This window comes from Micromys minutus (assembly GCF_963924665.1).
Source record: "Micromys minutus genome assembly, chromosome: 11".
Classification (NCBI taxonomy): Eukaryota; Metazoa; Chordata; class Mammalia; order Rodentia; family Muridae; genus Micromys; species Micromys minutus.
The window spans coordinates 54708506-54780594 of NC_137980.1; the positions used below are offsets into that span (position 1 = coordinate 54708506).

At 42.4% G+C, this 72089-nt stretch overlaps 2 protein-coding genes across 7 annotated transcripts in view; both read right to left on the reverse strand.

The window, feature by feature from the left end:
• TBC1D20 (TBC1 domain family member 20) overlaps window positions 1–1449 on the reverse strand; it is a 14991-nt gene extending 13542 nt beyond the window's left edge. Inside the window, exon 1 of the mRNA XM_080925393.1 lies at window positions 1282–1449. Within this exon, the coding sequence (XP_080781519.1) occupies window positions 1282–1348 (67 nt within the window). The 5' untranslated portion in view covers window positions 1349–1449. The remainder of the gene's footprint in view (window positions 1–1281) is intronic.
• Window positions 1450–11995: 10546 nt separating this feature from the next.
• On the reverse strand, window positions 11996–53576 carry CSNK2A1 (casein kinase 2 alpha 1). 6 transcript variants are annotated; one of them, XM_080925399.1, is made up of 15 exons: window positions 53443–53502; window positions 40736–40807; window positions 39368–39448; window positions 33734–33888; window positions 31445–31556; window positions 29514–29615; window positions 28963–29013; window positions 28154–28213; window positions 25833–25916; window positions 23362–23472; window positions 20777–20878; window positions 19556–19656; window positions 18229–18377; window positions 16985–17071; window positions 11996–14865 (listed from the first exon to the last, which is right to left on the reverse strand). In XM_080925399.1, exons 4-15 carry the CDS (start codon window positions 33832–33834, stop codon window positions 14750–14752), a joined length of 1176 nt encoding a protein of 391 aa, XP_080781525.1. In that variant the 5' UTR covers window positions 33835–33888; window positions 39368–39448; window positions 40736–40807; window positions 53443–53502; the 3' UTR covers window positions 11996–14749. The 6 variants fall into 6 exon arrangements, with proteins under 6 accessions (XP_080781525.1, XP_080781523.1, XP_080781524.1 ...); XM_080925397.1 differs by having other exon boundaries at window positions 33734–33943; window positions 53443–53501; XM_080925398.1 differs by lacking the exons at window positions 39368–39448; window positions 40736–40807 and adding an exon at window positions 39240–39303 and having other exon boundaries at window positions 53443–53576.
• Window positions 53577–72089: the final 18513 nt, after the last annotated feature.

Below are 72089 nucleotides of genomic sequence, written 5' to 3' on the forward strand. Positions count from 1 at the left end.
GTACTACACAGTAAGACACTGTCTTTAGAAACCAAAAAGAAAGAAAGGAAAGGAAAGAAAAGGAAAGAAAAGAAAGAAAGAAAGAAAAAGAAAAAAGATGTTTGAGCATCATGTCTGTATTTAAGACATGGACAGTGAACCACAAAAAGTATTACATTTGTAGTAAAATTCCTGTTAAAGGAAAATATATCCAAGTGCCCTTTCATAGTACTAATTCATTTCTATAAAACATAACCAAACAAGAAATTAGTACTAACATAAAGATAGACGGAGGCAGAAAGATGGTAAATTCCAGGATAAATTATCAAGATCCTGACTGAAAGTAACTGTAAACTGTCCCTGGCCATATAGCTCGGGGTCCTTGATCGACCTTCTAGTATTTCCTGCCCTCTTCAAAGAAAGAATTCTTTACTGAAGGGGGAGGGGGCAAAGGGAGCAAACCAATCCACCTCGAGTTCTACAAAGGAAGACTCTTACAATTGGTAATTTGGTCACCAATTCTCCAATATATTTAAGACCTATCTCAACTAAGAAAGATCCTCTAAATTTCCTTTCCATCCACACTAGCTCAAGGGCCAGAGGTTTTGACACAGCTGCACTGCAACAGGTCACAAGACTCATGTCACTTGGGACACTGGCTATTATGCCATAAAGACAGATGTGGCACAGACATCAGCAAAGGGTGTTAGAAATACCAAAAAGCTCAGGAAAGTAGCTCTGAGACTGAGCCTCAATTGTGACCAGTATCAGATGAGAAAAGAGAAATAACAGAAACCTAGACGTGGGCGGATAACAGGGTCCGTTCTCATATGCGCATCACCTGTCTGAGGACAGGAAATGGATTAGCTCACCTGATGCAGGAATTTTCACCAACTACCACACCATACGGAAAATGTATTCCTGAACACATGCACAATAAAGCCAAGATTTCGCAGAAACGAGTATGGAAAACAGCATTGCTTTTAGCACAACCAGGAAAGGGCCAAAAAGTAGCTGAACAGGGAAGTGTGGGGAGGAGAGCTCGCCGACCGGAGTTTCTGGAATTGGACAGTGGCGACTTTCCTTGAGTTTGTGTGTGCGCGTGCAAGGGGAATTTTACGGTCACGAGTGCTGAGTGGAGGCCGGAGCTCGGGCAGCGGCCCAGCGCCGGCGGGCGGCTCTGCGGACGTGGCTGGCGGCGGCCTGGGTGAGGCCCGGCTCTTCCTCATCCGCCGCCGCCCCCCTCAGGTCCCGGCCGCTGCGCGGCCCTCACTCGTCACCCCAGCCCTCAGTTCTCCGTACCTGCCTTCCCCGCGCCGCGGTCCCAGCGGCCGGCAGAGCCGTCGCCCTGTGAGGGCCGGAGAGCCATCCCCGGGGGCCCGGGCCCCAGCCCGAGCCCCGGCAGGCGGCGGAGCCTGAGGTGCGGCTCCCACCGCGGACCTAACCCCAGTTCAGCCGGGGCAGGCTAGTCGCCGTCGGCCTGCGACGCGCAGGCGCGCAGGCGGCCACGCCCCCACGTGACCTGCCATTTGGGTCTGGGCGGGGCCAGGGCGCACGCATGCGGTTTGACAGCGGAAAGCTTCGGAGCGGAGGCCGCTGTACGCGCGTGCGTGCTGGATCATAGTTTTGCCACTGCTTTTGCTTTTATTCGTGAAATAGTTATGAAAATAAAATATTGAATCCACGAAGCAGGACACTGCCAAGATCCACGGTTATGCGCAGATATTCGCTTACTTGGCTCCCGGAGTTTAGCTGGGACATCTCCGGGGAGGAGTGGCTGTTCATGGAGATAGTAATGTTCTCTCACTGAGTTGTGCGAAGAGTGATCCTTTGATCAAAACGGAGCGGTTCAGGCCTTTGAGCTCTTCACCTACGGTCTTTCTAACGACGCACACTCACACATTCAAGCTCAGTGACACCTTAGGGTCGTCCCTTAGATAGGTCATCCCCAAAGATTGCCTCACCTCCCAGATCCCCAGCGAGGATGCTCTCATGAGTAGTTGTTTGATTAAACCCTCCAACCGCCTCACTGCCACTGGTTTTTGTTTTTCCCTTCTTTAAGTGTAGGCTCCTCCTGGTTCCATGTACCTTCTCTGTAGCTCAGATTCCAAGGGTCACACTTTTATTCCAAGACTTTTTTTCCAGAGGATCCCTAGCCAGCCAGTCTGGTCAGTCCAAAGAATGTGGATGGGCATTCCTGAGGTTGTCCTCTAGCTCTACACACACACACACACACACACACACACACACACACACACACACACACACTTCCACAATTAAAGACGTCTCCTAAGGAATTTTCATGAGCAAAAAGGATCGATTACTCTGAAATAAACTTAGAAATTCCCAAACTCTTCCTTAATTTCAACTGATGTTTAAAATTATTTTAAAGTGTCATTTCTAGTCTGTGTGGCACAGTGGCAGAGCACTTATCTAGCACATGTGGCCCAGACTGAGCTTAATATAGAAATGTTTCTTTTGGAGCCAAGACACCATACCTGCATGCACTATGAGAGCATTGTGCGATATGGAGGTCTTTTCTTTTTCTACACCTAGTAACCTAGTAAGCCATGAATTAACTCATAGGGCTGTGCTCCAGCAGCTCAGGCTGTTTCCACAATGAACTTCTTGAATGGAGTGGGGCTAACCCAGGTTCTTTCCTCTTTGTCCTCCTTTGTCTAAAATCATTTCCTTTACTTTAGGAAACCCAGCTTAGAGCCCCAGAGTACTTAACACACTCAACAGATACACATTCTCACAGCAAATATGTTGTTTGCAACAATGCCAACACCAACACTGCAGTCACTCCCACTTTTGCCATGGTAACATTTTGGGGCCATTCTTTACTAAACAGGGCCTATTTCAGTATTTTCTAAAGGTCCTAGAGACCATGTATCAGATATCTCTGTTTTGACAATTTGTTAAATTGCTAAAAGTAGGTTCTGGCCAAAAGGGAGTAAGGTTGGTTGGTTTTTATTTACTCCCTTTGTGTTTGGAGGATGAGTTCAGGGCCTTGCCCATGTTAGGCAACTGTTCTACCACCAAGCTCTGTTCAGGGCCCTAATGAAATCTTCTAACTGTATTAATATAGCTTAAGGTTACAACTTAAAAACACGAAGTCTAAATCATCCAAATACACATTTGCCACTGAAACACAAGTATAATGTTAATAGCCAGGCATGGTGGCACAGGCCTTTAATCTCAACACTCTCAAAGCAGAGGCAAATAGATCCCCAGGAGTTCAGGCCAGTCAGGACTACATGGTTTAACTGTCAAATAAATAACAATATGGGCAGGATGGTGGTGGTGGAACAGACGACACAGCAGTACTTGTTGCTTTTGCTGAGGATTCAATTTCTGGTATCTACATGGAAGCTCACAGCTGTCTAACTCCAGTTCCAGAGGATCTAATGGTCTGTTCTGGTCTCCAGGCATGAATGTGGTGAACATAAATATATGCAAGCTACGCATTCATACACAAAATACTTTTATTTGCATTTATTTATTAGTGTGTGTATGTGTGGGCACAGAATGATGTGACAAACATGTGGAAGTCAGGGGACAAGGTCAGAGAAGGTTCTCAGCTTCAATGAGTCCTGGGAACCAAACCCAACTCAGCTACTACACTTACCCACGAGCCATTTCTCTGCCGTCTTTCTTATATTGGAGACTTGCCAGCCTTGATCTGGCTGACTGAAGATGGACCCTCGATCCTCCTGAGTGCTAGAATTACAGTACTGCTACCACGTCCAGTTTATGGGGTACTAGCTCTTGAAATTCAGGACTTCAAGAATGCTAGACAAGCACCGAGCTACATCAGTGGCCTCAAATTATACAAAACTTCCTAAGAAGTTTTGTTTTATTACATTTACATAGATTCCATAATCCAGTGATATTGACACCCAAGGAATGGAGAGCACAGCAAGGCCCTAGATTTTTCTGTTGTAAATAAATGCTAACACGGAACTTTGGCCTGACTCATCTTTGTTCTATACCATCACTGAGAAACAAGGATGCTTCATGCTTAGAGAGAATTGTCATCCATCCTACTTGGAAACATGAAAAACAGGTCATCCCACCAGGGAATAACCTGCTTAAACAATCTGGGTCATAGTACATATGCCTGTGCCGGTCAGCGAGGCAGCCGGGTTCTGGATCCTGCCTTCCGTGCGTCCTCTCCTGCCTAGTACCATAACACAAGGGCCAGACTTTGTGATCATTCTGAGACTAAGGCCTGCTCTCTACCACTGTTAACAGAGGAAGCGTCTGGCTCTCAAAGAGGAAAGGGAAAGATGGTTAAGTGCAAAGTTGCTGCTCAGAGTGACGGTTACATAGATATTTCCTTTGAGTGGAACACTCCTGGAGAGAGGATTCTTAAGATTCAGGAAGGAGGAGTGATGATGGTTCAGTTGGGTAAAAGCACTTGGCATCAGGTATCAAAGTAGAATAGAAATATTATAGCAATGTAAGCAACTGATATGCTTAAATGTGATATACCTAGTGCTATGTATCAATTTCTTTAATGTTCTCTAAATGTTTAGTGTTTTTTGTAAGGTATTCCTTTACTTACATGTATTTGCCTGTATGTTAATGTGCACCACATATGTGCAAGAATCCTCAGAGGCAAGAAAAGGGTCCCCTAGAACTGAGATTACTACCTTACATATGATGCTGGGAACGAACAGGGGTCCTCTGCAGGAGCAACAAGTGCAAACCATTAAGCCAACCCCTAAAATTTATTTTACTTATTGAGACAGGGTCTCACTGTGTGGCCTCTGCCCAGAAACTGGAATTAAAGGTGTGCACAACCTTATTTGGCTGGTTAATGTGTACAGGATGTGTGGACACATAAAAAATGGAGGTCAAATGATAATCTGGAAAGTTGGTCCTTTCCTCCCTTCATGTGCATCCAGAGAATCAAATCTGGCTACAAAATAGAGATAATCTCTTATGCTGAATAGAAGCATCACCTGTCAATAAAACACAAATTGGCCAATGAGCTGAGGCAAGATGAAAAGGTGGGACACCTGGTAGAGAAAGGAGTTGGGGAGGAAAAGTCAGGTACGGGAGCGAGAGATTTTGCCCCAAACTTGAGGAGACAGATACACAAAACTGAGGAAACCAGCATGTGGCATGCTAAGAATAGAATACACAGGATTATTGTGATACGAGCTAGTCAGCAACAGAGCTAAAGCCATTGGCCTAGGCAGTTATTCATATATAAGGAGTCTCAGTCATTTCCAAAACAAAGTGAATGGGTGGAAAAACACAAGGTTACAGACAGCATTGAAAAGTCTTCTAAGTGTCCTGGTAGTTATGAATTTGGAGAGGGGAGGGTTTACTACCACTAAGTTACACCCCAACTGTGTCTCTACATCTTTGATTTTTTAGGCTGATTTTCATTAATTTTTTGTCACCCTTTAATCTTTGATAGTTTCAGTGAGTGGCATCAGAGTCTAATTTGTGCAAGATTTCTTTTTGGAAGTACACATACATTGTCTAAAAAGTGTCAGCAAAAGCTGGTTATCTCCTGTAGGACAGCAGAAACTCAAAAAGGATTTTCAGGTATGTAATTAGGCATGCCTTCCCTTCTGCTAGCCCTTTAGTTGCAGGAGTTGAGGTGGGGCAGCCAAGTTTGTTGTTGCTAAGGTCAAACTCCATGCACAAGCCTCAAACTTTTCCGACATTGCTGACATGCACGCTGAGTGGGTGTCTCTTGCTGTGCCCTGCAGCCTTGTGCCGCCATCTTCAGAGGCTCTGTCCTTGGTATTGCCATCAGCATATATCACTCAATGCTTATGTGCTTAGCACTGGTAGGGTCTAGAGTGCTGTGCTGAGTCCACCTCAGTCTTCAGGCACTGTGTCCCTGGGACTTAAGAGTGTGGTGAAGTCCCCCACTCCCAGCTAGAATTCTAGACCCAGTAGGCATTTCTGTTCCTGCTGAGGAGTGGTTTTGTGTTCTTTCAGTTGAGTAAAAACTCTGTTGCCCTAACCTCCAATTTTGGGCTTTTGTGTGGAGGGACAAAGAATGGTGATGATTTCAACTTTTTAAAGAGATATTCAGTACTTGCTGTGGTTTATAGTGAGAACAGGAGGAGTAACCCTTGCAGTGCCAGGGACCCCTCCCATCATCTTTCACCTGTGTTCACATTAGTTCTCAAATCACTGGCTCTCTCTGCTTCTACCTCTGCTCCTCAGAAGAAAGTTTAGGACAAACCTGAAGTCAAGGAAGACGACAACATAAGAGACTGTTAGCTGCTGCAGTAACAGAAGCACCAGGATAGTAGCCTGCACAAGAAATTTTGGCAGTTGGAATAGTTGGAAAAAATGTATTCAAAATAAATATCCATTTATTAAAATTTAGTTTATGTTTTAACCAGTGAGACAGTGTTACATGTACATAGGTCTACTATGTTAACAATAAAACATATCAAAACAACATGCACAAAGTCATTTTTCATTGTTAGCCATCATTACTTTTCATAGAAAGTGTTTAGTGCTTCTAAACTTATCCTGTTCCCAACACTACCATCCCCACATTTTACCATCACTAGTTCTTTATTGTGACACTCTGGCTGGTCAGATCAATCTTCACCATCTCCACGATGGCTGCATGTTCTCAACAGCTGACCCAGTGATGGATCTATGTTAGCTTCTCCCCATTCTCTTAGAGTTGGCTGATTTTTGTTGGTGTCTTTTTAAAGAAAGCTTTTAACATTTGAATGTCTTACAATTTTACCAATTATAATGTATTAACTAAGTTATAAAGTGGAAACACATGTAATGACTTCTCCAATAAACATTACACCACTAGGCTGCAGATGCTCTCTGTGCGGCAGGATTTCCTTTTGTTCTGGCCAGGAAACCTCAAACTCAGAACTGCTTTCAACTGTTGGAAAAGAAGAATTATGTGAGGTGTATGGGGGCAGTTGTAATCCTTGCACTGAGGAGGCTGATATAGGATTTCTGCAAGGGCTAAAACCCTGTCAAAAAACAGAGGCTAGAGAAGGCTCATTGGCTAGGAGCTCTCATATTGCTTTTTTGAAGGACCGGATTTTAATTCCTAGTATCCACTTTGGGCACCCACATTCATGTGCACATTCTGACACACACAGTTAAAAATAAACCTTTTAAAAATGATCATAAAACACAAAATTTCTCTGGTAAATATATATATATATAATGTTCTGTATCCACTCAATCAAGAACTGAAAGTCCCCTAAGAAAAAAATATTAGCGTTGGACTGAAAGACAACTTCTGTCATTTTTTCCCTAAATAAGAGCATAGTTGCCAGGTGCTGGTGCTGCATGTCTTTAATGCCAGCACTTGGGAGGCGGGGGCAGATATGAATCTGTGACTTTGAGGTCAGCCTGATCTACAGAGCGAGCGAATTCCAGGATGGCTAGGACTACACAGGGAAACCCTGTTTTGAAACCACCCCCTCAAAAAAAAAAAAAAAATCCACATGATATTACATTGTATTTAGACATTATCCAGAGGTGACTTAAAAGTATGTGGTAATTGTATGAGATTAACTCCAATGCCATTTTACAGAAGGAACTTAAGGTTGGGTAGATTCTGATATCTGGGGGTACAGTGGGGTTCTAGAACAAATCCTACTTGGATACAAGGGACAAATGATTATATTTCATGCAACTTATGATTTTAAGATACTTCAAGTGATTAAGGGCCTTGAGTTTCCGCTGAGATAGCATGGTTGATAACACTATGGGTCTTGATTCTTCACTGCCTTATAAGACAAAGTATCATATCCTTTGCTATATTATATTACGTCCAATAAGCTCTCCCAACATGAGATGCATACATCCTTCTCACCAATGATGGGCTTGACTGATGACTTGTGCCACATGTCTGTGACTTCATCTGGTTCACCATGGAGAACAGGTCCCGGGTAGTTAGTTTAAACATGTGATTCAGAAGGAACCACCTGGGAACAGATGCCCAATACTTGAGGATAAATCCTAGTCCAGAGCAACTGCCCTAGGAGGCTATGAGTCAAGGCAATGAAGTGGGAGCAAAGGCAAGAGAAAGACAGTCCGTTAGGGGCTCAGGGCTTCCTTGAAAACATAGCTGTTGTTCCGTATCACTCACGAAACAGAATGAAGGCATGGGATAGTTTAAGAACCTTTTCTAGTAGGATTTCCTGTGCTAGCTTAATGCTATTTGCCAGAGGCAATTATAGTTAATACTTTTGTTTTCTTCCAGATGTTTTCCCAGAGGCAGCCTCTACAAATATCAGGGAACTGTTTCAGTTTGTAACTTGAAAGGTCCCAAGGTGGGGGTCTCTGTCTCTGCCTGTCTGTCTCCATCCTCTGAGGCTCATTTGTATCTGGTCTTCAGTATGCACTTGTTCTTCAGGATAAATTCTATCTTCCTTTGAAAGGTGGGGATTTCCCTTTTTTCTTTAATATGAGCCTTCTGTTTTAAAGTAAATTGTGGTATGCTATTGGCATTAAGGGAAATGTGAGTGCCTTTATAAATTAGTCCCCTCTACCATGTTGACTGGAAATCTTTAATTTTCCTACATAATTGATGAACTCATTTATTTCAGTGCTAGAGAATCCAGAGCCTTACACATGCCAGGCTTCAAAAAATAAGGTACAATCCACAATATTTTCTAGGCATGAAAAAACAGACCAGCTAGAATTATTCCATATATACAACCTTAATTTTCGCTGTATTATTTGATATTTCTACATAGTTCATACCTAATCTCTCACCCCAAGTTGTTGAGGACAGAGCCAGATTCATGAACCGACATCCTTGTTGAGTGACACCTTGTACAGGACAGCCAGGGCTAGGTAGAGTGCATACAACTGTAATCTCAGCACTGGGGAGTTGAGAAATGCTTACAGGCAAGTTCCAGGTCTGCCTGAGCTACATGTTACATTCTAAGACAACCTGGGTTAGGCCTCTGCTACAAATGTAAGAAACAGACTGGCCATTCTAGAGGAGCTGATGTGGAGGGCTCAGGGCAAGGGCAATTTCATGGTGGCAAAGGAGAATCCCTACGACTATGGCCAGAGTGACAGCATCAGACAAAAGAGTAGGAAAAACAGCAAAAAGCCATTCTGGGCTTTGGGGAAATTAGAAACCTGGCTGACCTGGTAGACGCCTGCCAGGCTTTCTTTTTTAGTGAACGTGCCGCTTCTATCTTCTAAAAACACATTTTTTCAAAGATCTACAGCCTTCCTATAGATACCTTATTGTGCATACTGTACATAGTAAAGGAGACACCATCTGCTCCTAGTCTACTATAGTCTAAAACTTCAGTGGGCACTCACACTTGGCATCTAATCTGAACAAGCAGGTACTTTTTACTTCAGTCCCTCTACCCCTGAGACAGGGTTTCTCTGTGTAGCCCTGGCTGTCCTAGAATTCACTTCATTGGAGACCAGTCTGACCTCAAAAAAATCCACCTGGGTCTGCCTCCAGAGTGTTGGGAGTAAAGGTTCACACCACTTCAGTCTTATAAAGTACTGGAACTTTTGGGACAGGAGAGATTGTGACCAAGAGGGCAAATAGGGGCCTGTCCCCAAGTAATGAAGAACCAACTTTGCATGTCCTTCTCTGGATCAGTTATGGCTTTCCTATGTCTTAGGGCATGCTGGTAATATCTTACAACAAAGTCACTTGTGAAGGTTCTATTTAACAAGCAGGGCATCTGCAGTTCTGCTGGGTCAGTTCTTGGAAATGGTTAAATTTCTCACAGGGTCAAAGAAAGGCTACAAAGTCTATGTAATATGTGCTGCCCTACAATGAGTTCCAGAACCCAAGGACGTTCTGATGCTCTCTATGTACATCTTATCTAGAGAACAGTCGGACTTTATATTACTACATATACAGGTATTTAGCAGATCTGTTGGTGTTAAGGCCAGCCTGGTCTACATAACAGTTTCACAGCCAGAACTAGAGAAACCCTACTTCAAACAAGAACAAAACCACACACCCACACACAAATACCACCCCCCCCAATCTGTGTTTCAATTTTACCAAATTAGTTGAGATTATCTTTAGCCACTTCTTCCCTAAGGCTCCTTAAATAAACATTTTCTTGTCCTATTGATCCAGCCTAGCCTGTGGTTTATAATTACAGCTACAAACCCGAGAAGGCTCTGAGATGCCCCCTGCCGTGATATTTCTGGCCATTTAGTAAGCACTGTTATTCCATTCAGCCTTCTTCATTTCTGGGAGATAATGGCCTACCTGTATTTTAGAAAAAGGGTTTTAGTAAGACACGCAGGGTCAACAGTGAGATGACTTGCATGTGTGAGAGACAGACAATGACATCAACTCAAAATCACAAGAAAAATTCAAGTGGCACAAAAAGAAAGAAATGCAGTAGTAGAATCAAGGCGAGGAGCCCTCAGATGGGCAGGTCATGAAGATCCAAGTTTTCAGACCTTATTTCTGAGAAAAAAAGTGTTACCCTAATTTAATTTCTTCTTTAAACAAAAAAAAAAAAAAAAAAGGTTCTTGATGGGCACTGAGGTGCATGCCTTTAATCTCAGCACTCAGGAGGCAGTATTTGAGGCCTGCCTGGACTACAAAATGAGTTCTGGGACAGCCACAGCTGTTACTGTTATTAAAGATCTGACCCCACCCCCACCAATCAGAACAACTGTAGCCATTTTGTTTGTAACATGCCTGCCAGCTACTGACAGAGACTTGACTCAGAACATGACCATGGTAACCACATCCCCAGTTATGTTCTGAGGTTTGTTAATCCTAAGAAATTCCACAAAGCTTTATTTATGCAGAACCCATCAGGTTAAAGGTCAATATTAATTGTTGTGTCTAAAATGGCTGACAGGAGAGCAGCACTTCCTGCACCTACGTATGAGCTCACTGTGGTTTTTGCTAAATTAACAGAAAAAAAAAAAAAAAAAAAAAAAAAAGTCCCTTGATACTTCTGAGCTATGCCCCTAGTCTGATCAGTATTAGAGTGTGTGTTCAAGAAACCATCCCTGTCTGACTGAGTTTGGTGTTCCTATGTTTTGAGAAGCAACTTCTTGACCATGACTGTTACACAGAAAAAACATGTCTCCAAAAAAAAAAAAGGGGGGGGGTGGTCCTAGAAGTCAGCTTCTTTAACACAAATGACCTATAACTAGGAACATCCCTTAAACTGCAACACCAAGAAGAAAATACCAGCAGGAAGGCAGGCAAGGGTCGTGACACACTCACATCTAAGTATGACAGAAAACCTGCTGTGGGAAGTTGTAGCTGATGATGACAAAACTACAGTTCCCGGATTTTCCCAGTCAGTCAATTCTAATTCTATTGGATCTAAGTCCTACTTTTCAGTCTCAGTAATCTCCAAGTCAGGGAGGTAAAATCCTATGCAGTGAACACTTTATAAAGCAAATGAGAAATTTAACACCAGCATTCTCCAGTTCTTATAACTATGTCTTAATGAGAAACAAACATGCCCTGGTCAGTGTGTGAGCTGTTTCATGCACTGTCAGTCCTTTATGGTGGTATGCATTTAAGCTGCCTAATATGTTCCCAACAAGCTCATCAGTACACACAGAGTTCACATCTGTAAGACTGCAAAATGGCCTCCACAGCCGTGCTCCCTTCACGGTTCACTGCCCACAGGGATCATAACACTGCTCATCACAAGGAAAATCCCTAAACATGTTCTCATAGGCATTTTAAACCAAGAACTAACTAACCTTCACCATCAGAGAAATTAACAAATGCCAGAAACTTGACACACATTCTCCCTTCCCTCCCAAGCAGAGTGGCCCTAGGTTGACCAGATGTGACTAACTCAGAAAACACGTAATGTGTGAGACAGGGGCATGAATGAAAAGGACGCTCCCTTACACTGCACATCAATGCCAAAACTTCAGAGTTCCTCCACCAATATTAAATTTCTCCCACCTAACATCTCCACCAACCCAGTATTAAGTTCAAATCCTATGAAAACTAAGTCATCTTTTATTACACACGGTGTCGGTTGGAGAAGCATATTGCTCAGGCTGCATGGACATTTCATTGATTTAAACGTTTTTATTTTAAAAAAAAAATTAAAGACCTTCATGGCACAACTTCTTCCCAGCACAGTTATGTCTTAGTCATACCAATTACAATACAATCACAACCAATAAATCAAGGTGGGGAATTCTGACTTTAAACTTAAAAGAGGGAAAGGGCACACTTCAAAACAAAGTTAAAAAATACTTTCAGAGTAACTGCCAACACAGCTGTTTTATATTGGCATCTATCCCGCCATCAATAGACACAGGAAGTGCTGAGAAATAGTGTCCCAATACAAGGTGTACAGATGAGGTAATTTACAACACAGAAGTTGTTACTCTGTAAACCCTGACCCTCCCTACCCCCCCACCCATTCAGATCTTTTAAAACTTTCCACATTTCTGCAGTGACTCCTTTTGTTTTTTTAAGCTCCGGTTTATTTTAAAGGCTCGTGGGCGGCACTCCAGAGTCCTCTGCACTCACCCTCAGCTCTTGCACACGTCTGATGTGTGAGGAGGCCCAGTTAGTTACCTACAGCTGTCCACACCAGCCTCAGACACACCTATATGTCTGAACTGTGAGCAGGGTGTGTGAGTCCTGATCACAACTTTCCTTTCCACCTCCAAAGAAAAAATTCATCAGTCTAAGTGTCTTGTTTCAAATCATGATCCAGTGCAAACATGATCACAAACTGCATCTCTGGCACGCCTGGTGCTTTCAGCTCTGCACAAACCCAACTTGGCAACCCTCACAGCACGCTAGGGCACACAAGAATCAAGTACAATAAATAGTCACTGCAAGTGGCCAAAAAGAAGAAAAATCACTCTGTAGTTCGGTTTTCTTTTCAGCTCTCTCTATGGTTGAGAAACATTAAGAAAAGCATTAGTATCCTCTACTTTTATCATTACATTCGCTAAAGCCACCACCTTGATAAAATTACTAAAGCCAAGATGGGTTACAAAGTTAGGTAAGTTAATTAAATTCAACTCCCCAAACAATTATGTTTCATCTATGATGCCAGGTGAGAAAGGCTTATGAATCTATAAAGGTAGGAGAATGGGGAACTAAGACTTTAGGCCTTAAAATATGTTGGAAGATTTTTTTCCTAGTCCCCACAGGCAGCTACTGTAATGAAATAACAGGAGAAAATACAGAGCTGATGTTTTGCTATTGTGCTTAAAAAACTAGGCTTCCTCAGTGAAGCACCTGATAAACTTAGGTGGTTGGATTACAGTGGAAAGTCCACTTTATACACACAAACACACAAAAACTGGCGACTTTTCCTATCCCCAATCCCTGCAATGCTGAGACACAGAATGAGTTTTATGGCAAAGGATCCTTAATCCCCAGAGATGCTTTGGCTTGTGGTGCTTTTTTAAGGCCTCTCTGCCCTGCCCAGTACCATGGGTCAAATGATGGGTGTATAAAAACGAGGGCCTTGGGAAGCTTCCATGGCATGGGCTGTAGTCCCCTCAGGTTTGAATGTGAGACACCCACCCAGCGAGACCTTTTACACAGGGAACTTAAATCTAACCTTGATAAATAAAACCAAACGTTTATTTACACCAAAGAATTCCAACACTGGATGTTTCACACGTGAAGGACAAAGTATTATATATACACATAGCAAGGGATGGCAGGGCCATAACAAGAGAACTGATAGTTTCCCACAATTACAGGTCTACCATTTCTGGTTCACTGAAGATAGTGGCTCTGCTCCTGCCTCTCAAATACACTTACAACTCTGAGAGCAGGGCTCCTCACTAGATGGCATGTAAAGAAAGGGCAAGGCAGGAAGGAGGAAAGCACAAAGCTTAAAATGAACCCAGTGTGGCCACATCACCCGTTAGCTCCTAAGAGTGCTAGCATGAAACTTATATGGACAATAGTTCTTTTTTAAAAAGCAATAAATTATGCCCACTAACTAACTGACTTCAAAATGGCCAAGTCAAAGAAAACCAAAAAAGATTTTGCCTTCCCTCTCCTACCAGCTATGAAGCACAACATGTCTGGAGATGAAACGGGAAAGACCAAAGTAGGAGCCCAGAAAGAAAACTATGACTAATGGAAATAAAACTAAAATTAAAATCATTTAGGGTTAGGTGAATAAAACATGATTTGTTCAGGAAAAAAAAGCTTTTGGATCTGCCTGCAAGTTGGGTAGACTTTTAACATCTTGATGTAACTAAGCCAGACCCACCTCCACCAGAGACGGAATAAGCCAGGGATGCAGTCCTGGAGAGAAGAGATGAAGTGGCCAGCCAGCAGAAGTGTTTCAGGATGGACTGGGTCCTCCCTACCTTTTCCCTCCCCTCCTCCCTTGATGAACTGCAGTTTATAATCTCTGGAGAAGAACATGAGATATAAGCCCCAAGAGTGTACAATGTGGGGAGAGCAACGTGGGAAGGGGACAAAATTTCCACCCAAACGCATCAGCTGGGACTGAGGCCAGTTTATCTTTGTTCTTTAGTGGTGATAAACTGAATTGGGAAGGGGAGAAAAAATTTTGTCCATGAAATATTCCACCTGTAGGTAATTTTTTCAGGGAATCCCCTGAGTTATGAAAAGTCCAAGTTTAAAAAAAAAGAAAGAAAGAAAATCAGCCTATTTTTTTTTTTATGACTCAACTACTAAATCCACAAGCAACGGTTCAGACACGGTGCTTCTGAAGTGTTCGCACCCCTCCCAACCAGGCGCAAGCTGCATCAAGGAGAGGGTGGACTTCCCCACCTCTGCTCCGGCATCAGAAGATAGATGGGGTCATTACTGCTGAGCGCCAGCGGCAGCTGGAACAGGTATCCCAAGTGAGTTGGCAGCAGCAATCACTGGTGAGCCTGCCAGAGGTCCAAGGGGTGAAGGGGTTGGCACTGAAGAAATCCCTGAAAGAGAAGAGCCGTAAGCCATTGACAGACTGCAAACATAAATCAGAGCTACCAAATCTTCCATGATGTTTTCCCCCAAAGTTAGCACAATGATAATGTTTTCTTTACAGCTTCTCTTGGCCACATTTTGCATGCTTCAAAGTTTAATCTATAGAAGTCCAAGTTAAAAGTTCTAGCGGAGCTAGAGGGATGGCTATGCTTTTGGAGGTCCTGAATTTAATTCCATGTTCACAACCATCTGTAATGGAATCTGACTCAGACACACCAGAAGCACTCATGGACGTGAATAAATGAAACAACCAAGTAAATATTGTAAAAAAAAAAAATACTAAAAGTCATAGAGAATTTAACAGCCAGCTGACAATTATGCAGTTACCACTGGCAGCTCTGCTCTGCACCCCACTTTCTCAAAGGGTGACTTCTGGTGAGACACGGTGAGTAAGCACTTGAAATGTGGCTGCAAGGACTGAGGCCACAACACTACCTTTACACAGTTTTCATTAGATAGCCGTGCGGGCAGTTGCTACCACGCTGAATAGCATAGGGCTTTAACCAACTGTCAAGCTACAATGGTCACTTAGTCGAAAAAGGTGCATTTTTGCCTCTAAGTGATGATCTGTGTTTAGAAATTTTTTTTTCCCATTTGGTTTCTTCTCCATTTTTAATCAAAGCTATGCAGTTTGCCCTCAATCAGCCAGTTCTCCCTCCCTCTCCTTCCCTCATTTCCCCAAAATACAAGACACCCCTCCTATCTGTGTGGTATGTGTTCCAATGCTCCAGAGTTCCTGAGACTATGGATAGTGCCCACCACTATATATGTATAGTCTGTTTTGCTACATACATATATACAATAGATGAATTTAAAACTTAGTCACAATCATAAATAAAGTTCCAAACACAATCTTCACTTTTAGGCAAGAATGCACCTTTCTCCACTAAGTGACCATTGTAGCTTGACAGTTGTTCAAAGACTAATTATAACAAAACTTTTTTTTTAGTTTATTTATTTACTATATATAAGTACACTGTAGCTGTCCTTAGACACACCAGAAGAGAACATCAGCTCTCATTACAGATGGTGTGAGCCACCATGTGGTTGCTGGGATTTGAACTCAGGACCTCTGGAAGATCAGTCAGTGCTCTTAACCACTGAGCCATTTCTCCAGCCCAACAAAACTCTTTTTAAAAATTTATATGGGGCTGGAGAGATGGCTCAGTGGTTAAGAGCACAGTTCCCAGCAACCACATGGTGGCTCACAACCATCTGTAATGAGAGCTAATGCCCTCTTCTGGTGTCTGAAGATAGCTACAATGTACTCACATACATAAAAAATAAAATTATGAAGTTATGAGTTCTCAACAGACACCAAACAAATAGTACTTTTGAATCAAGAGTAAGTAAAACCATGAATGTGGGAGAGTACTGTTCATGGTTCAAAATACAAAAAGTTGAAATGAGTATGTAAGTGAAAAATATCTTTGAGCTATACATGATCCTGTTTCAAAAAGCCAATCACTGCATTTATCCATCCACCCATCCATTCATCCATCCATCCACCCGTCCGTCCGTCTGTCCATCCATCTCTTTGCTCTTCATAGTTTGTTTGGAATTCAAGTCTCTGACAGAACTTTCTGAAGGAGTACTAGAACTTTGAAGGGGAGACACTGTTGGTATTTTACAAGACAGTATCATTAAAAGTATACCCAGAGCATTTAGCAGGACAGATTATATATATACACCCACTGGCCAATGTTTGATCCCCACCATCCATGTAAATCTAGGGTTGGGGAGGAAAAAAAAAGACTTGTCCCTAGGGCTGTCTAACCAGTTAGCCTAACCTAATTGGTAGGTCCCAAGGAGCAAGCCCGTAGCTTGTGGTGCACATGCACACACATAAAATAACTCAACTAAACAAAGTGGATGGCTCCTGAACAATGACATTCGAGGTTGACATCTGGTTTCCACCTAAATGCATGCCAATGTTCTCACACCAACACACACTCACAATTTTACAGAGAAGAAAAGGTATTCAAGAAATCAGGTACAAAAAGGGTACTAAGACTAAGAACAGTAGCTTTCTTCTACTTTCTAAAAGAGAGCTGACCAGTCACCAACCTGACATCATATTGGCGCTGCTGACAGGTGTGCTGCCCCCTGCCATGCTAGTCGAACCCATTCGGGCCTGGTCCTTCACAACAGTGTCTAGAAAACAGATAATAAGGTTGGTTCTGTTATGCTTAATGAACAAAACTAATTCGGAGAAATAAGAGCAGCTATCTTCAATCTTTGCCTTTAATTTAATTTATACTCTGTATCCTAGAACATGAAGTAGCAACTACCTTCACCATGAATCAAATAAGTATTACATAATAAACACCTGGTCTGTACAGACTGTAGCTAAAAACCAACAGTGAATACAATGGCAGGATGATGAGTATTCATTCATCATACAGCTAAGTAAAAATCAAGGTAGCCAAATAGATTTAGGAGACAATACAACTTAACCTGGCCAAGGCAGCAATTTATTATTAGTGAATTGGTCCAGAGCAAAAGACTGAGTGGGCCAAAGGTATTTGCCTGTGTAAGATAGTACATAATCATAAATTTTACTCTTCATCCCATACATGGTTCAGTTATAGTGGAATGGGCAACAGGCTATTAGACTAATTGGAAATCATTTTATTATCTTCAGGGAACAATCCAATAGTAAAACAAACAGTACTGTAAGTCTAGAATGGGTAGGAATAACATCTCACTCACAAAAGCGTAGTTGGCTATATACCCATAAACCTTACAGTTCATACAATAGTAAAACTTGTAAATCTCTCTAGCTCTCGTTAACAAATGATTAGCAAAGGTAGGTCAGATGAGACCTACTCTACCCAACCAGCTCAAACCATCCCCCTTTCCCCTCTTTTAGATAGATTCCTACTTCATAACGCAGCCTAGCTTGGTAGCTACTATATAGCCCAGTCTGATTTGGAACTTGTGAACTTAGTTTAGGTCTCAAGTATAGAGATTATAGGCACAAACCACTGTATAATGAAAACAATGAAATTTCTTTAAAGCATTATCATGTGCCTTTTTAAATTTTGGTAGTACTGTGGATAAAACTGAAGGTCTCACACATACTAGGTTAAGTGGTCTGGCACTGCCTATATACCAAGTCCACTTCCCCAAAGTCTGCATGGCAACTGCTGTCAGTGACCCCCCCATCTGAGGATCAGGATGGGTAAAGTAACTTCTTGGTAGACTAATAGGAACTGATCTATTCCAGGTCTGAGCTAGAACACTCAGTCCAGAACCTTGTTTACAGCATGAACTCTCCCGTCTCATAGTCTACTGGGCAGTGGACTCACAGAAGTAAGGGTGTTCCATGGCCTCTCTTGCAGTGAGCCGTGACTGGTGGTCGTATCGCAGCAGCTTGTCCAGAAAATCCAAGGCCTCGGGGCTGACAAGGTGCTGGTTTTCACTGTGGACAAAGCGTTCCCATCGCTTACGGGAGTGTCTATAAGGCAAAATTAGAAATGAAAAATGGGTCATAGGGTACAGAAGCCTAGCAAACAGTGACAGGGAATAAAATCCAAAGAGCAGCCATGCAGCACTACTTTATTACACAGGGGTAACACTCACAGATAGGAAGTAACTGGCAATGACAGTGCTGCTCTGTGGACTGGCCTGATGCTGCTCGTATTTCTAATGCTAAGACCTGGTTGCCCCAGAGACAGAGTCCACACATAGATGCAAGTGACGCTATGTGACCTGACCCCAAGTTATTTCTGATGCCAACAGCCAATAGCAGGGCAGAAGAAACATACACAGGTTTAATTAAGGGGTCTGGGGGTCTGAGGAGAACCATGAGAGAGAGAAGGTGAGGAGGAAGAGGAAGCTGCCATGGGGTAGGAGTCAAGAAAACATGGCCCTGAGGGCTGGCCAATTGGGAATTAAGAACAGCCCAGATGAAACATAGTAAGTGAAAACTCGGGGTTATTGATAGAAAATAGATTCTAATAGCATAGAGGGTAGATATCTGTCCAGCTCTAGTGCTAAGGTTTATTATAGATACAAAAGTTCTATCTTTTATCCACGTCAAAGGTGGGGTAGAAACCCCAGATTGGGATTAAATATTTCAACAATATTGCTCCAAGGAAAAAACTGGCCTTCTGTCTTTGAAGAAACATACTTCAGGTGATTCTTAGGTTGTCAACGTTCTTGGGCAGCAGACAGGTGGCTGAGCTTGCCAGTGCTCTTCCCCCATCTCCATTCTTGGCAATTCTGCCATTCAGCAGACAAAAAAATGCCTTTACATCAGGAAGCCTATGTCCTCCTCTAAGTGGCCAGTGTGTTCCTACTCTTGTTCATCAGCCCTGCCAGGGAGCTGTCAGTCTACTTCCTTTCCTAGTCCTGCTGCTTATGATGATGTAAACAGTTAACAGAAGAGATCTGAATGTTTGATCCAACTGTATTCTTCTTAGACCCTACATTTATTCCCATCATAAGAACCCTGACTATAACTTTCACATACTCAGGCCTTTCTATGAGGATCTGTTAGATAACCATTCAGTCCAGTGTTATAATGTGTGCTCAAACAGCATCCTATAGCACCAGACCAGACACCTTAGCACTTTTGGCAAAGACAATTAGACAATTGCCAAAACCAGAGACTTTGGGGGTGGGGTAACTTACCTGCCCAAGATATCGTTGAAACGTGGATCTAATTCAATGTTGTACTTGTCAATATAGTCATATAAATCTTCCGTTCCCAGAACCTTGGCTATCCTCACCAACTAATATCAAAGAAAAGAACCCATACCACAAGCATAATATATAACAAGTCAGCAACTAATAAATGAGTTAAATAAATGTTACCCCATAATGCTTAATTCAAATTTTGGTGTGTAGGAGGGGTAAATTCCGTATAAAATTCCTAAATAAACTCAATTAGAAAACGTTAGGAAAAGCCAACTACTTTGCCTGGTTCTTTCTCCCTTTGAAATGACCCCCTAGTGGTCTTTTTTTCCTCATTACAACTCATCAAATGATGATGGCTCTTCTTTTAGATCTTGTCATACACACTTCTGTATCTGTTAGCTCTATTTTCAATTGCTTTTACTGCCAGATTTGCCTTCAGACAGACGATGAGCTATCTGAAGGTACTCCTCTGCACCCTGTACCCCTCAGTCCTGTATGACACTTGACATAAAGCTTTAGGTGATATCAAGACCATCTGGAAATGGAGTTACAGGTGTTCATGGGTCAAATAATGTGGGTACTGGAAACTGTGCCCATGTCCTCTTCAAGAGCAACAAGCCTTCTTGGTGTCTAAGCTGTCAATCCAGTCTCTGTGTTTGTATTCTACTGAGCAATTTACATGCTCATTTCACAAAGAAGCAAGAGCAAACACTAAAAGGATGTACGCACATACAGAAGGTGGTGGTGCACGCCTCTAATCCCAGCACTTGAGAGACTGAGGCAGGCAGGCAAGTCTCTCTGAGTTTGAGGTCAGCCTGGTTTATAAATCAAATTCTAGGGCAGCCAGCGTTTTTGTTACACAGACTCTAACTTGGCACCCTACCACCACCACCAAAAAAGATTAAATCTAGCTGTCTCAGGAAGTAGAGAACGGTCAGGTATTACGGACTGTGAACTGGGCTGGGCAGGTGAAGTGTGTGTGGCAACTGTACTTTATATCAATTTTTTTTGATGCCATTTGTCTCCCAGGTGCTAGGACTAAAGAAATGCACAACCACATCTGGATAGGTTTTTAAATTTTTAAAATATTGTACCCCAGGCTGGCTTGGAACTTACCAGGTAGCCCAGACCCACTGAAGTTTCTAATGAGTTTCCAGATCTGGCCATCTTTACACTAGGTCAGTAAATTTCTTAATGGGAGTAACATGTTATCACCTGATCATAATTGTCATGTCCATGGAAAAATGGCTCCTTCCGGAAGATCATACTTGCCAGCATACAACCCAAGCTCCACATATCCAAACTATAATCGTACATCTGTATTAAAGAAAACATCATTATCACATATACATTCCCATGCTTGTCATTTATGGATACAAAACAGACATTTTTATGTCTGTGAGTACATTGTCATTCTCATCAGACACAGCAGAAGAGGGCATCAGATCCCATTACAATTGGTTGTGAGCCACCATGTGGTTGCTGGGAATTGAACTCAGGACCTCTGGAAGAGCAGTCAGTGTTCTCAACTGCTGATCTGATTAAAAGGCCTCCCTCCCCCAAATAAACATTGAAAAAAACATTAAAAATCACTTTGCTCATAGTGAAACATCAATAACACACTTCTTTCACTTACTTATTGGCTTGTTTGGGTTTTCTTTAATACAAGAGATGGAACCTTAAGCCTTTTGCATGCTAGGAAACTGATTTAATAACTCCAGCCCTTAGTTCAATCCAGTTTTATTTCTCCCCAAGACTTTTAAAATAGGGGGTGAGTATGTATGTGCATGTGAGTAAAAGTAAAATCACCCCCACCCCCCCGGCCACCAAAAAAATCCAGAAAGGCATTAGTTTGCCTGGAGCTGGAGTTATAAGTGGCTATGAGAACCTAACTTAGATCTACAAGATTAGTATGTGCTCTTAATTTTAGTCAATTCAGGCCTTCAACTCACCCCCCCCCCAGTAATTTGTTTATTCATGTAACATCCCAATCTACCCCCAGCAGACAATCTCCCTTTCTCCAGTGAGAGGGTGGAGACACCCCAGGTATCCCTACACTCTGGCACGTCAAGCCTCTGCAGGGCTAGGCACATTCTCTCCCACTGAGGCTAGACAAGGATCCTGTTGGGAGAACGAAAGACAGCAGCTTTAGGGACAGCACCTGCTCCAATTGTTGGGGAACCCACAAGATCAAACTGCAGTGTTGCTAAATATGTGTAGGAGGACAAGGTTCAGTATCTGAGAGCCCCAAGGGTTCAGGTAAGTTGATACTACTGGTCTTCCTGTGAAGTTCCTATCCCTTCTAGGGCCCTTAATCCTTCCTCCAACTCTTCCCTAAGAGTCCCTAAACTGTGGCCCATGTTTGGCTGTGGGCCTATGCATCTGTTTCAGTCAGCTGCAGGACAGAGCCTCTCAGAGGACAGTTATGCTGGGCTATCTATCTTCCTCGACTCAGTTTTAAAACAAACTGTAAATATGACTTTGAACTGCTTTTTTTACTTGGAGAAGAAAAGCCTGCAATTTTACTATGTGAAGAAATCCAAGGATCCCCTAGAGATGGGAGAGGGCCTATCCTATTTTGTTAACACTTTGAGAGAGGATGCCACTGCACAGCCCTGGCTGGCCTGAATTCACTATGTCCTCCAGACTGTCCTTGAACTTAAGAGAGCTGCCTGCCTCTGTCTCCTTAGTGCTGAGACTAAAAAGCCTATTACTACACGGGACCATATCCAGCAAGGCTATGTACTTTAGAATTCTAGAGATGAAATTTTAGGGCAGAACCTAAAACTTGAAGACATCTGATAATAACTCAGAAATAATGGGCATAGAATGTGGCTCTTAAGGAATTCTAGAACACTGGTAAATCTTTTTATCAGATAAAAACAAAAAATCAAACATTTATTTTGGGGTTGGAGAAATGGCTTAGCAGTTAAAAAGGCCAGGTCAGAGTCCAAGCACCCAGACAGCAGCAGCATGTAAATATCTGTAACTCAAGTGTCAAGGAATCTAATACCCTATTCTTACCTCCACGGCACCAGGCACAAATCTGACAGTCTATACATACAGCTGAGCAAAGCACTCATGCATATAAAATTATATAAATCTAAAGAAAAATTGAAGATGTAACTGTATGTGTGAATGTTCTTCCTATATGTATATATGTGTATTGCATATATACTGGATGCCTGCAGAGGGCAGAAATAACCAATTGTTGTGAGCCACCATGCAGGTGCTAGGAATTGCACCCAGTCCCTCTACAGGAGCAGCAAGTGCTTTTAACTTGTTAGGCATCTTTCCCACTTCCCTTATTTTTTACTTTTTAGGACAGGGTCTTACACTGTAGCCCAAGGTAGGTCTCAATCTTGTGATCATCCTCCTAGCTCAGCCTTCAAAGTGCAAGAGTATCCATGTGAACCTCCACAACTGGAATGTGTATGTAGGCGGGTGGGGCACTCTTTATATCAGACGTGTAAGAGATGCTTCTTTCTTTCTAAAAGAATCTCACAATAGCCCAGGTTAGCCTTGAACCTGTCTCCTAAAAGGTGGATTAAGTGTGTACAACACATCTTCTACATCAAGAGGATCTCTTATTGGGTATCTTCTGGTTCTGCTTTAGGTAAATTTAGGACCATAACTTAACACTACCATACAAAATACCAGCTCATGTATCTCCATTTTGTCTAAAAAAAGGACAGCTAGGGATATGATAAAAGGCTTACTCAAAGCACAAACTGATGTTTCTACAAATAATGTGCAAAATAAGCACAGGAAATAATACCGTACTTACATTCTCTTCTTACCTGATAATCTACAAGTAGCTCTGGACCTTTGAAATATCGGGAAGCAACTCGGACATTATACTCTTGGCCAGGATGGTAAAACTCAGCTAAACCCCAGTCTATTAGCCGAAGCTGAAAAGAAAAAGAACAAATCACATATAACCACGGCATCTTCAAATCCACCTCATTCCAGCACTGGAGTGCTCCGGGGGCGTCCTCACCCAGCTGCTCACATCCTTGCCAGCACCAGTGTCAGGACATCCTCATTTACCAACTTCAACAGTCAGTGTGCATGCCACCACCCCACACAGCCCCTGTTCTAACAGATGACTGTGAGGTTTCCTTCCTCTGTCTGACCTCATTTCTTTTTCTTTCTATTTCAACGCTATTCGTTTTGCTGTCCCACCATGCAATACTGTGAGATCATAATGTTAATATATACATGTAATTTTTTTCATCCATGGTTTCTGACTCATTATTTTCACTATACCAATTTTCTAAGTTCCTAAAATGATAAACGTACTTTTGGGTAACGTTATTTTCTTTTCTGTGTGTGCTGGCCATTGATCCTAGAGGTTCCTAGGCACTGAGCTACATTCCCAGCCTTAGTGTCTGGCAGAGTTGTAGGCCTTAGAGAACAAAACTCTCACTGTGTATTCAGTTTACCCATCCCTTTTTCTCCTGAAGGTAACAACAAGAAGTGAGTTTCTCTTTTCTAAACTAGATCACAGAAATTTATATGAAAATCTGTTCTGGCACAGACCATATATGAAGATACCCTTTTCAAATGGGTGTTATATCACATGAAGGAAGAATGTAAAGAGACTAGTCTTGTTTGTTCTCCCAGTGAGCCTACCACATTGCTAACTGGCTGTTCACACTTCACATTTATGCAACAAAAAACCACAGGGGAGTTTGAGGAGCTCCTAGACAGTGATGTGGCAGTTAGCAGTATGCTGGGACATGGCATGGAGACTCTGCACTACTCCCCCACAAGTCTTGCCCTCAGCAACTCTCCATGCTGCTATTTGTAAGATTTTGAACAAGTCAGCATATCTTTTTTCCCCCAGAGCTGAGGACCGAACCCAGAGCCCCGAGCTTGCCAGGCAAGTGCTCTACCACTGAGCTAAATCCCCAAATCAGTAAATCTATTTACCTAAATTCTAAAAGTTCTAGCCAATTAATTGAACTCAAGCTAGAACAGTTGTTCAGAAGGATAGATAGGAAACCCTGGGGCTTGTCACCAGCATTTCACATGGAAGAAGGGGCAGTTTCAGGAATCTGCTATGTCTAGGTAGTGCTAAAACTGGATTGGATTAGAGGACACTCTGCGAATGTCTAATGTAGAATTATTAGCTTACTCAGGTACAGAAGTTCTTTTACTTCTTGGCATATATTTCTTGCTGGCATGGCATTGCTGGGTCCACTCCAGTACTCCAGAAGTGTCATTTTCTATTGGAACCCCACAGAACATCCTACTATGCTGTGCTGGCTAGTTTTATTTGAACTTGACACAAGCTATAGTCATTTGAGAAGAAGAAACCTCAACTGAGAAAATGCCCCAACCAGACTGGCAAACAGGCAAGCCTGTAATGCACTCTTGACTGAGCAGTCCAGTAAGAGAGTCCAGTCTTCATGTCCTCTGCATCAGCTTCTGCCCTCCAGGTTCTCGCAGTGGTGGACTAGCTGTATAACTGTAAGCTGAAATAAACCCTTCCTCCCTGGGTTGCTTTTAGTCATAATTTGTATCAGCAATGGAAATCATGACTACAACATGCCCCTTAGTTAAAACTATAATATCCTGTTATCTGTCACAGCCTTCTCCCTGATCCCTTCATCCTTACTTCCCTCTCAAACAGGGTCTCACTATGTAGACTAAGCTGGCCTTGAACTCAGAGCAATCTCCTGGTTCAGCTTGTCAAGCTTTGAGACTTCTTGCACAATTGCTTTAGTCACCACACTTGACTTAAACTCTTCAGAGGCAAACATTTTTGTCTACTTTGTTCACTCATATACCCCCAGCCTCAAAACCCCTATTATGTGGTATATGTCAGAAAACATAGTAATTGAATGAATAAATCACCAAATCCCCAACAACTACAACAGTAATCACTGAGTGCGAGGTGGGCTTGGGTAACTTTAAAAACTGAATGTCAGGGTAGCTTGAAAAATACAGGACACTGCTTTGGGTTGCCAAGATGGTTCAGCAGGTTTTACACAAAGCCTAATACCCTTAGTTCACACCCTAGGATTCATATGGTAGAAGGAAAACTTAGCACCAAAGTATTCATCTGATCTCTACACATCTGCCATGGCATGCACATGTCCACTCATATACACACTCCTTCTTTCCCTTGACACAATAATAAATGTTAAAAACATGATTATTTTAAGAAGAAAAGGCTGGAGATTATATCTAGGCCTGTGTGCGCTAGAGAGACGTGTTAACTCTGTCATGTTTATAAAAGAAGTTTGACAGTCTATTACTTTACCTTTCTGTGCTCATGATCAATCATGACATTATGGGGTTTCACATCTCTGTGCATAATCCCCATGCTATGACAATAATCCAGGGCCTGCAAAAAAAAAAAAAAAAAAAAAAAAAAAAAAAAGTGCTTGCATGAGTTACTGTTCTTAGTTGTTTACTTTCAATCCTGTCAGTTTTCCTTCTAGCCTTACAAAAATCCAGAGAATCAGGTAGAACAGTCACTCTCAGTCGTTAAAAACTGGTTCACATAGTCAAACACCCAAATTACAAAATCTTTCCCCTCCTCAAAGACAGGGTTCTGCTATGTTGTAGCCCAGGCTACTCTCAAACTTCACCCTCCTGAGTGGTGAAGATCCCAGGTGCACTGCTCTTTGCTCATCTCAGCGTCCTTTCTGTTCAGGAAGCTCAAAGTATATAGCAACCGCACAACTTATCCAGGGCCTTGGTTATTTCTACAAACACATTCCCCTCAAAAGAAAATTTAGCCTACCAACAATGTATTTGAAGACAAAAGTGTCTTTAGTAGCAGAGTGGGGATGAGTCACCATCTGTTTGCGTATGAGTATTTTATTGGCACCCCGTCATGCCTATCTGTGTACAGTCCACCCACAGCTGTTCTCTTGCTGTAACAGCAGAGATAAACAGTAGGACACAGACTTCAGCCCTATAAAGAAACTCGTCGGGGCTGGAGAGATGGCTCAGCAGGTAAGAGCATTGGCTGCTCTTCCAGAGGTCCTGAGTTCAATTCCCAGCAACCACATGGTGGCTCACAACCATCTGTAATGGGATCTGATGCCCTCTTCGGGTGTGTCTGACAGCTACAGTGCACTCATATAGATAAAAATTAATAAAAACAAAAAAAGAAAAAAGAAATTTGTCAGCTCCTGATCTAGGTTATCTATTAAATCTAAATAGAGTTTATAAGCTGAAATTAAGGTGAATGGAACACACCTTTGTGTTTGTCAATCCTGGCCTTTGTCAACCAATGACATTAGCTAAGTTCTTGTTCTTCCTGAAGGACAGCCAGGGTTTTTAGCTTGTAGGGCTGGGCAAACATGTCTACACCTACAAGTCCTGCTTTCCACATGAGCCAGAAGAAGACCTTTTGATGCTTTTGGAGGAACACTGGGGTCAGTGTTTTACTTTATGACTCTGGATGACCTAGAACTCACAATGTAGACCCAGGCTGTTTTCAAAACCAGGAACCCTCCTGCCTCTGACTCCCAAGTGCTGGTATCCACCACATGTACAAACATGCCCAGCTTTCTTTTGAGACTTTTAAGTCTTAAATAAGCTAGTACAGTATTAACCTATGATTATCCAAGTCTAAGAAGCTCTCTCCTTATAAAGCTAATCTTGTTACTACTGGGCAAGATGATTTGTGGTATCACTTTAGAAATCAAAGTCCACTTGTAGTCAGCAATCTCTAAGAAGGAATTTACAATCCTTAGAACACTAACCCTGAGGGTTGAGTTCAAGAGTCTTTTTCTTTTATTTTTTTGACACATAGCTTCTCTGTGTAGCAGTGGCTATCCTTGAACTCACTTTGCAACCAAGTTGGTCTGTCTCTGCCTCCTAAGTGCTGGGATTTACGGTATAAGCCACCACTACCTGGCTAAGAATCTTTTTAAAAAACAAAAAACAAAACAAAATCCCAGTTGTTTGTTTCTTGAAAATCACTGAAGCCCAGGATACCCTTAAACATGTGACAGTCCTCAAACTGGGGTTACAGTAAGTCCTGTATCTCCAGTCCAGTGTCATTTGTTGAATCCTAAGTAAAATAAAGTGTTATCAGCAGTGTAAAAAATGCTTAAGAAAAAGCTGTTTTCACATGGTCATTTCCACTATTTAAAGGCATTCTAGGGCTGGGGATGCAGGTAACTGCTCAAGTATCTGTTTGACATGCATCACAGAATAAAAACAACAACAATAACAACAACAACAACAAAAAGGCATTCTAAAGCTGGGAGTGATGGATCATAACTCTGAGTCCCAGAATGTAAGTTAGGAGGCTGGGAGAGATCAACGAGATTGGCCTCCATGGATGGGACTAACTTGTGAGTCATAGGCCAGCCTTAGTTCAGAGTAGGGCCTGGTTAAAAACACCTACATGTTCTAATTACAGGTCTATCGAGCCCCACTTCCTAACTGAGACTACCTAAGAGTCTAATCCTAAAACATTTTAAAACTATTGTTGACACCCACCGCCACACCCCCCTCTTTCAGCACACATTAAAGTTAATCCTCTGGCTTTCTCTACCAAATAAAAATAAACTTCTAAAGCAAAGATCAATTTAAAAATATTTAATACCTATAATTACTCACTTTCAGAATTTCATACATGTAAAACCGAATGTCATAGTCTGTTAGCGTCTGGTACAATTGCTGTTAAAAGACAAATGAAATAGTTGAACTATAAAACATGTGAAAATGAAAATTTCCTCATCCTAAATAATTTTAACTAAGAACTGGTTCATTGACCACAGTCACAAGATTTGTTTGTCAAATGCTCTCTACTCAAGTCTCCACCTCTTCATGTCAAACACTATAACTGTGTGATTAAGGAAGAGAGCCTCCGTTCTTCAGTTAAACCAGAATAGAGAACTGTTCAAATAAGGCCATCTGAGGATCTGCATTCAAAGATCTGTATCATCCACGTCTGTGTTAGAGCAAATCCCACATGCCCTTTTCTCATCTTTTATGACCCATCTCCTAGAGGATGGAGTACAGCTCAGTGACAGCTGAAATGCCAGGCACTTAAACTCTAAAGAGCTAGGTCCAATATCCAACAGAACAAGTGTCCTAAGGATCTGAAGGATAATGCTATTCCTTGTACTGTATAAATAATATATTCATTCTCAAACATGCTTGCCTAAAGTGAACATGTACTATCACCTTCACTAGTCTTGACAGCAGCAGAAACTGTTAATGAATGATAAATGTGGTAAGATGTAAATGTCCTAGTTATTCTAAGAGCACTAAGCAAATGAGAGTGTGAAGATATCCAGACATGGAAAGCAGACACTGCTTTAGTACTAATACAAACAAGAAAAAAGCAAGCTCTTTTTATACTGGCATTCCCAAAGACTCTCTAAGTGATCTAAAAATCCAGTAGTTTTAAATGATTATGATACCTTGAAGTCTGTGTTGTTTACATGTTCAAACACCAAGGCAGGAGTTCGCGACTAAGGGAAGAAAAAGAAAACACATTAGTACCAGCCCTGGCAGCTTCAGTTTCCAGCTTGTGACCATTGGGTAGAGGATGCGATAGTCCTCATTGCAGTACTAAGAAACCCTGTCCACTCTGATTGTTATACACTTAAGTTATTTTTTTTGGAAGAATTTTTAAGAAAAACTCCAAACAGCTGAAATCTCACAAGGCTGAAAGTAGCCCAACCACATACCTACTGCCTAACGGCAGTAGGTTTTAATTTACAAAATGGGTTAACACATTTGGTTTTTAGTGTTATCAATCTTCTAAGAGTAACAGTTTGTGCATGCAATGATGTGTGTGCATATGTGTACTGAATCACTTCTTTCAAAGCACAGCCTAAGCTGGTTCAATGTCTAACTGACTTAGAACATTTAAAGCAGTAAATGGTGATGACAACAAAGCCAAGTCAGTGTGCTTTGGGCTGAACATCACTGTAGCCCTGATGGGCCTTGCTAACATCACTGTACTTACCACAGGGTCTTTCACAATGTCTGCAAGTGTAATGATGTTGGGCCCACCTCTCAGATTCTCCAAAATCTTTATTTCCCGCTTAATTTTCTTCTTTTTTACCGGCTGAAATAGCAAACAGTGTAACTGTATCAGAAAACATTTCCTAGTGCATCTCACAGTTACAGTAATACAAAAAAGCTTCTATATAAGCTTCCTGAAGATAGAAAATATGGGGGCTCAGTGGTTAAGAGCACTGACTGCTCTTCAGAAGTCCTGAGTTCAATTCCCAGCAACCACATGGTGGCTTAAAAGCATCTGTAATGAGATCTGATGCCTTCTTCTAGTGTGTCTGAAGACAGCTACAGTGTACTTATATGTAATAAATAAGTAAATATTTAAAAAAAAAGAAAAGAAAGAAAAGCTTTTGACCTGGACATAGAGGGGCACAACCTTTAATCCCAGTACTGATGAGGCAGAGGCAGGTGGATCTCTGTGAGTTTAAGGCTAGCCTGGTCTACAAAGCAAGTCCAGAACAACCAGGGCTCTGTTAAAAAACAAAAACAAGCTTTCAATGGGACCAGAGAGATGGCTCAGCATATAAAGGCACTTGCCACCAACACTGCTGACCTGAGAGTCATTTCCTGAGTCTGTGTGACAGTGAATTGACTGTTGAAAAGTTGTCTGATTTCCAGAAAATAAGTAAATAATGTTAAAATAAAATTTTTAATATATTAGAGGAAAAGAATGGGTATTCTTCATTCCTTCCTGTAAGGTCTTCTTATAGCCCAGGTGGCTTCTAACTCATACCAATATTCCTGCTTTGCCTCCTGAACGTACTTTAAAGGAATGTAATGTCTTTTTCAATGATTAATAGCTACAACTATCAGTTGGGCATTTTGTTTTGCCTGTGAACTACCACTAAAAAAATTGCGAGACAAGAAAGGTACTGCAGATGCAAAATGTTTGGGAACTTTGACTTCTCATCAGCAACAGACAGCTCTGTAAGAACTGAGGTGAGTCTCCAGGACAGTGCACTCAGCGGACAGTGCATGAGACAACAACTAACAGAGCTGAACATTGACAGCCCACTGGCTAAATGTGACTTGTGTGGTATTTCTGACTACTTTGAAATAAACTTTGAAGTAAAAAGTTTACTTATTTAAAAAGTTGTATGTATGCATGTTTGCCCGCATGTACATTTGTGAATATGTGTGCTTGATATCCTCAGAGGCCAGAAGATGGCAATGGATCCTCTAGGATTAGAGTTCAAGATGTTATGAGCTGCCATGTGGGCTAGAAATCAGGTCTTCCAAAGAGCAGCTACTCTCTCAACCACTGAGTCATCTCTTCATTCTAGAGTCAACATTTTAAAACATCAGGATGCAAATATGGGTTTCTAGATTCTCTTTGCAAAAGAAAGCATCAAGAAACACTAGATCTGAACTGTTACACGACACTAGTCACCTGTAGCTAAGAAGCAACTATGTCCTTTCCTTTTGTGGGGAAGAGTGTATGTAGGTTCATGTGCATGTGTACTTGTGTGAATGTAAACGCTAGGTCACAACTGGGCATCTCCTCAATTGCTTCTCCGTTACATTCATTATAAATGTTATATATAACATTCATTTACCCTTATTTATCCTTATAAAGTAGAGATAATGATTTGTTTACTAAAACCAAAAGCATAGGACGTAACTGAAAGCACAGAACATAGACATTATAAACTTGGGAAAAAGAGCCTGTGCTTTTATTTCCCTCTGATCACATTCTAACTATTTCTTCTCTTGCTTTAGGTTCAATCTGTCAAGCTAGTATCAGTGTTCTGACTTCAGAGGATATACTGGGTAGGCTCGACACCGAGGAAAAAACTTTAGGTGACATATGTAAAAAGGCATCTGTATGTATATATTCCACATTCCAAATAACGACATTGTTTCTCTTCTTATACTCACCTTGAGAATTTTAACAACAACTTTTTCATTATTTGTGATGTTGATGGCTTCGAACACTTCACTGTATTTGCCCCTGCCTAATTTTCGTACAAGCTGGTAGTCATCTTGATTTCTGTGGATAAAAACAAAGTGACAATGATTTCAAAACATCAAATTTTCAATTTTCTAAACCCCTATTTGTGCCAGACATGGTGGTATATGTTTGTAATCCCAGCGTTGTAAGTGAGCACAGGAAGATCCACATTTAAGGTCATCCTGGTCTGTTTATAGGAAGACAGCCTGAGCTACAGATGATTCTGAGAAAAGAAAAAAAAAAGAACACACACACACACACACACACACACACACACACAAAATGGAGGGAGAAATAAGAAGACAGACAACTCTATTACAAGTAGATGTAACTCAAGAGATATTCCAAATGTTAATTAAAAATAAAAAATCCAAAAAATTTGAGTGTATGGCTCAACTGGCAGAACCATGTAAATTGGACATGGTAATACACACCCATATTCCTAGCATTAAGTAGGTATGGATCAAAAGCTCAAGGCCATCCTCAGCTACAAAGCCTAGGCTGTATGAGATACTATCTCAAAAAGGACTAATATTAACAATAACTATTACCATTATTATCATTATTGTTATTATTATTGAGCTTTCTTAAATGTTCTTTTAAATCTCAAACTGTTATGTACAAGTGGCACAGTGTACATAGTTACCTTGTATTGGGACTTAAGTATGTTTGTCTCCAACAGCACACTACTTCCTCTTCAATAACAAATTTGTATATATTCTTGCTTCATAAAACCAATGGCATTTAGCACAACTCAACAAAGCTTGCAACCACATCAGAAATAGTGAACCAGGGCTGGAGAGATGGCTCAGTGGTTAAGAGCACTGACTGCTCTTCCAGAGGTTCTGAGTTCAAATCCCAGCAACCACATGGTGGCTCACAGCCATCTGTAATGAGATCTGATGCCTTCTTCTGGTGTGTCTGAAGACAGCTACAGTGTACTATAAGGCCCTAGGTTTAATGCTATGTAATAGAGGGAAGGAGGCTATCTAAGTTCTATTTCTTCTTAATACAGCATGTACCATTATGAGCCATTCATTTTTCTCAAGCAGTTAAAAAGGAGAAAGAAAGGACAAAATGAACTAAGAATAATGGACAATATTAACACTATCTAGTCTCTTTCTGTTCACTGAGCTCTCTCATACAACGGCTTATACACTAACACAAACAAACAGCACCATGCAAACTTTCAAAGGGCTCCCTAGTACCAATTCAGCAGAGCTATGAGTAAAGCCCTTGATTTGAAGATTCTTAAGACTTCTGCAGTAAATACAGGTATAACTAGAGTTCAAAGTCTCTGACATTATAGAATTGTTAAGATTATCAAATAGTGATAACATTTATTGGTTTGTACCATGGTTCCTGATGATATCTCTTAGGTAAGAGTGTCTCCTTATATGCAGAAAATTGCTTGCTGCTAAATATCACGGCATACTAGAATGAAAAACATGCTATGACAGTTCAGGGAGACAGTTTTAACCACTTACGGAGTATAGAAAGACACGTGGAGTCAGACATAAAATACAATATATGTGCGTTAACGTTTATTTATTTATTTATTTATTTATTTATGAAACAAGATTTACTAGCTCAGGTTGACCTACAATTTAAGGTCATGTGGTCTCAGCTTCTCAGATTTCTACATTTAGCTGAGTTATAGTCAGTTATATGTATATAAAGGTATATTCAGTGTGGGTGCGTGCACGCACACAAGCGTGCGTGTGTGGATAAAGCACTTTTAAAACTGCTTTATTTTGTACTCAACTATCAAATGCTTTTATCACAAAAATGACAACTATTCAATTAAATGTCATGCTCAAACAGAAAATATAAACATTCAAATGAGCCCCTCATTTGATGTAAACAGTAAGATGGAGTCATGGAGAGGGACTAGGGCCATGGGAAGAACAGAAGGTTTAAATCCTGCTTCTCATCCTTTATCATCACTATGGAACAGAACCCTGATCCCCAAAATGCCGTACATAATCAAGAGTTTGGTAATTCAGAGTCTTTCACCTATCTTCAATGCTGAGGAGCCATACTTGCTTTTACCTCAGAAGCCCAGGCCAGTTCCACACTTGTGATCTACCTGCAAACCTACAAACTGGGCTGCCAAATCAGCAAGCTTATCCTTGTCCTTGAGCTTTGGACACAGTTAGCAATCTACAAGGTATATCACTTTGGGTGACTACAGAGAAGGAAATAGAAATATTTACCCCCACTCCACCACATGTGATTCATAGTCCCAGTACTCTCGGGGTCTGTGTGTGTTAACATCTGTGTAAACTCTGGCCCTGCTTGGCACGGGTCCCGACATGTCAGACAGGTTGACGGACAAAGCTGAACTTAATGTTTGAAGATCTAGCAGTTACTGTGTTCAAAAGCAGAAGTTGGTAAGACTTTATTCCAGACCCTTTTTCTTCACACTGCAGAAACAAAATGTAAAAAGACAAAAAAAAATTTATTTTTCAAAGTATATTGCCAAGAAAACTATTTTACTATTAATAATGGTCTCAAATACACATCTGTGCTAAATACCCCAGCTGAGCTAGAATTGATACTGAACCTAATCAACTCTTCAAAGTGGTCTGTAATCTGCATGTAATGTTTGGATATTCCTTTTAAGAGAACATGGAAGATAAATAGCACTAAGTAGATGCAATAGCCATGCCACTGTTCATACACAACATCAAGATAAACTTGATTTCAAATTTAAAAACAGAAACTGGTACTTTCTCTGTATAGGAACAAGCTTAATAAAAACTACTGACAGAGTGTGGCAGCAGACACCTATAATCCTAGCACTTAGGAGGCAGCCCAGGATTTCTAGGTCATCATCAGCTAAGTCATCATCATCAGTTTGAGGCCAACTTGACACCCCGCCACAAAACAAACAACTACAAAAAAACAGACATCTTCAGAAAAAAGCCCAGCACACATGAGGCAGAGGCAGAAGAATTAGGAAATTCAAGGTTAACTCTATTTGTTAGAGGCCAGCCTCACCAAGATTCTGTCTTGAAAACACACATCAAAAACCCACAAACAAAACAAACCCCACAAAACAAAACACAAGACAACAAAGTATGAGGAAAATCAGTACTTTTTTTATAACCATGCTATCAATCAAATACGCTCCTTGACATTTGTCTTCCTCCACTAAAATCCCTACAACACTTGTTGATCCTTTTATTGCACGTTAATGAAAATGTACTGGGTCTTCTGTGTGATAACTTCAGAGAGACATATGCAGTTTTCTGGTTCATAATGCCTAACTTCATTCAAGAGCCAGCCTGGTCTACACAGGATGCAGACCAGCCAAGGTTACATAGCAAGACCCTGTCTCAAAACAATACCACCATCACACACAACCAAAAGACAAAAGGAAGCAAAACACCAAAACCCAAAAAGGCAGCAAAAGAGGCATGACAACTCAACACAGCATATTTTCCTTAACTGTTGTGTCACAGGGAAGATGCAACAGATAATAATACTGACAAAACTAGACAGGCAAATTAAAGATTTATATTAATGTAAAATTATAAAGTTGATAATATATAACCATATTAGGAAAAATTCCTGAAATAACTACGTGTGCCAACGTGTATATACATAATAAACATAGAATTACTCATAAATGAAAAAATATATAGAACCAAATATTACATTGGGTAGGGACTGGAAGGATGGATCAGTCAGTAAAGCACTTTAAAAGGACCTGAATTCAATTCCGAGATCCTTGGTGAAAAACAAGCAAACAAGCAAACAAAACCCCAGCTACTTGTGGTACATGCCTGTAATTCTAGCACTGGGGAGACACAATCAAGATTTCTGAGGCTTTGCTGACCAGCCAGTTTAGCCCTAAATTGGCGAGCACCAGGCCGACCAATCAAGGCCCTGTTTCAAAAAGGAGGTAAATGTATTAAGAGAGCACCCAAAGTTATTCATTCTCTGGCCACCATAACAACTGCAAATACATGTACACCTTCAAATATGTGCACTGGCGCATAAACAGACATAAGCTAAGCAAAGCACATCACACAGACAGAGAGACACACAGACACAAACACAAGCAGTTAAAGGGCTGGAGAGATGGCTCAGTGGTTAACCAGAGGTCCCGAGTTCAATTCCCAGCAACCACATGGTGGCTCACAACCATTTGTAATGAGATTTGATGCCCTCACCTGGTGTGTCTGAAGACAGCTACAGAGCACTCATATACATAAAATAAATCTTTTTTTTAAAAGGCAGTTAGAAATATAACTGTAAGAATAATGGCACATGACTTTTAACCACAGCACTAGGGAGGCAAAAACATAGGTGGATCTCTGTGAGTTCGAGACCACCCTGGTCTACAAAGGGGGTCCCAGGACAGTCAGGGCTGTTACACAGAGAAAGTTTGTCTTGAAAATAGAAAAAAAAGCAAACCAAACTAAACTGCTCCCACCAAAAGAAACAAACCATACCCAATAAAGGGCAACTTGAGTTACAAGGACACCAGTGTTCTTTGCATTCATCTTATACACTGTCAGACATTTTTAATATAAAAATACACAAGTGTCCCATTTTAGTAATGTGCACACGTACAACTTAGTAGCACTGGTTACATTCATACTCTTGTGCAGCTATCAGTTCACCATCTATTTCTAGAAACTTCCAAACTGAAATTATATGTCCATTGGGAAAAAATGCTCATAATTTGTACCCAGCTTTACTTATCTATTTGTTCTTCAACGTTTGGTCTATTTTCTAGTGCAATGTTAGCCCACCCTCTAGCAGGCCTTGTAATTTCATTCTACTGTGCTCATGCAGTGTACTCTGCTCATCTACTCAGCTGTTGGCCCGCACACTTGACCTAAGTCAACATTTTAGCCACAGTGAATAATACTGCCACCCACACGGGTATAGAAGTACCTGAAACCTTGCTATCAAGTAGAACTGTTGACTTGTAATCTGTTGGGTTTTGTTTTGTTTGGTCTTTTATTTTTCTGAGACAGGGTTTCTCTGTAATCCTGGCTGTCCTAAACTTGCTCTGTAGACCAGGCTAGCTCGAATTCACAGATGATCTTCCTGCCTCTGTCTTCCAAGTGTTGGGATTAAAGGTGTATGCCACTACCATCCAGGGTGGATTTCTGAGTCACCGTTGCCCGGGATGGGGTTTGAAATGGGATTCACTATACAGCCCAGGCTGGCTTTGGATCTACAACCCTCCCACTTCTACCACCCAAGTGCTCATTCCAATTTGCACTTCCCTAAAGGTTAAGATTATTTCTACCCTTTTATGTGTTTATTGGCCATTTTTATCACTTAAACTAAAGAAATATTTATCCCAGAGTGTCATCTACTCTGTTTGTCTACAATTTTGGTGTCACATCAATAATACTATTTATCTTTGTCTCACATTTAATTTTGAAACCATTTCCAATGAAAGTTTAAATCCCAACCTCATACCCCTTATAAAATCAATTCAAACTATACCACAACCCTTAATCTCATTCAACAAAGGATTACTATCTAGAATATATAAAGAACTAAGAAAATTATGCTCCAAGGCTCAGCAGGTAAAAGTGCTTGCAGAACAGACCTAACAATCTGGGTTTGGATCTCTGAAACCTATGGAAAAATTGGCCTGTCCTCTGACCTCCATCCACACAAATCCTTTTTTTTTTTTTTTTTTTTAAAAGAAAATTAAAACTGAAGCACCAAGCACCAGACATGTGCCACATGGTTACCATACATACTCATAAAATAAATCCTTAGAAGGAATGAATAAAAAGGATGGAAGGAGCTAGAGAAATGGCTCAGCATTGACAACACTTACTACTCCTGCAGAGTTTGGTCCCCAACCATCTGTAACTCTTGTTCCAGGGTATTCATGTCCTCTTTCATGGACACTGAATACACACAGTGCAGAGACATGAATGCAGGCAAAACACAAACATATAACCCTGAGTCATTTGGGAAGAATCTCAATAAAAAGACTATCTGCAGGGGGCTGGTCTATGGACATGTCTGTGAAGAAATGTTTTAAGACAGCCACCATGAACACCATTCCCGGGCGATGAGTCCTGAACTGTGTAAGAGTGGAAGTGATATGACTAGCTGCTTTAAACTGCTTGAGTGACTTCCCCACAATGATGCACTATAACACGAAACTATACACTAAAATAAACTATTTCACCCAAATTGTTCTTTTTGGGGATTGTTTTTCATTATAAACATTCTTTTTAGAGCCAGACATTGGGGTGCACATCTTTAACTCAGCTCTTGGGAAACAGAGGTAGATGGATCTCAAGTTCTCAGCCAGCCTTGTTTAACAGAGCAAGTTCCAAGATAGCAAGGGCTACACAGAGAAACCCTGTCTTAAAAATCCAGCAAAACAAAACAGCACATTTAGATTTAGTTATGTGTATTTTTATTTTGCCTACAGTGTGTATATATATATATATATATATATATATGTGTGTGTGTGTGTGTGTGTGTGTGTGTGTGTGTGCATACACATGTGCGTGTGCACTCACGTCACATGCATAGCTGGTGTGCAGTTAGACAGGAGGGCACTAGTTCCCTTGAAACTGGAGTTAGAGATAGATGTTTGTGAGTCACCATGTGGGGCTAGGAATTCTTAACCACTGAGCATCTCTACAGCACCCCCTATTGGAATATTTTATCATAGCAACAGAAATAAAGCACCTCCCAAACTGGAAAACCAAGCTGTAACCTTTAATCACAGCATTGAGAAAAGACAAGCAAGGGTTAGTAGTCCGCCGTTTATAGCCTCCAATGAGGTACTTTAAGCAGATGCAGTAAGTAGGAACAAGCCTGCAATCCCAGCACTTTGCAGGCTGAGGCGGGAAAATCACTACAAGTTAAGGGCCAGCATGGACTACATAGTGAAGATGATCCTGTCTATAAATAAATACAAACAACAAACAGCACCATGGTTTGTTTACTGCCACACACAGCAAATCATTTGTTTACAATAAAAGACATTCACATAAATGTCTAATGGCTGGCCTTTTCTAGAGTATCAGAATGAGATGGGGTTTTGAATTTGAAGTTGGTGCTGCAACTTCAGTTAACGATTAGGGTTTAGAGAGTTGAAAGAAAAGGGAAGTGGTAAATAGAACATGAAAAACCAGGTGATGTATGAGATAAATACCTGAATCAGCATTTCATCTGCACCTCTGTAACTTCTACATGTATATCACCCAAAGCTAACAAAAGGAAACAAAACCAGACCAAGTTTCTCAACTACTGGCTTGGTTTTTTCATATATTTCCTTTCATGTCTAACCCTCATGTACATATAAATCCACTCTAAAAAGTGACATTAGGTTTTGCATTACCATTCTCCCCTGGGCTTCTGCAGGAGAATGGCTCCAGGATCAACCACCAGCAATTACCAAACTTGAAGGAACTTATATACTTATATAGTGACATTGAGCTAGGTATGATAGCATATACCTATAGCCCCAGCAATTATGAAGGTGGAGCAGGACTGACAGTTCAAAACTAGCTAGCCTGAGCTATGAGACTGTTTAAAATTAAAACAAAACAAAACAGAACTTTCATGCATCAAATCTTTTATTACCTACGTACTTTAAACTATCTCCAGATTGATTATCTTTATATTACAATGTTTAATGTATATAATACTCAGTTCTATGTAAATGCTACATAAAAAGCTGTTAAAATATATGGTTTAGACAGTAACGGTCTCTACCTGCTCAGTACAGATGTAACTTGTTTTTCTGAATACAGTTTTTTCAATCCATGATTGGTTGAATCTGTAAAGGCAGGAGAACCCAAGGCTGATCAAGCATGAGCTAACTTAAATGCTTAAAGACTTACCTGTGGATGACAGATGTTCACTAAAACAGTTCAAGCAGAAAGAGACCGAGCAAGATTTAGGAGGCAGAGGCTGTGTAATACCTATATAAGAAACACCAACCCAGCTTAGCTCAATCTAGGCTAGTAGTAGCATAAACAGCTGGACCCCCCCCCCCCCCAGAAAAAGAATTCTCTGGTATAGAATTAATTGCATGACAAACAGCTCTGGGTAAACTGAAAAATGAAGTGGGAGGTAACTCCTTTCTATTTAAATATGTTGTTGTTATCATAAACTGGATAGGTAAAAATTCACAAGACTGGTTTTGGATATTAATTTAAAATGGCTTTAAGACATCCAAATGGAGTTCTGAGTGGGCAATTGGAAATAAGAAGCCTAGAGCTAAGAGTTCTCAGCCCTTAAATACCCAGCTGTCTCAGAAATTCTTAATACCATTATATTATTGGTGCGTGTGCGCACACGCACATGTCTTAGTGCATGTGTGGAAGTTAGAGGACAACTTGTGGGAGCTAGTTCTCTCCATCATGCAGGTCCCAGATACCAAACTAACATCATCAGACTACTAGTAGCAGGTGCCTCTCTACTCAATGAGCCACCTGACCAGCCCTACTCAAACAATTGTATGAAGCAAACATTACCTTTCTAACCTACCTTTTCTAAACTACAAATAACAAAACAGCCTAAATAAATTCAACAGACTAACCAAGAATATGCACTACAAAAGAAGGTAGGATTCAAAGTGAAGCTTTTGAAGTTCCAGGTTTATTTCTGTATCCTCCTTTTTTAACTTCCAAATTCATGCCTCAGGTTCCAGAGGCCAGGACTTTAGGTGTATACTACCATGCCCAGCTAGAATTCTCTGCTACCTACCACATATTCCCATACCACTCATCTTCAAATCTTAACTTTCTTACTGGATCTATTAATTCTCTCAAGTCAAGAACCATGTCTCATATAACCTTTCCATATAAAGCACTTGGGTGGCAGAGGTAGGTGGATCTCTTTTCAAGGCCAGCCTGGCATTCAAAGTTTCAGGACAGCCAGGGCTACATAGAGAAACCTCATCTCAAACAAAACAAAACAAACAAAATTAGTAAAACCAACAACTAGAATTTTGAGAGTTCCCTGATTTTCTTTGACTTTCAGTTTTCAAGTTTCAACTGAACACTAAGGGTGTGATTTTAAGATATAATATTTAATAGCTATAGATGTAGCTCAGTGATAGAACAATTATATATGAATCTGGGATGATACCCAGATAACTCCCTAGAAAAATTACTTTAAAATTGGGCATGATGGCACCACTCCAAGACAGTCAGGACTACAAAGTAAGACATAATTCCATAAAGAGTCACCATAATACAACTTACTGATGGAGGAATCCACAGGGTATTTATATTCATATTACAATTCTAGCACACAAATGTGTCTTCTGCTTCTACCTACAAGATATATGGTATTAATTCTTGAAAAGAAAATGCAGAAGTATTTCTAATATAAAACTTATGAATAGTGGTAAAGCAAAAATATTAGCATTTGTTGGTATCAGTGTTAAATAAACTACACAGCAGCAGCGGGCTGTCTGCCACAAAGTAAATCACTTATTATTTAAAAAAAAGAAGAAAAGAAACCAAGTGATTCTGTTACCCTAAAAACTTAACTGATTGGCAGAACAGTCATTATCTGTACATTTTATCTTTTGATCAGACAGCATAGGCAAATGGGTCTTAGTGTGAAAGTTGATCCCACTGACCACCATTCTCTGGAGCCTAAGAACAGAAAACTTTGAGCCCTAAATTCCTAAAGTAGAACTCAGCATTTACATCTATAATAATCACTGCTATCATTTGAATGTCTCTGAAACTAGATGTGGCATGAAAGGCATACTCCCAGGTTCAGAGGGTAAATAACCTGTGCACTCCTCCCTCTATTATAACACTAAATAGAAAAGGTTTGAACCCAAGTCTATTTAAGATTAAACAGGTTCTTTATGTTAAATTCAATACCAGGTCCTTAAAATTCTGCAAACTGACTGTTTTGTTGTTTTGCTTTTTAAAGATGGGGTCTCACCTGGCTAGCCTGGCCTAGAGCTCTCTAAGTAAACCAGGCTGGCTTTAACCCAAAAGACTTTCTTGCCTCTGCTGCTTCCTGAGTACTAGGTACAAACCGATTTTTTTTAACAGCTACCAAAACACTGTCATGTTGGAGGGCAGTGCATGCCTTTAATCCCAACACTGGAGAGGTAAAGGCAGGCAGAATCTAGGAGTACAAACCCAATCCTGCCCTGGTCTATAAAGTGAGTTCTAGGCAAACCAGGGATACATAGTGAGGCTGTCTCAAAAAAGAAAACATTTAAAACAAAAAACCCAAACTACAACTACTGCGTTGAGCTACATTTGTGAGGTAGAGATGGGAAGTTCTGAAGTGAAAGAAGCTTTTAAAACAAAGCCTTCACTTTAAAGACATATGAAGGTTATCTTGGTACAAGTTTTCCAGAAACTGTCATATGATGGCAGAAACAAAACAAAAACCAGGAACACAACTACATGTAACTAAACAAGAACTTAAGTAGCTGCCATTGAATACTTAAGTCCTTGGTAATGATGGGGGGGGGGGGGGTATGGATTTTAGCTGTCTTTGATCCCAGCACTTGGGAGATAGAGGCAGGTGGATCTCTGAGAGTTCAAGGACAGCCTGGTCTACAGAGTGAGTTCCAGGACAGCCGGACCTGTAAAGTCTTCAGTACATCAAAAATATTGGATGCTATATTTTGGGAGAAAAACTGTCCAGAAAGACAGATAAATAGAAGCAAATTTTTATTAAAATTCCACTGAAAATTTAAAATTTCCAACTAAATTACATAGGAAAAATTTGAACATTTACTATTCTGATTACTAGGTTTTAATAGTCTTTACATTTTAAAATATGAAGACTTGAAAGAGCGCTTGTCTAGCACATGCAGAACCACAGGTTCAATCTCTGGTACTTTAGGGACAAAAACAAAAGAAAAAAGAGGTGAGTTTGGAGACTGGAGCTACAGCTTAGCTATGAGCACATTTGAGGCCTCAGGTTCAAACACACGCCCAAAGCATAGTCATGGAAGAGCCTTCACCGTGCATGGTCTACCCCTGTAATGTCGGCATGCAGGAGGCCGGGACAAAAGAATCACCTCAAATTTAACACCAACCTTGGTTATACAGGCTAGACCCTACCTCGAAAACATAAACCCCAAAAGGAGAAAACAAAAACGAGACTACAGTCGGTTCTGGCTCATACCTTTAATACCAGCACTTGGAAGGCAGAGGCAAGTGGATCTCTATAGCCTGGTCTATACAGAAAAACCTTGTCTTGAAAAACCAACCAACCAACCAATAGAGTAACTCTAATGCAGAGTTTGTGGCTTACGCCAGGTACAGACATACATGTGATGACTATAACCTTACACTAAAGACAGAGGCAGGACAGTTCTGACAAATCCAAGCCCAACCTGGTCTAGATAGCAAATTCCAAAACAGAATACAGAGACCACACCTTAAAAACAAGTGAACAAACAAAAGCACTTACAGACAAAGAGTCCATGGGGACAGCCAAATGACAATTGAGTTCAATCTCAAGGATCCACATGGCAGAAAGAAAAAAAAAAAAAAAAAAAAAAAAAAACTCCTGAAAGTTGCCCCCACAATGATATAGAGTTCATTCCCATTTTCAACAAATCTTATCAGTTCTATAAAAAGAACAGAAGAGTTCACATCTTGGCTGAGCATACTGGCTCATGCTAAATAATCCTAGCTCAGACAGAAAAATCACAAGTTCTATGCCAGTCTGGTCTACATAGTACATAGTTCAGTGGATAAAATAACCTGTAGCGTAACAAACTGAACTCAATCCCTGGGTACCACACAGCACATCCCAAATGTTGTTCTCTAACCTCCATTCATAAACCACTGCACAAGTATACATCCATACAGAAGAGTCAACAGAAATGGGTCAAAGGTGTGTGTGCACCTCACATATACTTTACCTATATTAAATGTGTGTGTGTGTGTGTGTGTGTGTATGTAACTAACATATAGACTAACTTTAAGAAAAAAGTAGCAGCAGGTGCCTGGTGGTATATGCATCCAATCTTAGGGCTTGGAGGCTGAGGCAGGAAGATCTCAGCACATTCCAGGCCAGTAACAACTATATGAAGAGAGCCCACTCAAAATAAAAACAGGCCAGGTGTGGTAGCTCATGCCTTTGATCTCAGCACTCAAAAGGCAGAGGCAGGTCATCTCTGAGTTTGAGGTCATTCTTGTCAGAACTTGGGAGGCAAAAGCAGGCAGATCTCTGGGTTCAAGGTCAGCCTTATCTACTCTTAGACTGAATTCCAGGACATCCATCCATCCATCCAACCAACCAACCAACCCACACACCCACCCCAAAAAACCAAAATCCATAGAAACAAAAGAGACAGCAATATGGAAAAGATGCTATAAAGCCTCCACAGATACATCCCTAATACAGTACAATTCCTCTGTCCTCCTAGGGCACCTACACTCATGTGCACATAGCCTCATATAAACAAATAATACAGTCTAAAAAGAAACTTTTTAAAAAGAAAATGATACCTCTTTAAAGGCTACATGTCTACAGATGAACAAACCTAGGACTATTCCTGAGTCTGAATCAAGATGAACTCAATTTAAAGGCAAGAGAATCCTACAGCTTGGAGAATTTTAAATAAAAAGAAGAATCTTAGATCTGTCAAAACAAGTCAACATATACTGTACCTGGGTAATGGAGGCAACCTACACATTGGGTGTGACGGAACATTGATTCACACTAAGCTAGTTCAGTTCCTTACCCACCCAGCAGGCCACACGAGAAACAAGATGTACAAGTCAAGCATTTTTCTAAAGAACTCTTGGTATCCATAAATGAAAACCAAGAAGGGTAGCAATATTAGCAATGACATATTGGTGGTGATTTCATTAATAATCAATCTTCAAAACAATCCTGAGGTGTAGGGCACTAACTCCGTTTTACAGATAAAGAAGCTGAAGATTAATAAGCCATTCCTACAATGCTATTACTCCAGCTGCAGAGGTGACAAAACTAAGGCTTGAGAAGTTGTGAGCTTTGATCTTCAACCAAAAGTACAGTTCTTCCTACTACCTACCCCCCAATGAACTGCCACCTCCCAGTGATTTTTGCTAACTCTCCCCTATCCAATTCCTACAGCTGTCTTAGAAATCATACCCAGGACACATAGTAAGGTACTCATAGCACCACCAAAAAGCTAAGCCTAGACACAGTATAATTATTATGACGAATGCCAGCCAATTGTGAAGTTGAGGGTAAGAGTACCTTGAGGACCTTAGTGCTTGCCAGAAGTACAACAAGCCTTTAGGGGTTACTGGATAAATATCTTTGACTAGTCCAAATGGCTCCTTTGATTAGAAAAAAAAAAAAAAAAAAAGACAAATTTTCTAATAAACTACCCCCTCCCCAAGGGAATGTCTTGAGACAGGACATACTATGTAGCCTAGATTGGCCTTGACCTCAGGATCCTACAGCCTAAGCTTCCTCTGTGCAGTGATCACAGGCACAAAACACCATAGATTATCTGCTCTTGGAAGCCAGAAGGTATAAGATGCCTTCAAACCGGAGTTACAGAGAGTTGTGAGCTACTATGTGTGTGCTGGAAACTGAACTCAGGCCCTCTAGATAAGCAGCCACTGTTTTTAACTGCTGATCCATCTCTCCAGCCCACTTATCCTCCCTGCATCTTGAGACAAGGTCTCTGTGTAGCCTTGGCTGTCCTGGAACTCACAGAGATCAACCTGCCTCTGACTCCTGAGTGCTGGGATTAAAGGCGCGCCTCACGACGACCGCCTGGCTCCTATCCATTCTTTTTTAACAGGATTATTTTCTTAAGATTTACAGAACATTAGTGAGACAGCTAAATTGAGAAATGCCCATTAGAGCATTAGTCATAACTAGAAAATATTCCAAGTGCTCACTTTTCTAAGCAGACTAAAATGTTTCAGCTAATAAAAACTCAAAAGAATCTAGTGTTAAAAGAACAAAGGTATTAGATCTGACACATACAAATTATAAAAGATGCCTCTACCCATGATACTGAATCCTAAAATCTTAAGATAAAACTATTTTTTCATATAAGAAAACACCATCACCAAAAATGTAAAAAGCTTCCCCACCATAGCAACTGTTAGATTTGTTTTTAAATCTAAGGATAAAACACAGAATTTGCAGAAGCCAATAGAACACTCCTGGCTTAATCTTGCAATGCTGTGATTATCTATTACCTCAAACATTAAAAAAAAAATCAACTATTTTTATAAGATGTTTGGTCAACAACTGCTGCATTTATCTGGAATAAATATTTAAATATTTGCTAGGAATTAACAGTTCTTTATATTCTGTGGGGAAAAAAATCCCAACTGTTTATTGTTTCAGCTAATGAAAAACAACTCAGAAAAGCTCTTAAGACCAGTGTTAGAAGAGCAGATAAAATAGGGGCATTTGAGAAGTGACATAAAGAAGATTCAGGCTTATCATCCCAGCATTTGAGGTTGAGGAATATAAAGAAGCTCAAGGTCATCTCAGCTACACTGAATTTGAGACTAGCCAGGGCAAAACAAACAAAAAACCAACCAAACACACAAATGAGTGGAAGGAACGCTGAGCATGGCGCCACAAACCTTTAATCCCAGCACTCTGGAGGCAGAGGCAGGCAGACCTCTTGGTTCAAGATCAGGCCAGTCTGTTACATAGTGAGATTTTGTCTCAAAAAACACAAAAACATCCATCTATAACCAAAGCCACTTTTCCTTAATGGGACTAAGCTGTCAGACTATCTGTATGAAACCCTGTGTTTGATCCCCAGTAACACATAAACCAGGCACAGTGAACAACTGTAATTCCAACACATTCAAGGCCAGATTGGGCTACAAGAGATCCTATCACAAAAAACAAACGAATAAATAAAGGAATGAATGAATACGTTATTAAATAATAAGAAAAAGAGAAGAACAAACTAACTAGCCAGGTTTGGTGGTTTGTACCCACATTCCTGCACTCAAGAGGCAGCAGCAGACTACCATGAGTTTGAGATCAGCTTGGCCCACATAGTGAGACCATGCAACAACAAACAAACAAACCCAAATGAAAACAAAACAAAAAGATTCAAGTAAAGCTGGTTAGCCTACATTCTCTCTAGTCCTGCTTACCCCTGGTGCATGTGTGCGTGTGTCTTCCAATTAGGTAACAACTAAAAACATGCCACTCTGAAATCCTCCATCCTTTTAGGCTTAAGCAGTCAACATTATTCTTGTGCAAAATACACAGTCCTGGTCACCCAGTGAATTGCGACAGACTAAGGAAGAAATAAATCCAGGTGTTTTCTTTTTTCTTTTCTTTTGGAGACAGGGTGTTTCTATACAGCTAACTGTCCTGGAACTTACTATGTAGATCAAACTGGCCTTGAACTCGCAAAGATCCATCCACCCCTGCATGCCAAGTGCTAGGTTTAAGTCTGTGTCACACCATGTAATTTTATATCAAAACATGTAATTATATAATATTAATACATACATTAGTATATTATGCTATGCAATTTTATATCAGGTATAACAAGCATTATTAATTATTGCCTGAAAATCCTAGGCCCTTAGTAAATTCAATGGCAATTTACATCAGATATAAGTTTCTGCAACTAAATATTTACACACAAGCTGTCAAGTTATAGAAACTTGATATAAATGTTATAAACAGTTAATATGCGGAGCATACCTTCTAGGCTAAGTAGCATGTTATACTGTGTTTATACAGCCTCTCAATCCTCACAATGAAGAAGCAGGCAGAAAACTAACTATATACAGTCCCAGGTATTTTACGGTGCTCAGAGAATACAGTTCCAAAATCATGACTAATACCTCAACCAGGATTCTTGGTCCAGAGTCATCTCAGTTACCCTTTAGAAGATAATCCTCCTTACTTTAAAGTCTAAAAAACAAACAGGTAACCTCAAAAGTCCTTCTATCTTGAAATGTTTCTTTGTCAGCTGCATTTCAACTTGAGCACACTATTGAAGAACAAAGCCAAGCAGAGCATGGTGGATTGCACATGTAACCCTAGCACTTGGAAGGCGGAGACAGGGGAACCACTGTGAGTTCCAGAAAAATTTGAGCTAAAGAATAAGAACCCCCCCAATGCACACCATATGATATAAACTAGGTTTTGTAATTATGATTGCCAAATCTAACCTCAAAGACAAAGAGAAAATAAGTTACACCTTTGAGCTTAATGTAAGAAAACAGATAGACCACAGTATATTTCATTAATTCAGTAAAATGTGCATTTGCATTCTATTTCCATCTCTTGTAATATACAGGGTTATCTTTTTACAGACATGGGTAACTATCAATTTATAACGATCCTAGCAAAGTGATTCAGTACTAGAACCAGCATTTTAGCAGGTTATCTCGTCCCTTCTTCATATTGCATCTAAGTTCAGGAAAGAATATTTAAACACCAAGGACTTGAGAGATGACTGAGTTGTTAAGAGCACCTGGGTCAAGGACTCCAGTTCAATTCTCAGCACAAACATGGTGGCTTACCACTATCTAGAACTCTCTCCAGTTCTAGTAGAACTAACACCCTTCTGGTCCCCATGGACACTAGACACACTTGTGGCAAACAGACATGTGTGCAGGCAAAACACTCATACACAACATAAACATCAAGCACAAGGTACAAAGTCCACCCCACACCATAAATCTGTTGCCTTTGTTCTCTAGAAATCAACCACACCAACATTATGATATAAAGCTAGCAAACACCAATGTAAAGTTTTCAATTGTTGCTGTAACAAATTACAACAAACTAAGTCAGAAGCAGAATAGGCTTAACTGGATCTTGTTGAGAGTCCAACTAGGCCAAACCCAAAGTGTCAGCCAACTGTATTTATTTATTTGTTTGTTTATTTATTTGTTTGTGTATGTATGTATGTATGTATGTATGTATGTATGTATGTATGTATGTATGTATTTATTGTTTTTTGCAGGCAGCTCTGAGGAATCTACTCCCTGCTCATTCAGGCTACTGGTTTAATTTCCTATGGTTGTACAACTGGAGGTCTGGCTCCTTTGATGGCTGTCGGCTGGAGCTCCCTTTGCTACATAGGCTGCTTGCTGTATTCATAATTTCCCTGTTGCCAGATCCCAGAATGGCAGAATAAGGTCCTTAAATTCTTTGCTCAGAAAATAAATTAAGTAATTAAAAGAACCCAACCGAACAACCAAAAATCGAGTATCACTATGTAGCCCTGGCTGGCCGGAATTCCCTTACATAGGCTAGGCAGGCCTCAAACTCAAGAGTCTCGCTTGTTTCTGCTTTTAGAATACTGGGACTAAGGGTGTGGACTACCATATCCAGCAGGTTCACTGCTTTTTAAAGACCCATAGATTTGACTAAAGCTCCAATGGAAAAAAAAACAATCTTAAATCCCCTAAAAAAAAATCTGTACATCAGTGGTTCTCAATCTGTGGGCCGTGGCATTTTGGTGCTTGAATGACCCTTTCACAGGGGTTGCATATCATATACTTAACATAACAATAGCAAAATTACAGTCATGAAGTAGCAACAATAACAATTTCATGGTTGGGGTCACCAGAACACAAGGAACTGCATTAAAGGGTCACAGCATTATGAAGGTTTAAACTGCCACATTACATAGTCCCTTCTGCAATATAACAATATTCTAGAGATTAGGAATCCAACATTTTAGTGGGGTCATTTTGTCTCCAAAGATTTATATTGTACCACTCACAAAACACACTTATCCTATACCAAGTCCCCAACATCTCAAGCCACTATAGCATCAACCTAAAGTCCAAAAGTCTCATCTAATACTTCAGGTTTAGAAGAAAAACCGGTATCTCAGTGATGGTATACAGCTGTAATCCCAGCACTTAGCAGGCAGACAGGAAGATGGACAAGTTCCAAGACAGTCTGATCTACTGAATTTCTAGCTAGCAAGAGATACACAGCAAAACTCTACCTTAAAACAAAAACCAACAACAAAATCTCTCCACTTAATCCAGGTATAAAATGTTCTGGGCCACAGTATATAAACTAAAACATCTGGAACATAAATTTAAGAAACACACCCTTTCATTGACCAGGGAAAATCCTGCTTTGAGTTCCAATCCTCTAGGCTCTTGGTTCCACTTGAGATGCACAGGTACAAACACCTCACTTTATGAAAAGCAGCACTATTTCAGAAAGTCCAACAATCCTTTTGGATTTTTCCTAATTCTTTCAGTGGACACTAGCATTGTTCCTAAAGGCATAAAATTATCAAGAACATAATGAGGCTTTTATGAATTTCACAGGGGTCCACTCTCTTTAAAAGGTACTCCCAATTAAAACAAGTTGCACCTTCATCGTTTTGCTAGAACATCTAAGCTTAAAAAACAAATGCACAAAACAAGACAAAATGTTTATTTATTTATTTGCAAATAAACTTGCGAACTCTGCCTTCCATAAAGGTACAAGATACAATTTCAGCTAAGCCTGCTGGCCAGTCATCTTTTGTCAACTGCAGTAATGTATAACTCACTATCTCAACCTTCACTAGCAAAGTCATTAACATCCACGTTCCTACTAACAATCTGTTCTAGGTCTTTTCTATACTACTCAAAATTCTTCCAGCCTCCACCCACTGCCACTTCTATGTTTAGATAACACAACACCCTACTCCTGGTACCAAAACCTATTCTAGTGTTCTGCCACCAACAATGTAGTGATTTACATTATCACAAATTTATTATCTTAAAATTTCTACAGGTTGTAAATTGAGTAAGCTTGGCCAGATTAGGCTCTCAAGGCCAAAAATTAAGCTGTCTGGCTTGCTAAAACTACAGAAAAATCCACTTTTAAGTTCATTCAGATGTTGGCATTCAGTTCCTTATGGCTTATGAAGTCTCCATATCTTTACTGTCAGACAGTTGAGCTGCCCACATTCCATCTCATATTGTCTTTTCAGGCTTCTCTAAAAGCACCTAATGGAGTCCCTCTCATGCTTTACAGTTCCCTGATTTTCCCCATCTACCCATCTCTGATTCCAGCTGGGAAAAGTACTCTGATTTTAAGTGCTCCTGTGATCGATCTGCGACTAAGCCAGATCCAGGCTAATTTCCTACTTTAAGATTTTTGGGGGTTGGAGAGATGGCTCAGTATATAAAAGCAAGTCCTGCTTTTCCACAGGACCTGAATTTCATTCCTGGCGTCATCATCACCACCACAACCACCACCACCCCCCAGGCAGCTTATAACCACCTGTAACTCCAGCTGTAGGAGACTCAATACCTTTTTCTTGCCATTATGGGCATCCACATATATATAATTTAAAATAATATCTTTGGGAGGGGGAATGGGATTGGCGGAAAGGGGTAACACCTGAAATATAAATACAGAGAATATCCAACAAATAAAAAAGGAAAAAAATTAAATCTTTAAAAGTCTTAACATTAATTATATATACAAAGTCCTTTTCTACTGTATAACAATTTATAGATCATGTACAGACACTCACACAGGTTGGGTATCATCTGCCTGTATGTTATAAGCACAAACCTCATGTTAAGTCTTTAAATCCAATTGCTTAGAAAGCCTTCCCTTTCTTTAAATGACTATATAATGTTTAAAAAAAATGTTATTTTCAGGGCTGGTAAAGTGCTCACAGGGCAAGCATAAAGACCTAAGTTCAATCTTCAGCATCTACATAAAAAGTCAGGTGCAAAATCCCAGCATAAGTGGGAAGCAAAAACAAGAAGATCCCAGGGGTAGCAAGCTAGCCAGTCTAGCTAAATCATAGAGTTCCAGATCTAGTGAGATACTGTCCATGAAATAAAATATGGTAGCGAGGCTGAAGAAAACCTGGTTGCTAAGAGTGGGTACTGCTCTTGCAGAGGATGAAAGTTCAGTTCACACCACCCACGTTGGGCAGGTCACAAATGCCTGTAATTCCAGCTCCAGTACCCAGCCCTCTTCTGACCTCCTGGGCCACCAGCACTCATTTGCACAACCCCCCACTCAGATACATAATTTTAAGAAGGTGGAAAGCAACTGAAGAGGACACCTAACATTTACCTCTGGCTTTCATGTTCACCCTCAGATGAAAATACATACACACATGAATACACACACACACACACACACACACACACACAGGAAATGTTATGTTCAAGGATCCAGTACCAAGAAGCTGGGTATGGTGGATCACACCTGTAATTCTAATACTTCCGAAGGCTGAGGCAGGTGGACTCAAGACCATTCTGGACTACAGGAGTCCTTGCCTCAAAACACAAAAGGGAGCATATAGCAACAAAGAGCAAAAAGAGCCAAAAGCACACTTCGGAAATGTTGCCACTTGGTTCTTGACACTTAGTTACTCAACTACCATGTAACCCAGCAAACTGGTCCACCATCCCCCAAGTATCTGCTTTTCTGTTGTTTTCCACAAAAGCTAAAATAAAAGTAGATACAGTGTGCTTAGTTTGTTGCAAAGAAAAGTTGCCAAAGAGTAACCTAACTTTGCAACTATTAATAAAACCAATCTAACTAAATATCCAACCCTTTCCTTCTTCAAGTTACACATCATCCTCAAATAACAAATTAAAGCCAAATATTTTAAAGTCAGAGAAGGACAAACTTGCCCTGGTAGGACTGCAGATAAACTTTTCAAGACGACATATAGAGGAGGAAGTATATGTCCCAGACTTTCATCTTCATGTCTACTAAGCAAGTATAAGCAGCTGATTTGTAGTAACTAGAAAGATGATGGCTGAAGTGATCCTTTACAATAAACTACCTAGAAGGGAGAAATTCCGAAGCATCAATTACCCTTTTAGTAGCAAATCAGAGCTACTGAGCACTTATTGTCTGCTCCATACTCCAGGAAACACTTGATACAAATTGTACACTCCTTAACAAACTTACAAACTAGGGAATACTACCATTTTACAAGTAGGAAAACAAAGCCTACAGAGTTTAGATCAGACAGCTAAGTAGCTCTGATATTTGAGAACCTAGAGAAGTTTAGTTTATTACCACAGGCCTACACTGCCAGCCATTCGACAAAATAAGGTTTTCAACCCACTGGGGAGAAATCTTCCCATCCTACTTTGGTTCTCATTTTTTCTCCCCTATATCCCTTCCAAAAGAATTTAACTGTTACAATTCTACCCCAAATAACCTGTCACCTTTTCACAATACTTTCTTCCCCCACAAAAGCAAAAAAATCAAGACAGCAATTCTCCCAACCCTTGACTTTGCTTCCCAAAACAAACTCCAGAAGTTTCACCCATCACCGACCTAATATAGATCTGTTCCAACACTGCAAAAATCAAAGAAACGAATTCGAAAGTCCTCTGCTTTTAAAAGGTCACTAACATATACACTCTCGGCCAACCTTTCTCCTTCTACATACCTCTCGTCCTCCACCCATGTTCCAAAGGACCCTCAAGCCCAACACCACTCTTTCGGCCCCAATTCATGCTTTTCCCTCACCCTTCCTCTCCAACAACCGCGCCCCGGGCCCCCACCAGCTTGTACCAGGTCTGCAGGTAGATAGTTCAGCCCCGCCCAGAGTAACCATAGGAAGGCCCATCTCCGGGCTGCCCCGCGCGGCGGGAGGCCCTACTCCCTCTGCGCGCTTCCCCAGTGAAGCGTCCGCGCGCTGCCCCCAGTTCCCTTCCCCCTTCCGCTACCCCTCCTCCAAGTTGTCCCTTAGTCTCCGCCCAGTCCAGCCTCCCTCCTGCAAAAACCTGAAGTCTGACAGCCAGCTTCCACCCTCACACCAACCGGTCCCTGTGCCTCGCTCTGCGCCTTCTCGGGCGGCAGGGATGGACTGCAGGGGCCTCGGCTGCTGTGTGCGGCGAGGGGGGTAGGGAAAGGCGACAGGCCGCTCGGGAGACGGCTGAGAGCGTGCGGTGCGACCGCGCCCTGTTGCCTTGGCCTGGGCTCACTCGCGCGCCCCGATGACCTCGGCCCGCGGTTCCCACGGTACCTGCAGTGGAAGCGGCAGCGGCACTAGCCGCGCTTCCTAGCCTCACACAGACAATATGGCGGCGGCGGAGGAGGAGACACACGGCTCGGCCGCCAGCCGCAGGGACCAGAGCGAGGCTGCAGCCTCCGCTGCCGGAAGCGGAAGCCCCCTCCCAATCAGAGGCGGGGCGGGGCCGGAAAAGGCGGGACCGCCCCGCCCTCGGAAGGTCTGACTGAGCGCGGTCCGGCCGGCTTGTTCTTATGTCATCTGAGAGCTTTCGGTGATTGACTTGGAAGCTGAATGGAATGCTCATCGTACAGTTTAATAGAATTCTAACAGAGAAGCGCATTTAAATCAGAACCCGTAATAAGTGACTAAACGAAACATAAACGTTCCATCAAACATACAAACGATGGTTTGACACTGCCGAAGATGGCGTGTTTCCTGCACTACGCCTAACCAGAGCACGATTGGCCTGCTAGTCCCGAAGCATGCGCGACCTTTCGCGCGGAGCATCCTGGGAGCTGAAGTCTCTCCTACCCGAACCCCTTGTTTAGGTTTAGGTTTCCATCAGCACTTTTTTTTCCCACCCTTAAACTTGGAGTTTAGACTAACAAAAGTTGGGTACCGTAGAAGTCCTGACTCTAGAGTTTAGAATCTAGGAAAACGTGGTAATAACCCTCTAGAAAACAAAGCCCCATTCCTTCTATGGAATCCTACCCAGAACTGCCAATTCAGAATACAATAAGGTTTTCCACCTTTCAATCTACCCTCATCCTCACTCTTTTTGTGCCCATTTCCTACTCCAAACAGACACGGGGCACTTTCTGCTATGCATACTGGATTATGTTTTCCTTTTGTTCAAATTTCTTATGCGGATCCTCAAAATTCTCTCTTGTGCACCAGACACTTGGCTTTACATTCAATATCCACCCCACCCTACCCAAAGCTTGGCCAGATACCATCTTCCTAGTCTCTTGTTTTCTCTAAAGTTCCTGATGTTCCCATTCACTAACACTGTGAAGAATCCTGCAACTTGGCAATATTGCCTCCCTTTCTTTGAACTGTTACAATTCCTTTGTGGATTGGATAGCTTGTATGTATCTGTCAAGTTTATTGGGGGAGGGGGTTGCTTTCTTCTGCTCTCCAATGTACCACCATTTAGCAGCATAAGGTCTCTAGCAGGGCTCCTCCATCAGATTGTGAGACCCCTAGTAAACAGGGGGTACTGCTGAACGCTATTCAGTGTTGGCCTCACCTTTGGTAGGGTAGAGGTGTGAGGGATGAAACAAGGGTGAGGAGGCTGGGTTATTTCTGTACCAGCCATTATCCCCAGCTGCCTCAGAATAACTGTCTATTCAGGGATAAGCTTTCCACCCTCTCCAGCCCCCCTTTCACAGTTTGTCAGCTGACTGGCACCTCTGCTCCCAAAGAGACATTCCTGCCCCCACCATGACATGGGAATGATGGTGGCTTGCAGTATGTATGAGGTGGCAGCTACCTTTTATGAGCCACCCCAAGACAAGTCTGTGATACTTGATTCCAATTACCTTGAGTAGCCACAATTATCTGGGTGTCTGGGTCTGAGGCCACTCTCTTCTCTGGCCCTCAGTTTCCCCATCTGTAAACTGAAGTGGTTTAAAAAAGGAGACCCTGAGGTTGCCCAGCGGGGCATAGTGATGCATGCTTGTAGTGGCAGCACATGGAAGGACAGTGGAGGTTAGCAGTCTGAGACCAGCCTGCTGTGCCTGAGACCAGTCACAGTCACAAACTAGAGGTCTGTGTCTTGGGGGTGTAGCTCAATTGGAACAGCATTTGCATAGTGTACCCTAAACTCTCAGTTCAATTCACTAAATTGAACCTGAGACTCTTGGACTGCAATCCCTGCTCTTGGCACTAGTGAGACTGAGGCCAGTCTGAGGTTCATCAGATCCTGTGTCCAAATAAGTAAGTAGGTGCTGTGGAGGGCAGGAACCCAGCAGACGGGAAATAGATTTAAAGCTTTAGACAGCCCTAAGTACTGTGAAGGAAAATGATAAGTAATTCTGAAGTATTGCGTGGCTCGGAGGCTCCCTCTGGGAAGGGAAAAGTAGAAACAGAGGTCCCACAGCAGGGAAAAGCTTGCTACATTTAAAGGTAGAAAGCTCTATGACTAGGAGAGCCAGGAGTTGAGAATGTGGGAGGAGAGTTGTCAGGACATCGGTTATTCTGAGGAAGCCGGGTCTTCACTGAGGGTAGTGGACTTAGCACACCTGCCCCTCTACTGGTCTTGTTAGCCTGAGCGGTGCCTGGTGGCCCAACTGATTATTTATGTATCTATTTGATTGTGTGTGTGACAGTGCAGGTATGTGCACCATGTTTATGTTCACGCAGGTGCCTGTAGAAGCCAGAAGGGGACAGGCACCAGATCCCCTGCCCCTGGAGTTGTGAGCTACCAAACGTCTGTGAGAGGAGCAAGTGCTCTAAACTGCCGAGTCATCTCTCCAGTCACCCCCCCCACCCCACCTCTCAGCCCCTCTCCAGTCACCCCCCTCCCACCCCACCTCTCAGCCCCTCTCCAGTCACCCCCCTCCCACCCCACCTCTCAGCCCCTCTCCAGTCACCCCCCTCCCACCCCACCTCTCAGCCCCTCTCCAGTCACCCCCATCCCACCCCACCTCTCAGCCCCTGTTTTTTTCTTCCAAAGAAAAGATCTTACCATACTTTTAGCCCAGGCTAGATCAAACCCTTGGCAATTCTTATGTCTTAATCTTCCAAGTGTTGAGACATGAACCTGACTTGTTTTGTTTGTTTGCTTGTTTTAAGATGTATTTATTTTTAATGTATGTGTATTTATTGTGTGAACCTGTACATGGTGTATATACCCTGTGTGTGCCTGGTGCCTGAAGAAGCCAGAAGATGGTGTCTGGTCCTTAGAACTGAAGTTACAGATAATTGTGAGCCACCATGGTGGTGCTGGGAACCCAATACGGGTCCTCTATAAGAGCAGCAAGTGCTCTTAACCACTAAGCCATCTCTCCATGTCCTCATACTTGGTTTTTTTTTTTTTTTTTTTTTTTTTTTAAATACATTGGTTCTGAGAATGGAACTCAGCTTCTCACACTTGGGAGGCTAATACATTATGACTCAGCTAGTTCTTCAGCCCAAGGACTCATATTTTTGAACATTTAGTATGTAGCAAGGCAAAATACAAGGTGGTTTTTACATTCTGATTCATGTAGTCATAACAAGAGCCCTGTGACTCTTCCTTAGACATTACACACACTAAAGTCAAGAGAGTTTAGACAATTTGTCCCAGGTCATGTCAGCAAATCACAGTCGTTAAATAAAATGAGGAGACTATTATGTCCTGGCATGCAGAGCTAGCTGACGCTGATATACTGATACACTGACTCTGATAAAAACCAAGACAAAATAAGAGTTTTTGAACACATTACAAAATGGTGCTGGGGATGAAAATACATCTCAGATATAGATCCTGGCACAAGGCCCCAGGTTCAACTCCCAGTAATATGGGGGAAGGTGGAGGAGAGAGAAGGCAGGTGTCTGTCTGGGCATGCCGGTGTGCCAATTGCTATAATCCTGCTCCTGGAAGGTTGAGGCAAAGGATCGTGTTCAAGGACTACCAAGTGAATAGTAGGCCAGCCAAAGCTACATAGAGCCTGACTACCCACCCTACCCTTACCCTGCTGGGAAAAGTAAAGAACAAGAAACTAAGAGTAGGTCTGCATGTGCTGTAGAAAGGATCAGGAGGGTTTGCACCAGCAACTAATGGAGCCTATCTCTGAAATGGAGAGGGGAAAAACTCCAACATTCCTGTCTGCACTGCTTGATTTTTCTCTTTAGATTTTTCCTACATTTTATTTATTTTGAGGCAGTGTCTCATTGTATATCCCTGGCTGGCCTCAAGTTTGCCATATAGACCAGGCTAGCCTCAAACTCAGCGAGATCTGTCTGCCTTTGCCTCCAAAGTGCTGGATTAAAGCTATATACTACCATACTTGGCTTTTATTTTCACTTAAAACTTCTTGCTCTTACAGTAATTTATTTTGTGTGTACACTACTGCTCCAGTGTGTGCATTAGTGCCCCAGTGTGTGCATTAGAGCCCCAGTGTGTGCCTTAGTGCTCCAGTGTGTGCATTAGTGCTCCAGTGTGTTCATTAGTGCTCCAGTGTGTGCATTAGTGCCCCAGTGTGTGCATTAGTGCCCCAGTGTGTGCATTAGTGCTCCAGTGTGTGCATTAGTGCTCCAGTGTGTTCATTAGTGCTCCAGTGTGTGCCTTAGTGCCCCAGAGTGTGCCTTAGTGCCCCAGTGTGTGCATTAGTGCCTCAGTGTGTGCATTAGTGCTCCAGTGTGTGCCTTAGTGCTCCACTGTGTTCCTTAGTGCTCCAGTTGTTCATTAGTGCTTCAGTGTGTGCATTAGTGCTCTAGTGTGTGCATTAGTGCCCCAATGTGTACCATAGTCTCCAGTGTGTGCCTTAGTGCCCCAGTGTGTGCCTTAGTGCCCCAGTGTGTGCCTTAGTGCTCCAGTGTGTGCATTAGTGCTCCTGTGTTATAGCACATGCTGGGATTAAAAATACAGATGTCAAGTGCTTTGTAGGCTTATGGACAAAGCTTGATAGTAGAGTGGCTGCCTAAAATACACAATATCATGGGTTTAATCCCCAGTACTACAAAAATAAACAAGCAAACAAACATCAGTGATAAATACTTTCCATTTTGTGAGGTAGTGGAAGTAAAGTTCACGTTTGGTTAAAAAGAAAAAAACTTCCGGAGCTGGAGAGATGACTCAATAGTTAAGAGAACTGACTGCTCTTTCAGAGGTCCTGAGTTCAAATCCCAGCAACCACATGGTGGCTCACAACCATCTGTAATGGGATCTGATGCCCTCTTCTGGTGTGTCTAAACACATCAACAGTGTGTACATATAAAATAAATAAACTTCAAAAGAAATCTTAACAAAAGAATTATTTATCCGGGTAGTGTTAGTGCACATCTTTAGTCTTAGCACTGGGGAGTGAGTTCCAGAGCAGCCAGGAACATACAAAAAAACCCCGTCTCGGGGAGGGAGGGAGAGAGAGAGAGGGAGAGAGCTTCACACCTGCTATATAGCTGAAGCTGGCCTTGCATTCCTGGTCCCCTCCCTTCCATCTCCCAACAGCTGAGATTACAAGAGTAATAATTAATAGTAATTGGTATTGAGACCAAGACCATGTATAGGGGTCTTCTGGTGCACGAATGCCAGTGCACCATGAGGCCAGAAGAGGCCATCTGATTCCCTGGGTCTGGAGTTACAGATAATTGTAAGCCACAATTTGAGTGCTAGAAATCACACCCAAGTCCTCTCTGAGTGGTTAAAAGCTGCTGGCGTTTGTAACCACTGGCCCTGGCTTTAAATTTTAGATGGTCTTGCCTCAATCCCTCAAGTAGCTGGGATGCCGCCATGTATGGCCAATATTTGCTTTTTAAATTTATAGGTTCTTTGCGCGCTCGCGTGCGTGCGTGTGTGTGTGTGTGTGTGTGTGTGTGTGTGTGTGTGAGAGAGAGAGAGAGAGAGAGAGAGAGAGAGAGAGAGAGATACCTGTTCCTGCATGTGGGATATATGCCTGTATGTGCACACAGGGGTCAGGGATTGACATTAGCATCTTTCTCATTCTCCACCTTATTTTGTGTGCGCATTATGTATGTTTATGTACACATTTGTGTGTAGCTGCCCACTCCTGTGTGCACACAGAAGCCAGAAGAGGATATAAGGTATCTTCCTTTAGCATTATCTACTTTATTCTTTGTGACAGAGATCCTCACTGAACTGTGAGCTTAATTTTCCAGACAGACTGCCAGTCCTCAAGCCCTAGGGATCTGCCTTTCTCCACCTCCCACAGCATGGGCTGACAGCTGCACACAAGACCACACCCAGCTCGTTACATGGGTCCTGAGGTCCAAACTCACGCCCTCATGGTTGCACATCAAAAACTCGTAACTACTGAACCATCTTTCCGGTGACTCCACCTTATTTTCTGAGACAGGGCCATTCAGTGAACTTGTAGCTCACTGAGTAGTTAGTTAACCTGGTTGGTCAGCAAACCTCAGGGATGCGCCCATTTGTGCTTCTCGGGTGCTAGGATTTTGGCCATGACTACTCTCTGAGCTATCTTTATTGAGATCGCTGTGCCAGCTTGCAAAAGACCGTCACAGTTAGGTTTGTTGACTGGTGGTGCCCTTCATAGAAAGAGCCAGAGAGGGCCGCATGGGACCCTTACCCAAGTATTCACCCACTCCTCCTGACCATTTGTTTGTATGTAATTCTGTTCTGATTGCATGTGATCTCTCTGAGGTGGCTTGAGTATATACATATATGTGGGGAAGGACTAGGGAAAGGAGATTTATCTATGTAGCAATAAGAGAATTATCATTCATGCTACAAACAGACTTCCCAGGAGCGATACTTTAAGGTCACTTATGTTCCTGCCCATGAGCCCTTGACTACTGTTCTGAAAGGAAGCCCAGTGAACTCGTAGGCTCATCCAGGTAAACGCTGGTAGAATCATACCTCTGTTTGTTGTTTGAGACAGTAGGCTGAGGAGGTAGGTGTTGTTTATGTCTCTCTCATAGGGGAGAACTTTTAGCTACATGGGACTACAGGCTTGTGTGGCCATGGGACTACAGGCTTGTGTGGCCATGGGACTACAGGCTTGTGTGGGCATGCTTGGATTTGTGTGCAGGTTATGTTTTCCTACTTGCACAGCAAGCACTCAGTGACAGAACCATCTCCTCAGATCCTGAAGGCCAAAATCGCTTTTGGGTGAGGAGCTGTTATGAAGTATTCTTACAGCCATAGCTAACTGACATAGATTTTTACCTCAGTGGATAAAGCCTTTTACATGTACTGGGATGTGGTAAGTGTGAGCTGCTACTGTCTGGGAGTGTCAAAATAAGGCCCATTTCTGAGGATTTCTAACTCCATAGCTCTTGCATTCCATGGCTCTCAGGCTCTGTGGAGAGCCATATGGCATATCAGTTACTAACTGTTATAGAGGTATAACAGGGACGTTATACAAAACAAAGCAGGGACGTGCCTTAGTTACCTTTCTACTGCTGTGACAAAGCACCGTGACCAGCACAACCTGCAGAAGACAGAATTTATAGGCTCTTACAATTTCAGAGGGGAAGCCCATGACCATCATGGCCAGGAGCATGGCAGCCATAGCGCACAAGCTTCAAGCTTACATCTTTATGGGCAAAAAGGAGGTGGGGGTGGAGCAGGTCAGGGAGAGCCATCTGCAAATGTCATGGCCTTTCGAAATCTCACAGCACACCCTCAGTGGCATGTCTCTTCCACCAAGGCCACACCTCTTAGTCCTTCCCAAACAGTTCCACCAACTGGGGGCCAATATATATCTATATATTCAAATATATTAACCCATGGGGGTCATTCTTATTCAAACTACTCTGGAGAGGAATCGGATGTGCCACTGAGGTACATTTCAAACCAAATCATCATCAAAGCCTCACTGGGAAGAAGAAACCAAGCCAAGGGCTAGGAGAGATGGTGTAGGCTGTCATAAGTTCAGCACAATGTAAGGAAAGGGGCTGGAGAAATAACCCTTAAGTAGCCCTTAAAAGAGCCTACTGTTCTTAGAGCGGACCTGGGTTCAGTTCCTGTGCCAGGTGACTCACAACTGCCTGTAACTCCAATTCCAGGAACCCAATGCCTCTGGTCTCCCAAAGCATTTCCACACCCATGGTATGCAAGTTTTTAAAAACAAGAAAAATGAGAATTCACCTAAAGTTTTTGGCCTAGTGAATGAAAAGAAGCAATTTGCCAGTAATGGAGATGAAGAGTTACAAAAGAAAACATTTATGGATTATAGGAAAAGGACAATTGGAAGTTCTTCCTGAGATTTGTTACCTTTGTGTTATTCTCAGATGCCCGAGGACAGTGCTTCAGTAGAAGTTAGATCCAAACGTCTGAACCTAACAAACATCTGAGCCTAACGGAGGAGTTCAGGTCAGAGAGGCAGTGTTAGAAGTTGTTGCAAACACTGACCTGTGTTCTCACCTCCTGTAATGACACTCCCAACCTCATTGTGATCATTTGGAGATGGACCTGGAACAAGGTGTGAAGGTAAAGTCCCAGCAAATGTACAGCTTGTATTCTGCACTGTGTTCATTAAAGACAGACTGAGATAAATGTCTAGATTAAGGAAACTAAACAGACAGAAACTACATACAATATAAGGCCAGGACAACCTTGCTGACCCTTGCTATAAAAGATAACACTTTTAATTGGGAGGTAGAGGCAGGTGGATCTATGTGAATTTGAGGCCACTCTGGCTACATAGCAACTTCTGAGACAGCCTGGGATATGTATTGAGTGAGAGTCTGTCTCAAAAAATATATATACAAAAGGTAACAGTGGGGATAGGTGTGATGGCTAATGCCTGTATTACCAACACTTGGGAGGCAGAGGCAGGAAGATCAGGAGTCTAAGGCTGTCCTCCACTATACAGCAAATTGGAGACCAGCCTGGGCTGTGTGTAATTCTGTCTTGAAAAGAAAGAAAAAAGGAAGAAAGAAGGGGTGGAAGGGAGAAAGAGAACAAGGAATGGAGGGAGGGAAGGAGGGAGAGAAAACAGCAGTGTAACCTCTGGAAAATTGGGTAAGATGTTTATATTAGATAATAATTTTGTGTAAAACGTCCCAATTTAGACCATTTCCTTGGTAAATGAGTGTCTGTTTTTAGCAGTGAGAGCCATGTTTGCAATTTACTATAAAAGGTAAGGATCCACAGATGGTTCAGCAGGCACTTGGCACTAAGGTTCTGACTGACCTCCAGGACACACATGGTGGAAGGAGAGGACCAGGTCATATAAGTTGCCCTCTACAAGATGGCATGGGGATAATTGTCCTGACCCAATAAACCATTTCACTAACACACACACACACACACACACACACACACACACACACACCCCTCCAGGCTGTCACTGCATTGGATAAGTAGTTAAGGATAACTCTGCTGGTTAGCTTTTTGTCAACTTAATACAACTTAATACAAGCTATAGTCATTTGGGAAGGGCGAAACCTCAACTGAGAAAATGTCTCCACCAGACTGGCTGTAGGCAAACATAGAAGGCATTTTTCTGATTATTGATTGATGTGGGAAGGCAGAGTCTATTTGTGGGTAGTCCTGGGGCATCTAAGAAAGCAGTGTGATGACACATGCCTTTAATCCCACTTCTTAGGAGGAAGAGGCAGGCAGATCTCCGTGAGTTCCAGGAGAGCCTGGTCTGCAAAGTGAGTCCAGGAGAGCTAGAGCTTTTACACAGAGAAACCCTGTGTTGAAAAAGGAAGAGGGAAGAGGAAGAGGAGAAAGAAGAGGAAGAAGGGGAAGAGGAAGAAAAGGAGGAAGAGGGGGAAGAGGAAGAAAAGGAGGAAGAGGGGGAAGAGGAAGAAAAGGAGAAAGAGGAAGAAGAGGAAGAAGGAGGAGAAGGAGAAGGGGGAGGAGAAGGAGGAGGAGGAGGAAGAGGAGAAGAAGAAGAAAAAGAAGAGTCTGCAAGTCATGCAAAATAGGTGAATAAGTGCTGTTTCTCCAATGGCTTCTGCTTCAGTTCCTGCCTTGAGTTCCCTCAGCGATAGACTGTGAGTTGGATGTGTAAGCCAATGTTTACTCTTTGCTCCCAAAGTTGCTTTAGAAATAGAAAACAAACTAAGACAACAACCTTGAACTCCAGATCCTCCTGCCTTTCCCTCTCCAGTGCTGGGATTAGGTCTGTGCCACCACTCTTAGCTTATGATCCAACAATATTGTGATTGAAATTAAAATAAAAGAAATAGCTGAGCCTGTTGTGCAAGCCTGTAATCTGTGTTGGAGGGTGTACTGGCTGCTTTTGTGTTTCAACTTGACACAAACTAGAGTTGTTAGAGAGGAAGGCGTCTCAGTTGAGAAAATGCCTCCATAAGATCCAGCTTAGGGCATATTTTCAATTAGTGATCAATGTAGGAGGGCCCAGCCTCCCACATGTGGGTGATGTCATCCCTGGGCTAGTGGACCTGAGTTCTATAAAAAGGCATGCTGAGCAAGCCAGATGAAGCAATCCAGTAAGCAGCACCCCTCCATGACCTCTTGTCTTAGGGTTTCACTGCTGTGAGCAGACACCATGACTAAGGCAACTCTTTTAAGGACAACACTTGGGTCTAGAGAGATGGCTCATCAGTTAAGAGCATTGACTGCTCTTCCAGAGGTCCTGAGTTCAATTTCTATCAACTGCATGGTGGTTCACAACCATCTGTAATGGGGATTTGATACCCTCTTCTGGTGTGTCTGAAGACAGCAACAGTGTGCCCACGTACATGACAATTAAAAAAAAAAAAAGGACAACATTTAATTGGTGCTGGCTTATAGGTTCAGAGATTCACTCCATTATCATCATGGCAGCATCCAGGAAGGCATGGTGCAGGAGGAGCTGACGGTTCTACATCTTGTTCCAAAGGCATACAGGAGACTACTCTTCCAGGCCTCCCCTCATAAGCTTATTTAAACACACGAGTCTATGGGGGCTGTGATTGGTTTGTAGATGCTTAGCTCAGGGAGTGGCACTATTAGGAGATGTTGCCTTGTTGGAGTAGGTGTGTCACTGTGGGCATGGGCTTAAGACCCTCACCCTAGCTACCTGGAAGTCAGTCTTCCACTAGCAGCCTTCAGATGAACATGTAGAGCTCTCAGCTCCTCCTACACCATACCTGGCTGGATGCTTCCATGTTCCTGCTTTGATGATACTGAACTGAACCTCTGAACCTGAAAGCCAGCTTTAATTAAATGTTGCCTTTTATAACACTTGCTTTGGTCATAGTGTCTGTTCACAGCAGTAAAACCCTAACTAAGACAGGGGCATACCTAACCATAGAATAATAAAAACTATATTTAGTCCAATTTCCAAAATCCCCATAGTCTATAGCAGTCTTAACAATGTTAAAAGTCCAAAGCTCAAAGTTTCTTCTACTGTAATCCCCAAAGCAAGACAGGAAACCATCAGGGCAAACACCAAACTGCATCTCCAAAGCTGATGTCAAAGCAGTCTTCAGATCTCCAACTCCTTTTTTATCTTCATTGACTATAACAAACTTATTTTTCCTGGGCTGGTTTCACTCCCTGTTAGCAGCTTTCCCCAGATATTCCATGGCTTTGGCATCTCAGATGTCTTGGAGTCTCCTAGGCAACTTCAATGTTACAGCATCTTGTTTCAATGTCTGGGATCTACACATGATCTTCTAGGCTCTTCCAACCGGCTTGCATCACATCTGCAGCTGTGCTCTCTGTCACACTCTAAGCTCACGACGGTCCACTCCAATGCTACTGCTGCTGCTGTTTTTGGGGGTCACCTCATGGTACTGGCATTTCCAAAGTGCTGGGGTCTCCCACTGCAACAAGGCTTCACTTAAATCTCTCATAGGCTCTCTTCATGGTGCCAAGCCTCAACTTCTTTGCATGGCCCCTTCAGTCCTGGGCTGTCCACTGAGGCTACACCTTCACCAATGGCCTTCCATGACCTCTTCCAGTGCCAAGCGTCAGCTACTCTTTATGACTCCTTAATGCTTTCAAAACCAGTATCACCTTACACATTACAAAGCACAGCTGCAACATGAGGTACAACCCTGGCTACCTATTGAACACAGCTTCTTTGTGCTCTCAGAAAAACACTTTCCAAATTTCACTTCAGTGGTGCTGGTCTCTTCTTAGTCACCATTAATTTCTTAGCTCCAGCTAGCAAGCATTAATTGTCCCAGTAGCGTCCTCCTCTTAAGTATAAAGGCATAGTCAAATGGTCAAACTGCTGAGTTCTGCTGCTTGCTAGGGGTGGAACATGGTTTCCTTGTTATATTACATTATTATCAACTTTCTATTTTCCAATTTCCTCACTGCCTAAGCTTGGCTGTCCTGGATCTTGCTCTGTAGATTGACCTTGAACTCAGAGATCTACATGCATCTGTTTCCTGGGATTAAGGGTAAGTATCAAAATGATTGGGCCTAAGCTTTTCATGGCCACTGTCCCTCAAAACCCAGATCAAATGCCTGTGTCTTTCAGCCTCAAGATCTGGATCACAACTGTGCTCTCCATTTCTGGATTGTAGTTCATTCCAGATTACTAAACGTCTAAACTATTACTGTTAAACTGCAAACGAAAACAATAAGCCTAGCTGGGGGAGATCTTTCCCTGAGCTCACCACTTCCTAAATCTCTTTATCTCCTTGAACATAGGATTCAGCTCCATTTTACTTCCTGGTGCCCCTTTATTATTACTCAAATCATATACCATACATTTTTCTTTCTAAGCTTGCTTGTTTGAAACTCTCTTTGTCAAACTTAACCAGAGAACAAAGTTCTCTGTTGGGCTTTTTTGAGACTTCCTTTGTCAATGTCAAGATGTAGCCACATTCTTACCAAGGAAGGAAGGGAAGGACAGAATTGAGGCTAATAATCTAACATTTAGTCCTAGGCCCAAATCCTTAAAAATGGAGTTTCAGAAAAAACCTTCTAGGGACCTTGAGTGCCCTGGCAAATGTCTGCTTTTATGTTGCCCTTTTTCCATATGCCCAGGGCATCCTGGGCAGCTCCTGACACTCTCCCTGGAACTGCTCTTTGTCCTTTTAAACACTTAGATGATGTCTAAAGGCCATAGCAGCTGACCTGCTGGTCTCTGATGTTTGAAAAGTTTCCTCAGTCTCGAGGGCACACAGAAACAGCAAACTTTTACTTTCAGAAATCCTGAGAAGGGACTGAAAATGTGGCTTAGTGCCAGAGTAACACACACACACACACACACACAGAGAGAGAGAGAGAGAGGGAGAGAGAGAGAGAGAGAGAGAGAGAGAGAGAGAGAGAGAGAGAGATACTATTTCAAACTTAGATCCCAGCCACTGAACTACGATGTAGACTTTTGTGAGTCATGTTACTTTGCAAGAACCTCTGTTTTCCCTTCAGAAGACAAAAGGGTGACAATAACTGTCTCCTAGAAGAAAGCCACTTATCTGCAAGTGGTCATTGAGTGCCCACCGTCTACACTAGGAACACAGAGCAGAGCAGGTGAACACATTGGCCTTTTTATAGATCATGGTTCCCTGAGAATGACAAAAATCAAACAGGCCCATGAGATAGTAGCAGCAATAAAGCAAAGGAAGGAAGGGTCTTGGGGGGTGCCAGGATCTCCTCATGAGTGAAAGAAGTCATGGAGTGTATCAGGGTCTCCTCAAGAATGTAGTCAGGGGCTGGACAGATGGCTCAGTGGTTAGATCACTGACTGCTCTTCCAGAGGTCCTGAGTTCAATTCCCAGCAACCACGTGGTGGCTCACAGCTATCTGTAATGGGATCAGATGCCGTCTTTTGTCTGAAGACAGCTACAGTGTACTCGTATACATAAAATAAATAAATAAATCTTAAAAAGAGTGTAGTCAGCGATGAAAGGATCACTAGGCACTCCAGGGTCTCCTCGAGAGTGAAGGAAGGGTCATGGGGAGCACCAGGCTCTTCTCAAGAGTGACGTCAGAAATGTTCTTGTATGTGGCATTTGAGCAGAGCAGTGAGTGAAGCGAAGAACTGAACCATGAGAACATTGGAGGGCGAGAGCTCTAGGCAGAGCAGAAACACCAGCAAACATGTGCAGCCTGAGGTGGGGTGTGCTTGGTTCTTGAGAGACGGTGACCGGAGAGGGTGAGGAAGAGGGAATGAGAGCAAGTAACAGGACAGGCCACACTGTGACCAGTACACAGAGTTTTCCTATGCCCGGTGTGCTTACAAGCACGACGAGGGGTCAGGTGTATCCTAAAGCTGGACATTTAGAGCACTCAGGCGCCCTTCATCATGCAATTCTGGTGACGGATCACCAGGTGGAGACACTGGGTCGTGTTTCTGCCTTGTAGATGGTTGACTGGAGCTTTGTTAACACAGATGCTGGCCTGGCCCCTAGCGTTGGACTGGTAGAAAATCTGCATTTCTAAGAAATTGCCGGAGTCTAGCTCAGGGAACCCACTCGGAGAATCTTGGGTTGGAGCCCTGGGTCTGAAACCAGAAACTCTTTCATGTCACCATATTGGAGGTGGTTAACTGGATGCTTTGTCTGCATGTATGTCTGTGAAACCTGCAAACCTGTGGAGGCCAGAAGAGGGTGTCTGGTCCCCTGAGACTGGAGTCACTTTCAAATGGCTGTTAGCTGTCATGTGGGTACTGAAATTTGGACCTGATCCTCTGCAAGGGCAGCCAGTGCTCTTAACTGCTGAGCCCTTTCTCCAACCCCTAGTTTGGAATTTGCTGTGCAGACCAGGCAGCCTGGAATTCACAAAGATCTGCCTGCCTGTTTCCTGAGTGCAGGAATTAAAGCAGTGTACCACCCGTTTAGCTATCTGCTGGTTTATATGCAGGGTAAAATACAGGTAGTTCTCTTGCTGCCAAACCAGATGGTCTGACTTTGATTCTTGGATTTTATGGGGGAAGAAAATAACCACATTCTGCAAGTTATCTTCTGACTTCCACAGACTTGCTATGACTTCTGCTCTTCACACACACACACACACACACACACGCCCCACTAAAATTAATAAATGTAAATTTTGTTTAAAAAAGGGGGGCTCTTTCTGTGTGGAGCTTAGCTGTTGGCAGTATTTAGTGACAAGCCTCAGCCTATCTCTACCATAAACATACTGTGTCTTGTTTTGTAATAGTCATCTCCAGGCTACCTGGGATCAGACAGGTCCTCAAAGCCTAGGTGGATGCATTAGAAACCCAGGGAAGAGTCGCTGAGAAGTTCTAGGAGGGTCAGGTGGGAGCAGGTCTCAGGGGGCACAGTATCTGCAGGTGGCCACTCAAGGGCAGGGACCTTGCTTAGGTGTGAGACCGTCAGCCTCAGAGCTCCATCAGCCTCAGGGCTCTGGAAACTCCGTTATCAGTGCCTCTGCCCTGATGTGGTTCATTGTGGGCTTAGATGGCACGGTGTCATTTCAGAGTGTTGTCAAGAAGAGGGCCCCGGTCTGTGTGGGCTTTCTAACCCTGTGGGTGTCAGGAGACTTTAATATTGAAATCAATGATAGCAGATGACATTTGAGACAGTTTGGGGATCCCTGGAGTTCTAAGCTTGTAAGTCAGAAATGAGACCCTGCCAGGTAATGTAGGCCTCTGCAGTTTACACACACCTTCTGGGCTCTTTCATCAAACCCTGTGTGAAGATGGATTTTCTCTGAATCAGACACTCTGCTGGGAGCCTCACATGCCTCATTCCGTTTGTCCAGGAGTTTATTCAGTAGGTGCTGTCCCTTTGATGCTACTGTTTTACGTAGCCCAGGCTGCCCTGTAACTTCATTAGCTGAGGATGGCTTTGAACATGTGACCCTCCTGTCTTCACTTCCTCAAAGGCTGAGATTACAGATGAGAGTTATCACCCACAGTACAGATGTGTATACCCAGCCTCTAACACTCACTTTTCAGTGAAAAAAAGGATGCTCCAGAGATGTAAAGCAGTCTGTACCAAGATGGCCTCTGAAATGGGCTGGGGGTGGGGAGGTGGTTACAATGGGGTGCTGAGACTGACAGAAGCTTAACTCACCCCAGGAAGTCCAGGAAGAATGGCACTCATGGAAGATGCCTTCTTAGCTGAGTTTAGTGATAGAGGGCATGGGAGACTGAGAGAAAGCAGCAGAGAGAAACTGGGTGGATGAGACATTTACAAGGGAGGAAGCAAAGTCCTGGGCCTCAAGGGAGAGGTGGGGTTATGGCGGGCAAGGTCCTCTGCTTGGGTTTCATGTCCCAGATCACAGTGTGTCCAGGTTTGGTAGGTGGCAGGCCTAGCAGCTGTACAAAGCTCCAGAATAAGGGCAGGGTATTTCCCTTCCAACCGTTACCCGTGGAGGTGCATCACTGCCAGGCTAGACTCCCAGAAGGAACTATTTTCTATGGACAGAGCCTGATTCCTTCTCCAGGGAGTCTCCATTTGTGGGGCAAGATGGAGAAAACAGCAGTAGAGAGCCTGGAAATGTGGTTGTTTGCTAGACCATGCCTAGTATGCACAAAGCCCCGCATTCGGTCCTCAGCTTCACCACTGAGAACGGTAGCAAAGGGCTAATCCTAGCACTTGGGAAGTGGAGGCAGGGGGATCATAAGTTCAAGGTTATCTCTGGCCAAGTTCAAGGCCAGTCTGAGATACTAGTAAGACCTTGTTTAAAAAACAAGATTCAAAGTCATCTTTGGTAAATTGGGTTTGAAGCCAATCTAGACTATAAGGTCTTCCTGAGAGTGGCAGGAGATGTCAGCATTTCCTGTCACTTAGCTCAGGGACAGCAAGTGAGTGGCAAAGCGGAGCTGACTGCTGTGAGAATAACCAGGGGGGACTTCTCTGAGCACATGCCACTGGATCAAAGACCCAAAGAAGGAAGGCAGCAACTGCGTGCATCTGATGAAGAATGTCTTCAGCAAAGGGAGCAGCCAGTGCTAAGACCCTGAGGCAAAGAAGGCCTGCGGGGGGGGGGGGGGGTGTCAAGGCATAGTGCCAGGATAGGTAAGGGGGGAGCAATCAAAGATGGAAGGGCTAGTGCTCAGCAGAGGCATAATCATACAGGACCTTAAATGCCATGGTAGGAGGCTGGCCATGCTAGCACATACCTTTGATCCCAACACTTGGGAGTCAGAGGCAAGTGAATTTCTGTGAGTTCAAGACCAGCCTGCTCTATGCAGTGAGCTCCAGGCCAGTCAGAGCTTCAAAATGAAACCCTGTCTCAACAACCCTCCCAAAACCAAACCAACCAACCAACCAACCAACCAACCAACCAACCGTAGCAGCAGCAGCAGCAACAAAGGCTGCTGTAGGGATATTAGCTATCAGCACACATTTATCTATGTGGAAGGGAGTGTATACCATGGTACAGGTGTGGAGACGAGGAGACAGCATTCTCCAGGGAGTTAGTTCATTCTTTCCTTCCACCATGTGGCTCCTGGGGATTAAATTCTATCTTCAGGGTTGGTGACAATTACTCTTACCCAACACACCATCTTGCTGGGGCCTCTATTCCTCTTTGTAAAAAAATATTTTTTTAAGTTTTCACTAAGTTACCTTGAGCTCACTTTAGCCCAGGTTAGATGTGAACTTGCGATCAGGCAGGCCTGTGCCACCAAGATCAGTTATGAGATGGAAGAGTTGAAACAGCGAAGAGCATGTGGCCGGACTTAGGTTTTATTATTTCTTCTCCAGCTGTACCAGCAGGCCAGGTCTAAAGCGAGAGCCCAGCAAGGACGCTGCCATGGCTGTCTGCTGGGGCAGCAGCTTGGCCAATAAGCCGAGGCACTAAAGAACAACAGAAGCAAACGTGAGGATCTGTAATCCCAGCACTGGGGTGGAGAAGGGGAAATATTGTGAGATTGTCCTAAGCTCTCAACAGGTTCTAAGCCACTGTGGGTTACAAGAGACTGCAGTCACAAATGACACACAATAGCCCAGGCTGGCCTTGAATTTCCTGCACAGCTGAGGATGACTTTGAACTTCCGCTGCTCAACCTCCACCTTTGCCATGCTGGGTCCCAGGTAACACCAACTCATCCGGCTTTTGTTTTTGGAAAAAGTGGTCCCCCTGTTGGGAGGGGACATGGGTGGATGGAGCCCAGGGCCTTATGCATGGCAGGCAAGGCCCTGTGTCCCCAGCCTGGACACCACTTAAATTCTTGATATTTAACCCTCTTATCATCTTCAAAGCAGGGTTTTGAAGTTTTGCCTTTGTGTCCACTTTTAATGGGATCATTTCTTTAAAATTTGTTTCTTCCTGATCTATTTAAAGTTGGTCATGGAGTGGAGATAGGGCCAAGGATAACCTGCAGTAGCTAGATCTATCTTTCTTCCATGTGGCTTTGGGGGGGTGGTGTGGCATTGAAATCAGGTTGTCAAGGTTGGTAGCAAGGGCTGCTCTGGGGCCATTTACCTGTGGAGTCATCTTGACGTCTCCACTCCACTGCTTCAAGCTTTTTAAAAAAGATTTATTTATTTATTATATGAGCTACACTGTAACTGTCTTCAGACACAACAGAAGAGGGCATCAGATCCCATTACAGATGGTTGTGAGCCACCATGTGGTTGCTGGGAATTGAACTCAGGACCTCTGAAAGAGTAGTCAGTGCCCTTAACCACTGAGCCATCTCTCCAGCCCTGCTTTGTAACTGAGGTGAAATTCATACAGTATCAACCCACCACATGTATAAGGCATAACTCTATCTCGTGCCAGGACATTTTCCTCACCCCCTAGTGAAAACACCATGCTGTTGGGTAGATGCCATTTTAATCTTCATTTTGAAGACAAATAGGAACACCAATGCATCCTCAAGAGCCCCAGGTAGTTGGGCCAGGAACTGGAGTAAGCTGGTCACAGCACTGGCTGGTCACAGCACTGGCTGGTCACAGCACTGGCTGGTCACAGCACTGGCTGGAGCACAGGGTGACTTTCTTGAACTCTTCCAATTGACTCAAGATGGCAGCTGAAGCTGCTTCTGAAAGGGGGCAGTCTAGGGAACATTTGGGACTGGAAAGGAGAAACAGGTCTGGGGTGTGGGGTGTGGTTCAGTTGGCAGGGTGTTATTCTAGCATGAGCCAAGCAAAACAAAGGAAGAAAAATTAGTAGGCTGAGCTGAGACGCTGCTCCCC

What these genes read in the sequence shown, in the direction of transcription:
- CSNK2A1 (XM_080925398.1), bottom strand. Translation starts at nt 33,834, where the DNA reads ATGTCGGGACCCGTGCCAAGCAGGGCCAGAGTTTACACAGATGTTAAC. An exon ending in ACATTGTGAAAGACCCTGTG is followed by an intron (nt 29,014 to 29,513) that starts GTAAGTACAGTG and finishes TTCTTCCCTTAG; the next exon opens with TCGCGAACTCCTGCCTTGGT. An exon ending in AGCTACTTGTAGATTATCAG is followed by an intron (nt 20,879 to 23,361) that starts GTAAGAAGAGAA and finishes TCTTTAATACAG; the next exon opens with ATGTACGATTATAGTTTGGA.